At 33.8% G+C, this 72089-nt stretch overlaps 3 protein-coding genes across 4 annotated transcripts in view; all 3 read left to right on the top strand.

Annotated features, from left to right (window-relative positions):
- LOC108903677 (synaptic vesicular amine transporter) overlaps window positions 1-33851 on the top strand; it is a 126416-nt gene extending 92565 nt beyond the window's left edge. The window contains exons 3-11 of one of the 2 annotated variants that reach the window (XM_018705933.1): window positions 9896-10066; window positions 10474-10624; window positions 10721-10779; window positions 19300-19566; window positions 21409-21510; window positions 21724-21950; window positions 28614-28797; window positions 30620-30753; window positions 32793-33851. In XM_018705933.1, coding sequence (XP_018561449.1) covers window positions 9896-10066; window positions 10474-10624; window positions 10721-10779; window positions 19300-19566; window positions 21409-21510; window positions 21724-21950; window positions 28614-28797; window positions 30620-30753; window positions 32793-32861 — 1364 coding nt within the window. In that variant the 3' untranslated portion in view covers window positions 32862-33851. The remainder of the gene's footprint in view (window positions 1-9895; window positions 10067-10473; window positions 10625-10720; window positions 10780-19299; window positions 19567-21408; window positions 21511-21723; window positions 21951-28613; window positions 28798-30619; window positions 30754-32792) is intronic. The other variant, XM_018705941.1, reaches the window with a different exon arrangement.
- Window positions 33852-42315: 8464 nt separating this feature from the next.
- LOC108903736 lies at window positions 42316-47442 on the top strand. The gene is made up of 5 exons (XM_023454668.1): window positions 42316-42379; window positions 45097-45561; window positions 46220-46370; window positions 46464-46510; window positions 47071-47442. Exons 1-5 carry the CDS (start codon window positions 42365-42367, stop codon window positions 47224-47226), a joined length of 834 nt encoding a protein of 277 aa, XP_023310436.1. The 5' UTR covers window positions 42316-42364; the 3' UTR covers window positions 47227-47442.
- Window positions 47443-48750: 1308 nt separating this feature from the next.
- Window positions 48751-68100, top strand: LOC108903937 (transcription elongation regulator 1). Its single transcript, XM_018706291.1, has 12 exons — window positions 48751-49048; window positions 49508-49982; window positions 50510-50750; window positions 51187-51636; window positions 51913-52189; window positions 52252-52514; window positions 54562-54919; window positions 55003-55153; window positions 64475-64825; window positions 65136-65315; window positions 65367-65657; window positions 67680-68100. Exons 1-12 carry the CDS (start codon window positions 48894-48896, stop codon window positions 67977-67979), a joined length of 3492 nt encoding a protein of 1163 aa, XP_018561807.1. The 5' UTR covers window positions 48751-48893; the 3' UTR covers window positions 67980-68100.
- The last annotated feature ends 3989 nt before the right edge of the window (window positions 68101-72089 follow it).

The raw sequence follows: 72089 nt of genomic DNA, 5'->3' as shown, positions 1-72089 counted from the left end.
ATAATTTCCAACTTCTTTAAAGTACAAAAATTTTAAAAACTTCCTCTGATTTTATAACACTGATAATATGGATCCCAAATGATGCAACCATATTCTAATTTAGACCTGACAAACGAGTAATATAATGTTGCTAAAGTTTCTACAGTTCCTTAATATAAAGCCATACGATTTTGCTGCCTCATTTATTTTAGTTAATATGTGTCCCCGAAAAGATAAACTATAATCAAAAAGTACACCAATGTCCTTATCAGTTTCATAGCGAGAAAGCGTAATGTCAGTAATAACATATTCAACAATAATAATAGGTAGTCTGTTCTTGGTGTAAGAAACAATTTTACATTTGGGTATATTAAGATGCAATTTGTTATTTGAACACCAAGTTTGCAAATTGGTTAAAGACTTCTGTAATATTACGCAATCACCTATGGAATAAATCGATGTAAAGATTTTCGTATCATCAGCAAATAATAGCTTATTGCAGTCAACTACTTGACAAATGTCGTTAATAAAAATTAAAAATAATAAAGGCCCTATGTTTGAGCCCTGAGGGTCTCCTGAAGTTGCAAACTAATTGAGTGATACAAACCCATTATATGAAAAAATTGGACTCTATTATTTAAGTATGATTTAAATAGTGATAACGCGTTGCTGTTGAAGCCAATTCGACAAGTTTCTTTAAAAGGATTTGGTTATCAAGTTTGTCAAATGCCTTTGCAAAATCTGTATAAATAGTGTCCACTTGACCTTTATCTAAATGTATCAGATACAAATTTATAATTTAATATAATTTATAAATTATCATTTGTATCAGATACAAATTGAGTAAAAACTATCAAATTTGTAACAGTGGACCTGTTCATCATAAAACCGTGCTGTTCCACCACTAACTGACCTCTAATAACATTGTATATACAGTATAGGTACAGTATAATAAATAAAAAAAGTATATCAAAGTGTAATAAGGAGCAGCAACAATATGATCGGATTTGTATTTGTCGCCTGAAAATTTGTGTGACTTTTGAAAACGTTATTTAGAAGTAATAGAAACAAGTTTTTTACTTTAACACCCTGTATCTTTTTAAGAATCAACTTTTGGACTTAGGTAAGTTTGGTAAAATCGCAATATTTTGATGGGTAGAATCCGCTGTTGCATCATGTATCATTACTTAAGGGACATCCTGTATTTGCACCTGTTTTCGAGATATGAACGGTTTAAATCGACATTCCTGAAATTCGGAGAGGTTTATTAAAACTTTTTCTTCAAAACGTAAGTACAGTCTCTAAGATATTTGTACCAAGAAGACCCCTTCGTCATTTTTTTGGAATTAACCGCATTCGACACCCGAGGTAGAAAGACATTGACGGCGTGGCTTTCACCGTAGCAGCTTGCAGTGCATACTTACTGTGTTTTGCACGTGTATCGTCCTGTGCATTTTTAGTGTAATTCCTTACTAAAATTGGTGAACATTATCTGTTAAAAAACTACACTTTTTGAAATTTTTTCAACTCTGAAGTATTTTTGTAAGGGGTCGAAATAATCAACCTCTATGACATTGTTTCTTATAATTTTTTTTGCGATAAATTTTTTTCCTTTTAAAAAATATGTCTAAAAAACCCCATTCATTTACTAACTTTTTAAACTCTTCAGGTTTTTTCCAAAAGTTAAGGATTTATGAGAAAAAAAATAAATGTATTGTAATGCATTTTTAAAGAGATGAGCTGCTTAACACAAGTGTATTTTGCCGAAAGATCTAGTGGCCTTTTCTTTGCAATGGAATCCATAGAAACAAATGTCAATGTCATTTACTGTTAGTGTTTCTTATTAAATTTGGTTTCTTTAGAAGATAAAAAAGAAAAACAAGTTTCAAGTTTTTATACCAAAAACTCTATTAATTTTCATCAGAGAATCGCCTTTTACATTTTTTTGAGTGTTATTTACATACACCCTGTATATTTTAATATTCTGAAAATAACGCAGAAAATTTCAAGGCGCGCCCCTGCTGTGGTGAATTGTTACAGTAGTTCCGATAACAGAACTTTATTGGCTTATTTTTTTTTTCTGTAATTTTGATTGTATTTAAAGTTATGTGACAGATTGAACGGATTATAAGACAAATAACGTTTTAGNCATATTCAACAATAATAATAGGTAGTCTCTTCTTGGTGTAAGAAACAATTTTACATTTGGGTATATTAAGATGCAATTTGTTAATTGAACACCAAGTTTGCAAATTGGTTAAGGACTTCTGTAATATTACGCAATCACCTATGGAATAAATCGATGTAAAGATTTTCATATCATCAGCAAATAATAGCTTATTGCAGTCAACTACTTGACAAATGTCGTTAATAAAAATTAGAAATAATAAAGGCCCTAGGTTTGAGCCCTGAGGTACTCCTGAAGTTGCAAAGTAATTGGGTGATACAAACCCATTATATAAAACAAATTGGACTCTATTATGATTTAAATAGTGATAACGCGTTGCTGTTAAAGCCAAATTCGAGTTTCTTTAACGGGATTTGATGATCGAGTCTGTCAAATGCCTTTGCAAAATCTGTATAAATGTGTCCACTTGACCGCCTTTATCTAAAGTATCGGATACAAATTGAGTAAATACTATCAAATTTGTAACAGTGGACCTGCTCATCATAAAACCGTGCTGTTCCACCACTAACTGACCTCTAATAAATCTTGTATATACAGTATAATTTCAAAAATTTTAGAAAAGTTGGAAAGGATAGACACCTATAGGACGATAATTTTCAATATTCACTTTGTTGCCATTCCGAGGAATGTCAAGGAATAAACCGGATTACTTCCAATATATTCGGAATACACTGAAATAGAACAGAATAACAGAATAAGACCAAGAAATATTGTATAATAGCTCAGAATACATGGCATAAATAATAGTAACAGCAACATTATGATCGGATTTGTATTCGTCGCCTCAAAATTTGTGTGACTTTTTAAAAGGTTATTTAGAAGTAATAGATACAAGTTTTTGACTTTAACACCCTGTATCTTTTTAAGAATCAACTTTTGGACTTAGGTATGTTTGGTAAAATCGCAATATTTTGATGGGTAGAATCCGCTGTTGCTCCATGTATCATTACTTAAGGTACACCCTGTATTTTTACCTGTTTTCGAGATATTAACGATTAAAATCGACATTCCTGAAATTCAGAAAAGTTTATTAAAACTTTTTCTTCAAAACGTAAGTACAGTCCGTACGATGTTCCAAGAAGACCCCTGCGTCATTTTCTTGGAATTAACCGCATTCGACACCCGAAATAGAAAGACATTGTACTGTGTTTTGCAGTTACGCAGGCGTGTTTCTTGGTAAGTGTATCGTCATATGCATTTTCAGTGTAATTCCTTCCTAAAATTGGTGAACATCTCTCAAAGAAACTACACTTTTTGAAATTTTTTCAACTCTGAAGTATTTTTGTAAGGCGTTGAAATAATCAACCCCTATGACATTTTTTTTTATAACTTTTTTTCGATAAATTTTTTTACTTTTAAAAAATATGTCTATTCATTTACTAACTTTTTGAACTCTTCAGGTTTTTTAAAAAGTTAAGGATTTATGAGAAAAAAATAAATGTATTGTAAAAAGATGAGTGTATTTTGTTGAAAGATCTAGTGGCCTTTTCTTTGCAATGGAATCCATAGAAATAAATGTCAATGTCATTTATTGTTACTGTTTCTTATTAAATTTGGTTTCTTTAGCTTGATATACATGGAAGATAAACAATAAAAACTATTTTTTTTTTTTGAAATTTTTAGAGGGGTGTAACTTTCCAGGGGAGACTTTTTTCAAAAAATTTTAGCCCAAAAACACCTATTAATTTTCATCAGAGAATCGCCCTTTACATTTTTTTTAGTGTTATTTACATACACCCTGTATATTTTAATATTTTGAAAATAACGCAGACAATTTCAAGGCACGCCCCTGCTGTGGTGAATTGTTACAGTAGTTCCGATAACAGAACTTTATTGGCTTATTTTTTTTTTCTGTAATTTTGATTGTATTTAAAGTTATGTGACAGATTGAACGGATTATAAGACAAATAACGTTTTAGCTGTGACTTTGTCGGTATTACTTCGATTTTTTCCAACTTTCCTTAAACTGCATACGCACAAAACGGATTTAATATATACCTGTTAGGCAACAATAAAATTTTCTACCGGAACCAACCCGACCTAAGCGAACGCAGCACCTCTCAGGCAGCCCCGGGCTGTGAGAGGGTACTTACTAAATAAGCGTTGTTTGAAACTGAGATTGATTTCAAAATAGATTACGAACCGGCAGCTGAGAGCTACTTAAATTATGATGCGCCTGCTTGATTAAGTTTGGATTCCAATTAGGTGACCGTAAGTCAATCAGGGATCGATATCACGGAGATTATAATTGCAAATCGCCGGAAAAACTGATAAGGGAGGGGGGTTACAGATTTAAATTGGAAAATATTGCTAGTTCTTCATCTAGCGCACCTCGGGGGATGGAAACTGATGCATTTCTGGTTGCCTAACTTATACCGAAAAATGGTAGAAAACAGCCTTTTTTTATTCCAATATATTTTTTTAAAGCAATGGAAGAAAGTAGTAAAATTTCATATCACATTTGGCAAAGTATAAATGAAGACAGTAAAGCAAAAATTAATTGGGATAGGTAAATAATTCGTGAGAAATTAATTTCTAAATATGAAGGTTTTTTGGACTTTTACAAAGAAACGATTATTTCTTCATAGAATTATGCAATTTTTTATACAGTTGTCTTTAAATAAATAAACTGATTAGACTTTATTTCATAGTTTGTTCATCACTTTATTATTTAAAAAGTTTATTGGAATAAAATTATTAAAAAATATTCATTCATGAATAGAATTATCTCCGACCTTTAATTCGCTTGATTTGTAATAGATGTCGCACAAGTAAAAATTTATTTATGAATGGACTCGGGTTATTTTTAACGAACAGCTGTTGTATGTGGTTAATTTGGTATAACCTGATTCTGAATTGGTAGTCATGGTTTCTGTTAATTGATACGTAAATATTTAAAGAATGTCATGATCATTTTAGATATATTTTTGTATAAAAGTATATAAGTAACAGTGCAAGTCCATACTATTATATAATTTTAGAAAATATGAAATATAAACAATTTTTAGTTTATTTAAAACCATAATTTATAATTAATATACCTATATTAGTATCTACGGTTAGTGGATAAGAGGGAAAACATTTTTATTTTCTATTCTACTAGAAAAAGTAATTCGTGACAAAAAATATTTTGCTTTTTAATTGAATACGTTTGTCATGAAAAACTGTAATAAATATATATACAGGGTGATCAGAAATTTAACAAAATTAATAACGTTGAAGAATAAACTGCTTTTGTTTTTGATAATATAAAAAAAATGTTAATAAGAAAAGTTGTTCATAACGGAAAGTTACGTTATAATTACGATTTGTGAATAAAGCGGCTTACTTTGGTATAAACAGAAATGGAAAATATTATATTTTTAATAATTAATATTAAGTAATTCTTGATAAAAAAAATTTGCATATTAATATAAATAGAATTTTAATTGTGAATATACATAATAATGAGAAAATATAAAAAATATGTACGATATACTTATTTTGTCCAAAAAATGTGTAAAGAATTATGTACAAAAGGACGATTTGAGTCTAAATTTTTTTTATGAGAAATAGGTAATTCAGTTCACTTCAATTGAAAAAATAGTTGTCTTATAGGTACTTTAATACCTCCAATATAAACAGAAATTCTGTGGAACAGTGTAGTTTAATAAATATGTAAATAAATGAAAGTAATAAAGAAGTAAATAGAATAGGTACAGTAGAACAGGAAAAAATTTAAAAATTCATAAAATAAAATTATTTCTTTTTATTAATTTGAGTTTCTATAATATATTCTGGATCCATACATCTTTTTCCCTGTGGAATATTTTTGTATATTATTTCTGGTAGTATACAATTTTTATAAAATTGTTCCAAATTTGTTGCCATTGATTTTTTCCATAATTCTTCATATTTCTTAATTTGTTCTACATAGAGTGGGTTGTTTTCACCACTATAGGTATATTACGAAATAACATATAGACTTCTTCCGGTTCCGTATCTGAAAGTAAGAAAAGAATTTTACCAGATAATATTTGTTATAAACATAGATAATTATACATTTTTACCTATTATGCTTTTGATTTACCATAATGATATATCTAGTCATATATAGGGTGCCACAATAGTGCGATAAAGTTTAGTATAACTGCCTGTAGTAGTGATACGAAAAAAGTTACTTGCTCGGATTCACATTTTATTATTATTTCCATTATTCATTATTTTCAGACCGAATTAAACGTTCAGAAAATCTTGTTTTTGGCCTGAAGATTTTGCCCTATACAACTATAACTGAAAATAATTATAAACTTTGTCACACTATTGGAACAGCCTGTATGTGCATTGCAACGACAATATGTCATATTTATATTACGGCTAAGTAAGCGGAAAGTCCATTGTCGCATATGTAATTTTTATTTTCAAATAATCAAATACAATACCTACATATTTATTTTAATATCTATTATTTACTTGAATTTAGTACTAAGTACAACTATGCCTAGCAAATTGTAATACTTACTCTGTTAATGTTTTTTCCTTCATATAAAAAATAGTAAACTCCACAAATAAAATATTTCGCAGCCACAACGCAACAATAAAAGATAACAGCTCAAAGATCCATACAAGAAATAATTACATTCGCACCTACTCTGGTCCGAATCCATATAAGTACTAAAATGTAGAAAATAATATGAAATAAAACTTTTAGTTGGCTGCAAATATTATAAATTTGTACAACCACTTGCCATCCTCCTTTTTTGTAAATATGTACATAATAATATGTAGAAGATAGAAAATAGAAATATTTTCAGAACAAAAAACCGGCGGCCGCAAATTGGAGTTTTTATTATTTTATTACCCTTCTCTTTTCATATGCAATTATGAGATAGCAAGAGAGTGGGATGGACGTATAGGCCGGACAACTCATTGTGCACGTATGCGTGCACCTGGCATTTTCTCGTTTTTTTTAGGTGTGTTTTGCCGGAATTTGAATGAATGAAATAATCGTACTATTTTTACTATAAACGTATTTCCTGTAGCGACATCTATATGAATATTGTAGTACTTTGTTAGATGAAACGGGACTTCAATTTCCGTTCTTAAGTGAGAAATCTCCAGGGATCTGCATCAGTTCATATTTATCTGTAACTGTACAGACAGACATAAATGAATTTGCGTTCCTATTCCTTGTGGGACACCTGTTTCCTGTTTCCGCTGCTTTACGTATTTTGTTATTCATTTTAAATTTTTGTTGAAAACGGTTGGCTTTAGAGATATTATCAAGATATACATTTTTTAAGCAGAAAAGTTAAAGGAAACTATTTTTCCAGCCCAAAGTGAAATACACCGTGGCACAAAAAAGTTTTGGCAGTTTAAATGCGTTCTAATGGTCGTTTGTGGCGCCCTCTAGAAGATACAACGAAATCGTCGATAAAATCGAATTTCTCACCCCAAAAAACCCGGATACGAAATTTCACGAGATTAACTCGGAGTATTCGAAAAATATTAAAGAAAATGTTATTTATTTCTTCAACTTTGACACCCTGTAGCTGCGTTATTATCAATTTTTGGACTAAGGCAAGTTTAGTTAAATCGACTTATTTTGAGCCGTATCCGGTGGAGCGTTATACATATCCTTTAGAGACATATACAGGGTGTCCCGTTCATGTTTCAAAAAAACTTGTGTGCAAGTTCCTCATGGAAAAATAATAGGTGTAGTTCATGTAAAGTTTCATTTTTCTCGAAAATGGTACATGCTACCAAATTTCGACAAGTATACCTTTTCTTTGTAGTTTGCTTTGGAGTTTACAGAACCGTTTATAAATGTAATAAATTTTAACTTTCAACATTTTCTTTCGATTGTACCCCTCCAATTACCTGTATCCGTGACACTGCTTTTCAGAAAGAAACCATTTGCACATTATTCTTAACGCATAGTTGATGTTTACTCGTGTACAAATTTAGACATTTTTATCTATAGCCCATTTAAAGATAATTAAGGAAAACCACTTGGAAAGTAACAACTTCAACACACTGTATCTCGAAAACAAGGCGTCTAAGAAAAAAACTTTACATGAACTACCCCTATTATTTTTCCATCGAGAACTTGCACACAAGTTTTTTTGAAACATGAACGGGACACCCTGTATACAGGGTGATTCATTAACAATGGGAAAATCGAAAGCTGAAGATACTACATGAAATGGTGACCATTGGCGCAAACATGCCTTATCCGAAAGTTGATAGTTTCGGAAATACAGGGTGTTGAAAGTTAAAATTTTAAATCGTTTTTTTTTGCGATTATTCTGAAAATATGTAGGTTAGGAACTTGAAAATTTGTGGAACTATATTTTTTTGGGCGACGAATTGTTTGAAGAAGTTCCACTTTATTTAAGAAGAGACACGTGGTTCATGCACGACGGAGCTCCACCGCATTTTTCTTGGCCAGTGCGTGCATATTTAGATGCAGTTTTTCCAAATCGCTGGATTGGTCATGTAATCATTTTTGCTTGACCGGACTTCAATCCTCTTGATTTTTCTATTTGGTCTCGAATGAAAGATATAGTTTACAAAGAATCTATTGGCTCGTGTGAAGAGTTGTGGCAAAGAATACAAATCGCTGCCAACGAAGTCAAACGCAATCCCAATATGTTGTTTCAAACTCGAAGATCTCTCAGAAAACGTTGTGTAAAGTGTGTAAATGTCAACGGTGGATTCTTCGAACACTGACTTTAAATCATTATTACGAATTTCATTTGTTTTATTGTTAATTGTTGTAATAACACGAAGAAACACTTGGTTTGTTTCGCTTTTAATTTCTCGTATTATCAAAACATAGTGTTCGTTAAATCGATTTTTCTCGAAAACGGATCGAGATACCGAAATGAAACAAGAGTACATAATTAATGGAAAAATGATAGCTCTTTCAGGTTTTGAATCAAGTTTCATGTTAAATATACAAGGTAAAAAGTTATTAACTAATTTTTCGGTAAAATTGGTCGTAAGTGGCGCCCTATATGAGCAATGCTGAAATTACAACACGCATCTTATTCGTCGCCTAAAAAAATATAGTTTCACAAATTTTCAAGTTCCTAACCTACATATTTTCAGAATAATCGCAAAAAAACGATTTAAAATTTTAACTTTCAACGCCCTGTATTTCCGAATCTATTAACTTTTGGATAAGGCATATTTGCGCCAATGGTCACCATTTCACGTGTAGTATCTTCAGCTTTCATGTTAATGAATCACCCTGTATAGATATACCGAATGTTAATGACTTGATATGTTTTTATTATGGATGTGATATACTCCAGTGGCGGCTGGTGATATTGTGAATAGGTGAGGTCTGTGGCTCTTTTACTAGGTGGACAAGAAAGAAAAAAAAGCGCCGCAGCCAAAAATTTTTAAGAGAGAACAGGAAAATCATTAAAAAACATTCAAAATGCCTATTTTAAATAATTTGACATATGCACCACGGATCGTACAGGCAGTTTTATGATCTCAAATACTCGCAAACCGTATTTTTCACCATAAAATTGCTCTTACGATCCCAGGTACATGAATAACTAATATTTCTCCACATGCACACTAATCCCCTCACATTACTTCCTCTTTTCCTTTATCGTTGTTTCCTCTTCGACCAACCGGCTCCTTATGAATATCCCGAACGAATCGATTAAAGCCATCACGAATGTTAACGCCGGTCCGATATCGCTAATGTGTTGTATAAATGTTTGCTTCCAGTGCCGATCATCCCGGAGTTTTTGTACGACATCAATCATCCGGATGCACCCCTGGACGGACACGTTAGGGGAACCACCACCACCACCACGCCGCCGCCGCCGGTTCCCATCTCTTGCCAACAGATGAACCAGAACATCAACTATTCTAACACCGCGGCACCTACGGAAATATGTGAGTAGCCAGCCCTTATTGCCTTTGTTATTTTGACAAAAAAAAAACATACTTTTAATGTTATAAGATTTTTAAAGTTTATTGATTTCGAGCCCCACATTGGGCGCCAAATATAGGTAGTATTGTAGTCACATTTCGAACAAAATCATTCGCTTACAATGGATTTACCCTAATTTTTTGTTATGAAACAGTTGCTCTGATTGTTCACTAAATAAAATGTGCCATGATTTCAAATCCGAAAATCCACGAAGCTTTGGAAATTTTGAGACACCACAAAATGAAAGTAAGAATTCAATTTCGCACCTAACATTTCACAAATGCCACCCAGATCATAACTCTACTAAAAATATTTTTTCTTTTTATCTTTTCCAAAATTGTCTTCAATTTTGACGTTGCTGTTCTTATAGATAATTTCACGACCTTGGACCCAGAAGCTGTACAACAAGAACTGCGCCACAAGGATCTGGTACAGGAAACTGTGGAGGTGGGCATGATGTTTGCCTCGAAGGCATTTGTGCAGTTGTTGGCCAACCCATTCGTAGGTCCTCTAACTCACAAGTAAGAAGCACCATTTTTTTGCAATAGTTATTATTAGAACTTTAATATATTCAACGCCGCCTGTATAACTCTGGTCTAAATGGTTTCTTGTTACAGAATTGGCTACAGCGTACCCATGTTTGCAGGATTCATCATTATGTTTCTCTCTACTATAAGTAAGTACATACTATTATTTTTTTGATTCACTAACTATTGATTCCACCTTATTGAAAGTAGTTACGGAAGGTAAATGTGATAATACAATTATTGGCTGTACCAGTTTCGAATAAGAATGCTCCTTTTTACGTAAAAAGCTATGGACATTAATTTTCTGAGGACAATTTTTGCAATTATTGAGAGATATACAGGGTGGCCAAATGAAAACGAAACAGAGCCATTTTAAGGAACTGTGTCAAGATTGTAGAAAAACGCTCAGACCCGTCGATTTTAGATTAAAGGGGGACATTTTTTGCTGGTATTTTTGACTCCGCCACTTTCACCCCCAAGCAAGGGTAAGTATCACCCCAAAATATTTAAATGGCATTGGGGGTTGAGTAATATTGCTTTTGAAAGCTCTTACAATTCTCTTTACAACAGACTTTAAATTTTTAAAGTTGAAACTTATGTACAAACAATTAGTAACTGTAAAAATGTGTCATTCGAGTTAAGTACGCCAATGTTATAAATTTAGTATTTCCTGCGTTACATTGGTTTTTGGCGATTTGTTATCACTTTCGTAAAAAAACACAATTGTAAAAAACAGAAATGAATGCTATACACACACAATGAACGTAAAATTAGTGGATTCCAAATTATTTTCTAGTATTATTTGGAAGCGTTGGTTGGTAGTTTATTTAATTGTGTTTTTGAAAATTAAACACTATGGTTTATTCCATTGCGGAAAGGGTAGATATCATTTCGCTTTACTTTATGAACAATAAATGTGCGAATAGAACAGCTCAGCTATTTAATGAACAACATCAAGATCGACATGTCAGGAGGAAGTATGTTCTAGAGTTAGTAAAAAAATTTCAAGAGACAGGGAACGTAGCCAATAAAAAACGAGAAATTGAAAAACCTATAGTTAATGAAGCTAGTGAAGTTGCAGTTTTGGGACAAGTTCATCTTGATCCTACATTAAGTACGAGGCAGCTGGCATCTGTGTCTGGGATCAATCGAACTAGCATACAAACCATTTTGAAGAAGAATAAATTCCATCCATACAAAATACATTTAGTCCAGGAACTTCATGAGGATGATTATGACCGCCGTTTGCAATTTTGCGAAATAATGAGTGAGCGAGCAGGGAACGATCCACAGTTCCTTTTTAACATCTGTTTTTCTGATGAATGCAGTTTTTTCTTGAACGGGACGGTAAATCGTCACAATTGCCGCTATTGGTCCGATTCAAACCCAAGAGTTTTTCACGAGGTGCATACACAGCAACCGGAAAAATTAAATGTATGGGCTGGAATTTTCGGTGACCGGCTGGTGGGTCCTTTTTTTCTACCTGGTAATTTGACTGGCCAAATGTATTTGCAATTACTGGAAGACGCTATTGACCCTGCCTTGACTGATATTATTGAAAATGTTCCAGAGTATGATGAAGATCATTTGATTTTTCAACAGGACGGTGCTCCTCCGCATTATGCGTTAATTGTCCGTCAGTATTTGGACCAACGTTTTCTACGGAATTGGATTGGGAGAAGAGGCAGCATTGAGTGGCCTCCACGATCACCGGATTTATCGCCCCTTGATTTCTTTTTGTGGGGATACCTAAAAAGTAAAATCTATAAAACACAGCCAGCGTCGCTGGAAGATTTGCGTCAAAGAATCGTCGACGAATGCCGTCGAATCACTCCGGAAATGCTTCGGAATGTGCGCGAACGTTTCGAACAAAATCTTTATTCTTGTATGGAAGCGGGCGGTCATCAGTTTGAACATTTAATCAACTAAGTAGTAAGTAAGCAACTAAACATAATTTAAATTTTAAAATGTAAATTTTTTTCAAAGTATTGGGCGGAATTATAAAATTTAAAGTCTGTTGTAAAGAGAATTGTAAGAGCTTTCAAAAGAAATATTACTCAACCCCCAATGCCATTTAAATATTTTGGGGTGATGCTTACCTTTGCTTTGGGGTGAAAGTGGCGGAGTCAAAAATACCGGCAAAGAATGTCATCCTTTAATCTAAAATCGACGTGTCTGAGCGTTTTTCTACAATCTTGACTCAGTTCCTGAAAATGGCTCTGTTTCGTTTTCATTTGGCCACCCTGTATTAATGAATTAAATTAAAAGGGATTTAAAGCTATTCCACAAGTAAAGAATTAACTGAAGCTAACAGAACATCTTCAAACTTGAAAGTTTCATGAATACCCTAACAAAAACTGCCGGTATCGTCTTCAAACAAACGACAGACGCGGTTTCTTCATTGTATCCGACTAATTTCTCTCGAGATATGCTTAATGCGACCCCGTAGCGATCCGAGTTTTTCCCGAAGGCAGTCGGTGGCATCTCCATTAGTCCTGAAGTCGGTCCTTATTAGCGCCGCTTCTGCAACTGATTCAATTAGAACCACTTACACGCCGAGCTATCACAAAGCGCCTTCTGATGTGCGCTCTTCAGCGCTAACTCGATTACAGACACTAATGTGTTAAATCAGGCCGTACGGAATCAGTTGCCCTTTTTATTCGTCGATTTGCCCCATATCGCCCGCCCGCCTGCCCCGTTATAAGTTTAATCCTGTTTGGCGCACGATACGCTCCGGTTGTAGATGATCCCGACGACGAGGGGAACCTCGCCACACCACTGGGTACAACATCACGCGGTCGATGGGAGAGGAATTTCCCTTAAAAGGTACGTTACGGCTCTGTCTAAATGAAATATAGGGTGTCATTGAACGTGTGAATGTTTCTTGTCATAAAATATTGGGTGGACAACAGTTTTATCCTTTTATTATTATTTTGGCAATAGTTTATGCCGTCATATTCCGTCCTCTTTATGTGGTATTCTATTGTTTTATGAAAACTAGGAGCAAACTCAAATCTCTTCCCGGGTTCCAGTCGAAACGTCGAACCACAGAACCGAAAACCGCTCTGACGATATTACAAAGCCAAAGTACGCTCGAGGATAATTTCGGAGAAGACCGAGGAGTTTCGCCAAACAACGTCGCCGATCTCTAAAAATTACCCCTATTTCCAGCTGACCGCGGCAAATCGCGACGTTTGAGGGCAATGCCAAGAATTGATATCGTTCCAAGGATCGTTCAGGTTTCGATGCGTTCTCGTTAAAGAGGCGATCGAACGTCGACTTTGATCACTTGCAGTTATGTAACCAGGGACAAGTACCTTGCCAATTCGAATTTCGTTGCATTTTTAGGAAAAATTCGAAACTGACTAGCTTTTTTCGGTAGTAGTTGCTCTACCAACACCAGCAGGCCCTTTTGCTGTTACCTATGGTGTCTTCGGACCGGTTTGCAGCTCCGTGGTTTCGACTGTTGGATTCGAAACGTGGTAGAAAAATTCGATTTTCAACCGATGCTGCTGTCTAAGATGTTTTGGAGCTCTCTAGTGCTCTACAGGCGATTTTTGGAGTTGACACTGAAAGAACACAAAAAAGATCAAACACAAAAAAATCAAACACAAAACAGAAAATGCTCAAATACAATTCAGTGAAAAAAACTTTTAGGCGAAAAAACAGAAGAAACAGAAAGTGTCCTCTCTTCTGTTGTACCCTGTATTTCAGGAAATAAAATGGGAACATATACCGTTTCACATTTCTAGTAATCTAATACATTTCATGTAAATTCAGGGACACATTTTTGCGTACGAATACATAGTATAAGAAATATAGAGTTGGACGCGACTTTTTGTTTCGGCAAGCTGAATTTATAAATAGATGCTAAATATTATGTACATTACTATATTAGTTTCCACAATCATAAAAATGGGGGGATGATTGTTTACAGGGTGGTTAGGTAATTGTATAATTTTTGGAATTTTTTTTTATTTTTTAGCCTTAATTTCAAAATGAAATAACGACGCACGAGCGTGATATAGTTATGTATATTATTACATATTCAGAAAGCTTATGAAAGCTCTTTTCATAAAGAGCTTTTCATTCATTTAGGTTAAAAAAAATTGCCAAGATTCGTTGAAAAACAATGGAGTTACAGACTGTCAAATATATTATTTTCAAGCGAATTTCCCTTATTTAACGACAGGACTATGAATATTATCGTCATTTTCTTCGGACTCGCTGTCGTTCGCTTCCCCCACCCTTCCGCCGCGCCACGGCTCGCCGAAAATCAAGCGACCCACTGACTTTTGACAATATTTCTTATGCACTTAACATACTTCCACAAATAAAATATTTTTACCTGGGAAAGTAGTCGGATTGCCGGTTATGACAGTATTTTTTTNCTTTAATCTAAAATCGACGTGTCTGAGCGTTTTTCTACAATCTTGACTCAGTTCCTGAAAATGGCTCTGTTTCGTTTTCATTTGGCCACCCTGTATTAATGAATTAAATTAAAAGGGATTTAAAGCTATTCCACAAGTAAAGAATTAACTGAAGCTAACAGAACATCTTCAAACTTGAAAGTTTCATGAATACCCTAACAAAAACTGCCGGTATCGTCTTCAAACAAACGACAGACGCGGTTTCTTCATTGTATCCGACTAATTTCTCTCGAGATATGCTTAATGCGACCCCGTAGCGATCCGAGTTTTTCCCGAAGGCAGTCGGTGGCATCTCCATTAGTCCTGAAGTCGGTCCTTATTAGCGCCGCTTCTGCAACTGATTCAATTAGAACCACTTACACGCCGAGCTATCACAAAGCGCCTTCTGATGTGCGCTCTTCAGCGCTAACTCGATTACAGACACTAATGTGTTAAATCAGGCCGTACGGAATCAGTTGCCCTTTTTATTCGTCGATTTGCCCCATATCGCCCGCCCGCCTGCCCCGTTATAAGTTTAATCCTGTTTGGCGCACGATACGCTCCGGTTGTAGATGATCCCGACGACGAGGGGAACCTCGCCACACCACTGGGTACAACATCACGCGGTCGATGGGAGAGGAATTTCCCTTAAAAGGTACGTTACGGCTCTGTCTAAATGAAATATAGGGTGTCATTGAACGTGTGAATGTTTCTTGTCATAAAATATTGGGTGGACAACAGTTTTATCCTTTTATTATTATTTTGGCAATAGTTTATGCCGTCATATTCCGTCCTCTTTATGTGGTATTCTATTGTTTTATGAAAACTAGGAGCAAACTCAAATCTCTTCCCGGGTTCCAGTCGAAACGTCGAACCACAGAACCGAAAACCGCTCTGACGATATTACAAAGCCAAAGTACGCTCGAGGATGATTTCGGAGAAAACCGAGGAGTCTCGCCAAACAACGTCGCCGATCTCTAAAAATTACCCCTATTTCCAGCTGACCGCGGCAAATCGCGACGTTTGAGGGCAATGCCAAGAATTGATATCGTTCCAAGGATCGTCCAGGTTTCGATGCGTTCTCGTTAAAGAGGCGATCGAACGTCGACTTTGATCACTTGCAGTTATGTAACCAGGGACAAGTACCTTGCCAATTCGAATTTCGTAGCATTTTTAGGAAAAATTCGAAACTGACTAGCTTTTTTCGGTGGTAGTTGCTCTACCAACACCAGCAGACCCTTTTGCTGTTACCTATGGTGTCTTCGGACCCGTTTGTAGCTCCGTGGACAATTTCGACTGTTGGATTCGAAACATGGTTGAAAATTTCGATTTTCAATCGATGCTGCTTAGATGTATTGTGCTGTTCAAAATGTTTTGGAGCTCTCTAGTGCTCTACAGATAATTTTTGGAGTTGACAGTGAATGAACACAAAAAATCAAACACAAAACAAAAAATGCTCAAACGCAATTCAGTGGAAAAAAAACTTTTATGTGAAAAAAGCTGAATTTATCACTATAGATGCTAAATATTATGTACAATAACATATTAGTTTCCACAGTCATAAAAATGGGGGGCAGATTGTTTACAGGGGGGGTTAATGGTATAATTTTTGGAATTTTTTTTTATTTTTTAGCCTTTGTTTCAAAATGAAATATACGACGCACGAGCGTGATATAGTTATGTATTATTACATATTCGGAAAGCTTATTAAACAATGGAGTTACAGACTGTCTAATATATTATTTTCAAGCGAATTTCCCTTATTTAACAGCAGGACTATGAATATTATCGTCATTTTCTTCGGACTCGCTGTCGTTCGCTTCCCTCACCCCTCCGTCGCGCCACGGCTCGCCGAAAATCAAGCGACCCACTGACTTTTGACAATATTTCTTCTGCACTTAACATACTCCCACAAATAAAATATTTTTACCTGGGAAAGTACTCGGATTGCCGGTTATGACAGTATTTTTTTTTGCCGCTACCAACCTAATTTGTTTAACAATCGGTCGTCAACTTTGACAGTCTGTAACTCCGTTGTTTTTCGATGAATATTAATAATTTTTTTTAACTTAAAGCTCTTTTCATAAGCTTTCCAAATATGCAATAATATATAACTATATCACGCTCGTGCGTCGTATATTTTGCAACTAAGGCTAAAAAGTAAAAAAAAAAAATCCAGGTTGCTTTGAAATGATAGATGAAAAAGATGAAAGAGTGAAAAAAAATGATAGATTTCAACGTATTATTATGAAATCTCCCATGAAAAAAATCAGTGCGATTGTGGAAGATCCTCGGGATCATCCAGACTAATAATTAGTTAATTTGTTTATAAGGCCATAACTTGTAAACTATTGAGTGAGTTATTAGACAGTGATAAGGAATGAGAGGATGCGATGCCAAAACGCTCTGGTAATAATAACACAGTTTATAAATGTTTAATTCAAAAGTCATAAATAAACTCCTTCTGTTTATAACTTTTGATCTAATCAATATTTTTTTACGCTAGTTTTGTAGGTCTTTTGAAGACGAAAAAAAGTACTGTTCTGTTTTCTCGTGGAAATGTACGGAAAAAAGTTATAAGTGAAAAACGCGAATTTACGTAAAAATTATACAATTAACCACCCTGTGAACAATCTTCCCCCCATTTTTATGACTGTGGAAATTAATATGTTATTGTACATAATATTCAGCATCTATAGTAATAAATTCAGCTTGCCGAAACAAAAAGTCGCGAAATGGTAATTTCCCAGCTTATTTTCCTGGCCTGTACAGTATTCTGAAAATGTTTGAGTTTTTTTAGTGTTTTCGGTTTAATATCTGTGATATTTTAGTCGCATATTGCGTACTTCGAATTTAGGACAAATTTTAATGAAATTTGCATTGCCTGATTAATTTTTTGACAAAAAATATCGACAACGCATTAATTAACGTATGAAGGTCGTTAGATTATTTTAATAAAGTTTGAAAATCAAATTACCACATACTTGCATTAGTAATTTGTGATGAATATTAGTCATGCTTGATAGCAATATGGTAGTTTCCATTTCATACAATTAATAACAAATCAACAAATTTTGAATTGTCATCCAAAACTTTTCTTATACTGCTTATTAGCATATGGCTGTTTTTCTTGAGAATACAAGTAGAGAGTTGTCATTTTCTTCTTTTTAGATAAGTTGTTATGAAAATTCAAATAATGTTACAAATATTTTGTCTATAGACTCATTGGAAAAAATTGAGTACATTCTATACTGTTCTTACATTTCATTATGTTCATTTTTTTATTTGTTTCAGCAGCATCTTATAGCAATTTTCATAAAGTCAGGTTAACAATTTGATAACAACAACCACACATCAACATATACAGCAAGAATTATACTTAGAGATAAACATTTAAACTTGCGTTACTAACACCTTTGAATCAATTGTTTAGCAACAATTGGTTTTGCTATGGCTAATTTAATTAAAGTAAAAAATTCTCCTTATTCAATTACAGTAAAATGACGCGGAATATCATTCATTTCTGGAAAAAACTTTCAAATCTTATTGACATATTCGGTGATTCGAAAGTTAACGTGCGACTATTTTGAGTATTAGATTATTATTTTGCAGATAAAGAAAGGTAATCTCGAATACTAAGTCTGTTATTGCGAATTGTCAGACATAATTACTAGGTATCAAAGGAAGTAGAAGTAAGTTCAGAAAAACGTTTAACACTTGAGCAGTATAGTCCATTATATAATTAAATTTTAATGAAACAATTGAAAGATGTAATTTGATTAAAATACAAGTTGCCCGTAGCAGATAAAGTAACATCGATTAACAGAATAATTACTACACAGAAGGGAGCTTGCTTTATCATTTCGACGAAAAATTACTGACAAGATATGAAACAATAACTGTTTCAGAGATCAATCGGGGATCAGAGATGGCTTAGTCCTTGATAAGTTAGTCTTTCCGTAGCATTCTAAAGAAAGGTAAAAGTTATGTTGCATCTAGGTTCCAGATAATCGCTTTTTAATGAAAATATTTCCCCTTACTTTTAATCTGTCAGATCTTTAATTGCGTTGAATAAAAGTAGTAAAACTTTGTTTAAAATATCGCACTGTAATGTAAAATTTCTTCCATAAATCAAAAATCTATACGACTTAAATCCGGTTAACCTGGTGGTCACCCTAGGTACTTAAAGATTGAAATATTAGGCATATTTTTCATCTATGCTTCTAATTTATGAAAAATAAACATTATCATTTCTTGCAGTATTCGCCTTTGGCCGCAGCTACAGCGTGCTGTTCATAGCAAGGGCCTTGCAAGGAATTGGCTCGTCCTGCTCCAGCGTGTCAGGTATGGGGATGTTGGCTGAACGTTATCCCGACGACAAAGAGCGCGGCAACGCCATGGGCATCGCCCTTGGAGGTCTGGCCCTCGGTGTCCTCATCGGACCACCATTCGGTGGGCTTATGTACGAGTTTGTAGGGAAATCGGCGCCCTTCCTCGTACTTTCGGCCCTAGCCCTGGGAGACGGACGTAAGTTGACACTTCTATACTCCAGTACTCTACAATCAAAATCAAACCATAATTTTTCCTTCTCAAAGCGATAAAATAATTTTGTGTATTCTCTGAATGAAAATTGTAATGTGGCGTTCATTTCGCATATTGTTCCGATATGTTCAACACGCGCGAGCGCATTTAGAACCTTTTGTTATTACAAGCGAATATTTCTATCTTTGTTTATCGCATACAAAAAGAGAGACGACTGAGGCCGCATAGTTTGACATTTTGAAACCCATCGATGTGCCAGTTTCTAACTGAGACGTGTCAGTGCGTGTCATAAGCGTACAAGTGAGAAAGGCGTGATACTATTTTTACATTTTAGTTGTCCCAATAACTGTTGTTAAAAATGGAAAAATGTGAATCACTGTTACTATCAGAAGTGTTTAATAATAATTATGATTTACTTGTGTCTGAGTCGCGATATCCATGGAAATATGGACAGTGTGGTAGAATTGTTTGCATTTGTTTTGCCTTACTTTCAATCTGATGTAGTGATAGTTATGGATAATGCTCCTTACCATAGTTGACGACAACATATTGAATATAAGGACATGAAGTTAAAAATATAATTAGCAAAGAGAACAAATACATGCAATATGTAGTGTAAGAAATTGTTAAAGCTACACTCCTCAGATTGACACCAGACCATTGTGAGTTGAATCTTATTGAACTAATCTGGCCAGTGGCCGAATATGAGGCATAAGATAGCAAAAAATTTTGTTTTTACAATCACTAACATATCAATTTGTTCTATATTTAATAATTTCTGGAACTCTCTAAAATGTTACGCCCATGGAATCGCATTCCTCATACACCTTACACATTCTATCACATATCTAACCGTTCTATGGTCTGTATATTGAGAATAGGGTACTATTTTGGGTACAATAAATTAATTGATTTAGAAGAGCAAATTTTCTGTTTTAGATATACAGGGTCGAAAAGTCCCCATGGTTCATCGGCCGTTAAGTGAGAGCGATAAAGTAAGTCATAGAAATCCGTGCGATAGAGAAGGATGGCTATAATGAAGTCGTCTCATAGTTACCGCCCGTTTCACCCTTCCACAAATAAGATCCACTTCCACTTGTAATTCAGCGACCGGTGGTCATCTTTGTTTTCGTCGTTTGGCTTTTCTTTAATAGATGTCACTACTTATACAATTTCGACTTCGGTATTCCGATATGTTAATACCATCGGTTAATAGAGGGCAGCACAACGCGTAACAAAGAAAACTTTTTACAGTAGCTAGTAGATACCTCTGTTTGTAAATCTAGTGACCTTGTTTCCCCTACTGAGAAGTTATTCAAATGGAGTATAGTGCTCAGCTGCATTTAAAGTTCATTCAGTTGTTATTTAAGTATACTTTTTAAAATGACTTAAAAATCCCAAGAAATAAAGCAAAATTCCCTATTTCCCCAATTCCAAAAAAATCTATAGATCTGGCATTACTCTTTCTAGGGCTGCCCTCTGTTAACGAATTGTATTAACATATCGGAATACGAAGTCGGAATTGTATAAGTAGTGATATCTATTAAAGAAAAGGCAAATGACGAAAACAAAGATGACCACCGGTCGCTGAATTACAAGTGGAAGTGGATCTTATTTGTGGAAGGGCGAAACTGACGGTGACTATGAGACGCCTTCATTATAGCCATCCTTCTCCATCGCATGGATTTCTATGACTTACTTTATCGCTCTCACGTAACGACCGGTGAACCATGGGGACTTTCCGACCCTGTATGTCTGTAACTAGGAAGCTCTTATCCTGCTATTGCGTTAAAACTGTAGTTTATATTCGATTACAATTTTTTTCAGTGCTTCAACTTCTTATGCTCCAACCAGCAGTCGTCAGGCAGGACTCTGATCCACCATCTTTGAAGGCGTTGGTCTCAGATCCTTATATCATCATAGCAGCAGGTAAGAAGAAAAAGACACTATTAATGTTTCCATTTTCAGTAATAAATTTGAACGCTTTGATCGCTGGAACATCGCATTTTGATGATACCACTATTAAAAAACTTAAATATTCAAAATGAATCCTTAGAATCCAGTTCTGTTCTTTCCCTGCCGAACATTCACTCTACACTATTCTATCCGTACAGGCCTAAAAGACCAATTCGTGCCTTTCAGGTGCCATCACGTTCGCGAATATGGGCATTGCGATGCTGGAGCCATCGCTACCGATCTGGATGATAGACACAATGGGGGCAGACAAGTGGAAGCAAGGGGTGACTTTCTTACCGGCCAGCATCTCCTACTTAATTGGTACGAACCTGTTCGGTCCATTAGGGCACAAAATGGGACGATGGCTGGCCGCCTTGCTGGGGCTCATCGTAATTGGAGTTTGCCTGATGCTAGTAAGTAGCTTAAGTTAAAAAAAAATCTTTTAATAGTGACAAAAAGCGATCCACTCCTCCATAAGTTGTATCTATGAAATCTAACACAACGGAAAATCAAAATTATTATCTTTATGCTATTCACAGCGGGATATATACAGGGTGTTTCTTAAGAAATGTATAAAATATTTCAGTAACCAAAAATGACTCCTCTCCAAATAGCAGAACGTTGAACTTTATTATTTTTTAAATATCTAAGATATTCTGAATAAAATAACATTTTTCTCCAAATGAAAAATTTCAAGTAATGAATGAAGATTACAAAAATAATTACAGAATTCGGCACAAAGCAAACTTTTGATAAATTGAATAATTATTATAAATTTTTCCTTTTTTTGTCTTTGAAAATCATAGACTGATTTGCTGCTCCTACACACAAATTCATCTTGCCTTGGAAAACTTAGTTTACACGTTAAGTCTTATTGCACAATTGCGCAATTAAACATCTACAGACTCTTATAAAAACAGCCAAAATGTAAAGATTCATCATTTTCTTCCCCGTTGCCATTTCCGTAATAGGGTAATGCCAGGATTTCTTCTCTTCGACAGAGAAAAGTGCAACCTACACAACGACATCAAAATCACTCCGACCGAACCACCCCTACGCCCAGCGTTAGATTACCGATTCCCTAACTATTTCCAATGTTAATACAAAATTAAAACTATCAGTATCACGCATATTATTTTGTAAAAAAGGTGATTAAATTTTAGTTTACATTAAAATATTCCCTCTAATAGTTGGTTTAATTGTTCAAATGTTTGAGAAAATTAAAACATTTTAAGAATTTATAAGAAACACCCTGTATAGTGTAACTATAGCTGACTATACATGTAAGGCCCGTAGTTGGTTATTTTCAATCACAGTACAATTTATTTCTCAATGTGAACATTTACCTTGAAAATGAACATATTTCGACGAAAATTGTTCCTAGTTTTATTAAACGCAGTTTAAAAAGTGAAAGTATAGCATTTTGTATATTTACAACTTTTAAATAACTGTTACAAGAAGTAAATTGCATATCTGATACACTTTTTCGTGTCTGAAATCAGATTTATGTTATCATGTTAAAAGTGTTACACAGTAGAAATATGTTTCTACCTCGTTCTCGTATAACAAGTCGTTTAGTGGCTTTTACTTTTATTAATTTCACAATAATACTTTTTCTGGGGTACCAAGGACAAGCAGTCGCCTACACAAAATATATCACAGTTACCTATTCCAAAGCTTTATACACTTATTAAGGCACAAGACTGTAATTTCTAAATAAACGATTCCGGTGTACTAGTCCCTATTTTTACTATCTGTAGTATCTGCTCCCTGCTGAGAACAAATTCACAACGACAGGCCATGAATGAGATAAGATGATAGCGATCATATTCTTTATATACACTTAAATCATCTCGGATATTCCGTAATGCGTTTTCGATGCCTCCAAATGGAACAGGGTGATATTTGTCTCTCAATATCATCGGTTTATCGATATTTTTAGCATGGTTTTGAATGTGGGTGGATTCTTATCAGCTGCATTTAAAATGTGTTCGTTAGATAGTCCAACAAAAATTTTACCAGTTTGTTTTTATACGGAACACGTGATATTTTTATAAATAAAATTCCATTTTATGATATTTTTAACATAGTTTTGTGTTAGAGAATTCTTTACAACTGCATTTAAAAACGTGTCTAGCAAAAAACCACCATTTTTACAGTACCTGCTGGTATATGTTTATTTACGATACATTTTTAATGACGTCACAGTGCGAAATGATACAGTGTTGCCAAGTTGTATATTTTTTCAGGATATTTAAGAAAATTAATTTTTGATAGTGAATCCAGTTTATTGACTTTCTCCAAATTACGAAGTAAATAAATTAATTCTTATTTATAATTGTACGGCGTGATTATTTTTATATAAAAAATATATACAGGCTGTTACAAATTCTGAACATTGAAGATGAATTTTTCGAGACAAAACGTCTGAATCTGGTTCGGGCTGAGGCAGTACAGTATTGGGAATCATGAAGGCTTGCAAAAAATGTAATAAAATTTCTAGGCTCGTATTTAAAAAAATGAAGTTGATGATGGTCCTGGTGAGACGAAACGTTACATATAAAAATTGATTATGTCATTCGATAGAGAGCAAAAAGTGGCCTTGAGAAAGTGTCCTTCTTTTTTCAATATCACCTCAAACAATGCTGAAATGAAACAAAAACGGATTTCCAAAATTTCGATTTTTTTCAAATATTTCGAAAACTAATTATGTTAGCCTTGATTTTTTAGAGACATAATGCTGGTCCTCTGATTACGCAACTTTGCCTCCATTTAAGCTACATCGTACCTCTTACCGTTTCCGAGAGCCCTGTAGTGAGAAGCGAATTTGTAACATTCTGTATAAATAAAATAAATTATTGTAGTTAATATTATCTAGAATTTTTCAAGTATTTTAGGGTGTCATCATATTATCACATGCTGATATTATCCAACATAACCGTGGGATGCCTCAAGGCTCTCACTTGGGACCGATACTCTTTAATATCAATTTAAATTATATTTATGAGTGTTTCTTCCATAATATGTTTTTGTTATTTATGGACAAATGGAAATTGAAATAATGTTTCAAATTTATTAGGTATATTTCTTTAATTTTTAGTGTTTGCAGCGACACATTGATTGATTGTATCAACAAAATATTTATTTTTTTGTCAAAAACTGTATTTTTATTAATGATATCACGTACTTTCTTGACCATTAAATAAAATATCCGTTGTTGACACTGATCAAATTTCGTTGAACAAAATTTCCAAAAATAAAAGGTATAACCTAAGAAGTTATTCCATAAACCAGAGATAACAAGCATGGTACAAGAGAACATTAAAGAGAAAGGTTGATTACATAAAACACATTATCAATATTTATTCACAACAAATTTAATCTAACGTTTTTATCTATCTGGGCTTATTAAAATGAAACTATATGTATCATGTCAAGATCATAAACCAACATTTCTTCAAAGGACATTGGTTCCACATAAAAGTAAAATACACACTTTCAGTCCAGTTTGTCATGCTTTCGAGTTGCCACACACACTACAATATCAGTATAGAAGCCAACTGTGATTTGTGCAACGACACAATTTAACGCTTCGGTGCGGGAGCAGAATTAAAAATATTTCCAAACGAGAGAATTCTGTAGAAATTATGATAAGTTTAAGAACTGTTTTGTTTGGTTTGGTAGTCGAGTGTGTAAAGAAAAGTTCGCCGGGTAGCTGTCCTAATTGCGCAGTCCTGTTGCAATTTATTAAATTAAGTATTAAGCAACTTGTCCAACACTTTAAATGGTTTGTAAGTGGAACCTACACCGCATTAAAAAGTAAAAATGGGTAACCAGGTATCTCTACTGTAGGAAATATCGGTTGCAATGCAAACCAGCGAAATGAATAACCAGTAGAAAAGTTGGAAATAAAAGTAGCACCAAATTAACAAATTATACAAGGTGATCTTAAATTTCTCTTTTATTTAAAAAAAATGTCTCTTACCTAGGCTTGTACTTAAAAAAATAATTTGATGACGTCCCACATAGATGAAACGTCGTTTAAAAATTAGAAGAGATTCTCCAAACCGTTCTTAGAGGAACCAGTGCAAACTCAAAAAACCCATAAAGGAAGTTCAACGTCTAAAAAAGTATAAAACATCGAGTTAGAACTACCTGCTGCATATAATGGAAGACTATATACAGATATAAACTGTTAAAGATACATGTTAGCTCAAATTACAAAAAAGTTGCATAGCATTTTGTTGAAATTTTTCCTTGAAAACTAGTTTCTGTAATTGAATGAAAAAATTGGAATATGCTCTTTTTTGTTTTGTTTTGCAATAATCGACTTACTAAGGTTTAAAATTAAAATAACATTTAAATGTAGTCCTATATTATGATCGTTGACCATGAAATTTCATGAAAATGCAACATATCCTTGAATTCGCATTTTTTTTTCTTCATTTAACCACATATGGATGACCAATCTGGCCTTTATAAGAAAGGATGTTGATTAAGTATTTCAAAAACGATTAAAAACAGAAAATCTTGACAGCTGTAATCAGTATCAGCAAAAAATTACATGATTTTTTTTTTAAATTTAAGCTACCCTATAACTTAATAGTTTACGATTTCTTTATAGTAATTAGTTATTAAATTTATTTGCGAATTTTGTTAGTTTGCACTCACTCGTCATGGTGGTTTCATGTGGGGAGGTTCTTGTCCCCAAAACCCCATGCGTCCGCCACTGTTTCCATGTATGTCGAAATGTCTGTAAAATTTCGCATTACGCTCGCGATATGATAAATTGACAAACACTTCACGTTGCTCGAAATCTAGATACAAATGTTCGGTCGCCGTTTATATCAGTATTCGTAAAAATGAAACTTGTTTTTAATAGACCCGGTGTGGTTTCTACTTTTACCGTAATTTTAATTGTTTTTATTGTGATATATTTCCGTGTGTAGTTATGCGTTACTAATTACTGCTCGAATTAATGATAGACTTTCTGATAAATAATATTGTTGATAATAATGTGCTGGATTTTGAATCGCCGAAATGGTTAGGTCTGATAAGTTGCGCCATGTTTTCAACACTGCAATTCCTAAGATATTTTGAATTCTTTGGGGTTAAAGAGTGTTAAATCTTTAGCGTGAAGGTTTTTTTACGTCTGCTACTATGTTAGACCTACAGGGTGGTCGCACTAAGAGTGTCATACGTTAAATGCATGATAGTTTATCAATATAAAAAAAAAGTTCTATGGAGCAAAGTTTAAAATTAAAGCTTACAAACTAAAATAAACTAATGTAACAACCTAAACTATTTGATTCTAAGCGTAGTGCTAATTTACTTCTTCAAGTAACGTCTTATTTTATGCAAAGCTGTCAAATATACCTACAGGATGTTTCTTAAGTAGAGGTAAAAAATTTAGGGGAGTATTCTATGGCCAAAAATAAGTATTTTTTTTGTTATTTAAATATGGGGTCTTATGACAGCCATTGTCCAGCTAGAGCGTGTCAAAAATTAAAAAAAAAGTCAGTTTTTAATTTTTAATTTCTAAACCGTTTGAGATAATTTAATCAAATTCGGTGTGCATAGTCAGTATGACAGTGGGTATGAAACAAAAAATTATCAGTTTTAGAAACTTACCAGTGACGGAAGTGTGGGTATCATCGATTACTATTTGCCAAAAAAATATATCACCCTGTATAATATTACAAATAAAATAGGTCATCATATGCCCTATTGTATTATCTTCCCTTTTTGTTTCTTTACATTTTTTTGTATTCTAACCGATTAAGGACAAAATTGATTTATTTGATCAAGTGCATTTTTACATTACATTACATCAGGTACTTAAATCAAAATATTTAATTAACAATTGAATTACTATGATTTATTATAACAAATGTTGGAAATGGCCACCTTCAGCCAAAATACATGCCCCAGATCTTCTTGAAATTGCAGTTCGAATACGTGCAAAAATTCCAGGAGTAGCTCTTATCACATCACAACCAGATAATTTCTTGACATAAATGCTCCTCACATTCAATTTGAACCTTGTAAACTAATGTCTTCCGATGTCCCCAAACAAAAAAAATCAATAGGGTTCATATCAGGTGATCCGGGTGGCCAAGATTGATCTCGCTCTTGAGTGCCTTGTCCAATCACGTTATTGCCGAATGTTTCATTTAAAAATTCACAAGCAGTTAAACTAAAATGTGGAGTAGCCCCGTCGAGCATAAACCATATTATTTCTCTTAGCGCATAGGAACATCGTCAAGTAGTTCAGGAAAAACGTTTTCAACAAAATGTCTGTAGGAAGCACCTGTTACAGTTCTTGGTAAAAAGTAAGACCCAACAAGACAATTTCCAATAACACCCATCCATAGATTCAAAGAAAACTGATGTTGAAATCGAGATTGCATTATGGCATGAGGGTTTTCAGCAGACCAAACGTGTTTATTGTGGAAGTTCATTATAGCATCTCTGAAAAAATTAGCTTCGTCGGTAAACAATATGAAAGCGGTAAAAATAAAACCTTTTGTTCAATTTTTTGTGTGAAAAATTAAAAACTGATTATTTTTTTAATTTTTGACTGTAACTGGACAATGGTTGTCCTAAGACCCCACGTTTATGTAACAAAAAACCTTTATTTTTGGAAACAGAATACGCCCCTGGATTTTTGACCTCTGCTTAAGCAACACTGTATAATTTGTGGTATTTGTAATAATTATGAGTAACTTAAGTCTAACAGTACGGCAATGTCACCCCGTCTGATATTCAGTTGTGATTATCTTTCTGTTGTTTTTAGTGTTCCCCGAAATTGTCGATCGAGAGTATTCATCAAGTATTAGCCAGTTAGTAACATTTTTCATAAAGGGGGAGTGGTATTACTAGAGAGAATAACTTTTGAGGAATATTTTGCAACAATATACATTTAAAGTAAAACTTTCTGTATTAAGCTCAAGTTTAGACGCATATTACACGTACGTTAGTAATAACGAGAAGAGATAATTATATGCTTACAAGAATTTCACAGTTGGTTAACCGGGACGAGCAAAAAGACGACAGCTAACGGCAATGAATTTCAGATACCTCTGGCGACGAGCATGAATCACCTGATCATACCCAACGCCGGCCTGGGCTTCGCCATCGGCATGGTGGATAGCTCCATGATGCCGGAACTGGGCTACCTGGTGGACATCCGACACTCGGCCGTCTACGGCAGCGTCTACGCTATCGGAGACGTGGCGTTCTGCCTTGGCTTCGCTATAGGTAGGTAAATAAGGTTAACACGTCAAATTGTATTATTAGTCTTGCGTAACGCAACTTGGCTTTCCCTCATTTTTGTGGTGTGGGTTTGTGCCTTGGTTTGGGTCGGTTTCCTGCTTTCCATTCATTCGCGTGGTGGCTATACAGAGCGATCCTCCACGCCCTCTACATATGAGAGTATTTCTTTGACACTTTCATCTTTGCAGACATAATCCAGTAAATACACTAATGTTTTTAAAACGTATTTTCAATATGCCATTAGTTAATAGTAACTACCTTTTAATATTTGACATAAAGACACTAGCGAAAATTAAATTTCTGGTAAAAAAATAATACAAAAATCATTTTCGCGATATTATATATAACTTTATTTTTCAAAAGTTGCCAAACTCAACTTTACGGTAACCGAAAAAGAAAGGCACATTGATCGGCCAGAATCATCAAGGCGAACATAAATAGAAACATTATTTGTCAATTAATGAATAAATTCATATTACTATATTATTCAATTCCAGTTTTTGGCGTTTACTATTAATTTATTCGTTTTTTGTAACGAAAGTCCAATAACCTTTTATGAAAGACAGTAGTGCTTTTATTTTAGACCTAATATTTTCCATGCTTAAATTCATATCAGCTTTATGAGAATTATTATGGGTTCTAACAAAAACGTTATTTAACCCTTCTTCCAGATTTAAATCGCGTTTACCAAAAACCTCAATCGAATGTTATTTTCTAACGTAAAAGTTAAAGATTCATTAAAAATGATCATTCCACATTTACTGATATTAAATCTTTTTTCTATCGTTATCTGAAACTTGCAAAACACCGACAATTTTAAATTTATTGTAAGTAAAAACGAGACGTTTCTCAAATGGTATATTGATATTATAAATCTTCCTAACATACCTGTGTTTACTGGGAAGAGTAGTTATGGGCAAAATCTCTTTCTCTTGATTGCCTCTGTACCTTTTATTCAGGCACCCTCTACAAGAAAAAGTGGAGTATCTGTTACAGTAACTACAATACTACTTTCTGTGGCTAAATATAGAATCTATGCCTAAAAATGTAGTATCAGTCAAACTAGTAATGCGTAATGCCACAGTCAGTTATATCAAATTTCACGTATTAGTGGTTTAATATGTGCTAATATTTAGTACAAAAAGCAAGTATACTTTAACTTTCGTTTTCCGACTGATTTCTCAACTTGTCTTCTCCAACCACTAGAACAAAATGAAGTTAATATCCCCGTTTATACTACTGGTTGGATTATATGCTTAGTCTTAGAAATGTTTCGCTACGATTGTCTCCAAAATCTCCGATACGCTTTCAAAATTTCTATCAGTGTATAATGGGTGTTCGGTTTAGTCGCATGGTTGACGCCTACATACAAAACAACTAAACTTTGGAAAATCTTGCGCTAACAATGTGGGTAACATAATCAAAGAATATGAAAATGAAAATGCTATTTTTTTGCTCCTGTTTGGTATTTTTTTTAGCACTAAGGCACGTACAGTATTGTGCCGATTTGCAAGTAACATTTTGTAAATGAAAAAATAGACTCACAAAGTGAAACAAAATTATTGCTTTATTATCAGTCCTGAAGATGTTTTTGTAATTTCTAAAATGAAACAAATGTTAGATAGAAGAAAATTAAAAACGTTGAGATCTATATTTAAATAAAAATAATATAAAATACAACAATTTTATGATAACAATTAATTGAACGTCTGAGCAAGAGGTTTATGCCGCTTACAGATTAATCAGACATATTTTGACTTTGAAACCTATATGGACTATAAAATAGTAATTTAATGTAAAATTCTAGGACCTGCAATGAGCGGAACTCTTGTAAAAACAATTGGATTCGAATGGATGCTGTTTGGAATCGCTATATTGAATTTCCTATACGCTCCACTACTATATTGTTTAAAGAGTCCCCCAACAAAAGAAGAAAAAAAGGTGGGTGTGTGTCAATATAATCTTCTTTAAAGATTACTGCGAAATATCATTTTTTTATTTAGTTCCATAAAGAATATTCCTATCTTTCCATTTGACGTTTCAAAGCTTTTTCCTAACTTACATCAATAATATTTTTATTTTTTCAAGTAAAATGTATTATATGGAGAAATTATTTTTTGGAGTGGCCATCTCGATTACCTGATTTAAAACTGTGTACAATATTTTTTTAGAGTTCTATGATTTTTTGAGTTTTTATGCCGTGACCGCCAGTTAGACTTCCTTAGTCTTAACTGGGAATCATTGATCTACCCTTGTTCCTAGGCTAAGCTCTATGGGGGCTGACCCGCTATCAAAACCCCTGGTCTCGCCTTAGTGCTTTTACAAAATCACCACTGATGATGCTGGCAATGAACGACAGTGAAACGTTAGGATGCGACCAGTTACAGAGATCATACATAAAATTCCAGAAAACCACCATTGTCTCAGAGGCGATTCCGTCCCTAGTGACCTCATAAACAGCAACTAAAACTTATATCTAGGGGTTCCAATAACTGGTTCGCCCCCGCAAAGTTTAGACCGAGAACAACAAGGGCAGATTAGCTGAAGCTAACGAAGTGCCATCGTACTTTAAATATCAGTTAGGCAATATTTTTGTATTTTTAATGTCGGGCCTTCCATTTCTTGATATACAGGTTGAACCGTTTCTTATCCCCACCATTGACATCTCGTGAACCGTAAGAGATACAAAGTAGGGAAAACAGTGTTTCTTTATGTATTTGAAGAACGATTAAATTTTATTTAGAATAACTTCCACAAATTTTCCTTCCATTTTGTAGCAGTCACTATTTGAGATCAACACACTCTTGATTATATCTCACCCATACTATATCTGTACACAAAAGTCAAAATAATTAGATTATTCATCGGTTATCTCACCAATAGCATACTGGTGAGAGCCAATTATGATATTAAAACCGGTATATATCTGGTGGTTTTACGGACGAACGATCTATTTACTAAATAGCGTATAATTCAATGCTGGCTGGGGTATTCATCAGCAGAGTAGTTGTTTTCCACAACATTATTTGTAGTTCTGTTGCTAAAATTATTTAGATTCATTTGAGTTGACAAAAATCAGTATAAGAACAATGCAGTATCTTTTGTTATTAAACATATACCAGGTGTTAAAAAAGTGTAAAAAATTACATAAGCGAAGAGTACTAGAAACAAAAAAAATAATAGAGTACAAAATATAATATAAATAGGGCTGTCAGAGAAAGCCGCAATTCAAAGGCATGCCAAGCGAGTCAACCAAGACATGAGCATCTACCTCAGAATGCTTTTCATGTTTATGTCACGTTAGTATACTGTTGCCTTTGTTATCGTGCGGATGTTGCGTAATTAATTCTTATCCGTTGCTGTTTATGGTGGTGTTATTGTAGACAATTTAATTTGTTGCTTTTAATGAGAGTTAAAATTAAAGAAATGGATGCTGAATTAAATTGGTACATTTATATTTCGTGGAAAATAATAATTTTATTAAAGATGTTCAAACTGGGCTCTCACAAATATCTGAGGTTGGGCTCTAATTATGTTATTATTCGCTGTTGAAATTTTTTTTAATACGTTTGGCTTTTGAACCATTTTATGCTTTTTTAACACCGTGTACAGGGTCAGAAAGTACCGATGGTCCATCTGCCGTTACGTGAGAGCGATAAAGTAAGACATAGAAATACATGCGATAGAGAAGGATGGCTATAATGAAGGCGTCTCATAGTCACCGCCCGTTTCGCCCTTCCACAAATAAGATCCACTTCTTATTTGTGGAAGGGCGAAATGGGCGGTGACTATTAGACGCCTTCATTATAGCCATCTTTCTCTATCGCATGGATTTCTATGACTTTCTTTATCGCTCTCGCGTAACGACCGATGAACCATGGGGACGTTCCGACCCTGTAGACCATCGGTACTTTCTGACCCTGTATGTACGTCTCATAGCGCTCTGTCTGGCCTTAGTATAAAACTTTTATGTGTTTCAGTCGCTTATAACCGGAGAAAAGTCATCAGTACGATATGTGACGTACCAGAATGAAGAGGACGACGAATAAATACCGACGAAACAGACGTAATAAGGAGATTGTAAAGTATGTATAGTTAAAATATTTTCATATGTGATCCGGAGCGGAACATATATTAATTGTACAAATTGCAAACTCGCTCTGGGAGCGCATATACCCGAACTGGACCGTTCTTCTCACCTCTCTTTTCTTCCGTTCAACCTTGGTTGCTGATGTACTTCAGTTGTTATGTTTCAATGAAAAAAAAAAACACCTCGGACGTGACGAATTACCGATGGGAGTCGCAAGCGCGAAATTCAAAATTAAATTGGAAGGGTCCTCGTCAGGATTACCGTGAATGGCTGCACGTAATCCTTCCCCAAGGGAGCGAGGCAATAAGGAGCCCTTCGTCTTTCGGAGAACTTTTCGGACGTTTCCTTGTATGAACAGAGATGGCGCTCTCATCCCAAAGCCCGATAAATGATTGCCATGCATCGTATAATATATAATCCTCAATGTCTGTCTGTATATCTTTAGGAAGTTAGTGTTAACCCGTAGTGGAATTATCATTCTAAGAGAATTGCTGAGCCAATCAAACCATTTGGACAAGCTGGTGTGCTAGAAAAGCAGTAAGGGGACCTTAATTGTTGCTTTACCTCTATAGCCGATTAATCGTAACCTTTGAGCTAATCGTTGTGTTTATATATTGAAGAGACCGCACAGTACGTTTTTCCTTCTGGAGTTGCACGACTCAGAACGATTATTGTGAGAAGACAATAATCACCACGTCCCATCCTGACTAAAATTTATTTTGGTAAAAAAGCTGGTAAGGGTCCGAACTACAAGGGCAATACAGCAGCAGCGTATTGCCGATATCAGTATTACGTTAAACAATAGGGCCAACAATAGGTACCTGTTTAGAGTAGGTTTAATGCATGTTAGCTATTTTATTATAATAGGAGTCAACTTAACGGCACTCGTCATGTAGAGTGCGCCCTAAGTGGTATTTGGTGTTTGATGTTGATGTCTAATTTGTGGTGCAATAATAAAACAACAAAAATGTTGACAAAACTCCACAGGTGCAGTTTCATTCCACCCTTCATCTCCCTCTAAATATCCTTCTCTTCTATAAAGTATAACAAATTTGTGCAAAATGTTACATTTAATAAAAAATAAATCACACTTGGTTAGTTTTTCGAAAGGTGAAAATAAGGTCCAAAAGGAAAATATTTGGTTTTTATTCAAATTGCAATAAATATTTATAAATAGTAAACACTTTTTATCTATAACTAATAACAATAGTATAAGCCTATTTTTTTGTAGGAGGTATGCGGAGTCAAAGATAATTCTTTAAAATCAAATTGTTTTCATGTCTTTTCTAAAAAACAATGTAACGCATTGAAATGGTACTGATAATTTTCTGAGGGTATTAAAGGTTAAAATATATTCCAGTTGAAGTTTCAAGAAACTACTTCTTTTTTGTTTTTTTGTGATTTTATAACTGCTACCGTACAAGACAACTTTTTCCAGATGTGCTCATGAGTAGAAGTAATACAAAAATAGTAATACATAAATGACTACAAATAATAATTATTGTACTGTTATTTTCGTAACATCTTTTTTGAAAACTGTCTTTCTTGTCACCTAGTTGAAAAATAATTTTATGTTCTAGAACGCCAAAGTTTTCTTCGTTTTAGAACATATAACAAATAAATGTAAAAATAATTTATCATTTGATTTTATTAATTAAACAATATACACTTTAAGTAATATAACTTTTCAATACAAAACAGTAATTATTATAAATAGGACGATCACAATTTATTTTGCTACATGTAAATTGAAAGTGCCGATATTGCAGTGACTTAAATTTATGCAGATCCAGTGCTGTCGGTTATCGTAGCTTTTGGTTCTGGGTGTTCAATGAGGCTGCTGCTGTAATTGTTTAAGTTTACTGCGTACGTTTTATTATTGGCAAGGCTCCGTAGGCTCTGCTGAAGATGGTAGCAATTTATTTGCAATAGGGTTGTTGACTATAAAAACAAACCATATACAAATTGTTGTTGATACAAAGAAACTACTTTTTCAAACAGCTACATTTTATTGTTTATAGTCACCGCGCTTAAATCGTCTTGATTCAAACAGGGTTCAAACGAGTTCAATATAAATTAAATTGTTGTATACAATAACACAATTGGTATTCAGCGTAATGAACTTAACCTCAAAAAGGCATGTCATAAAATGTCACTCAGAAAAATAGTACCAAACGACCTCTAGCAGAGGCCAAAACTAAATGCACTGATATATTTAGCAGCTTCAAAAACTTACCCATACCAAATTTCAATGCATTATGCTGTTTTTTAGAAAAGTTCTGAACAAAATTTGAATTAAAAAAATTATTTTTGATAATATTTCCCAAAAACTAAAGACGATGGGCACATAAAAAAAAACTCGTCTTATTTTTTAATGTTCTACCATCCTTTTTGTGGTACTTTTTCCAGTCACTGTATATACACTGTATAACTATCTTAAAAATATTTCGAGATATATTATTCAGAATTTAAACTTAAGCTTAAAATTGTTAGTCACTAATGTTGTGTTAAATAAGACTATAGCTCATTTCTTTTTTAAGTTTCTAGAGCAATAAACAAAATAACGAAAAGCAAATCAGGATCGGAATCTGGAACGAACGAAGTGTTTGTTGCTAAGTATTTCATTCGTTAAAAATGATATTTTTCAATTAATTTGTACCTACTTAACGTATTTACTAATTTTCCGCTTTCTCCACTATATATTCATATAAGTGTAGTTAATAATTTTTTAAAATAGGTAAGTACCTACGTTTTTATTATGTTACTATTTATAGGTTAGGTTACTGTAAATTTGTGTCCACCAGTGGAGTTGAAAAGAGTCAAATCTTTTTAGCTTTCATTTTATGAACAAAAGTAATTTTGTTAAAAGAATCTGCTTCTGTGGAAATATACAAAAAAACATACTTTTAAGTGGGCCAACATATACAGGGTGTCCCGTACAAAGAAATAATACAAATATAGTAATAAGCTGTCTCCAGATCATCAACCATTTGTGTCAATAACAAAACATTTGAGGAATGAGGGAAATTTTGCTAAATATTTTGGTAAACGACTGTTTAATAAAAAAAATAAACTAACATATTTTGTTTCGTTGACGTACATGCTTAAAACGATTCGAATTTTCATTGCCAGAAAAGGATATTTATGTTCATTTACTAATATAGTGTCTTATTAGAGTTATAAGATAAAACAACCACTATATTTCTATAATAAAATGAAAAATAAAGTCTTGTTTCTTTCCAGCTCCATCTGTGGACATACTGTACATAAAATTGTAGTCAGCGGTCCCCAAACAATCAATTATCTATATAACGAGCGCTCAAATAAAAACGTGGTCAAGTTGGTTCTGAAAAATTGGACGTAGGGCGTAGCGTATAGTAAATGAACTTAAATGTCATCTGTCAAAGCGCTATATCGCCGCTATCAATTTGAATATTTTCGTTTTAAAAAGCGTTTAAAATTGTGTTTTCTCAAGAACAAAAAGTGTTTATCATAGAGTCCTACTTTAGAAATGGACGCAAGATTGATGGAATATGGAAGTATTCTATTGAGGAATGTTTCATAGAATTTCAAAATCAATTTCCCGGCGTTGTTGAGTACAAAATTTTTCAAAGTGCAGTTCAGCGTTGTGTTAATGTTTTTCGTGAAACGGGCAGTGTAACAAGAAAAGAAGGAAGCGGCCGACCTAAAAAGCGGACTGAAGAATTAAAAGAAAATGTCCAACAAATAATGGAAAATGCGCCAAGAACTTCTGTACGTGTTTTATCACAAATGGTGGGAGTATCAGTCGGTACCTGCCACACAGTGTTAAAAAAAGATTTGCGTTTGTTCTCCTATCGTTTAACTTGTCAGCAAGAACTTCATGAAGTTGATTTTCCGCGACGGGCTGTATTTTGTGAATGGTTTTTAAACAACTACGGTGAACTTCATAATATCACCTTTTTTTCTGATGAAGCCTGGTTTCATTTAAGTGGTTACGTAAACTCACAGAATATGAGAATGTGGTCTTCTGAAAAACCAGATAACTTTTTTGTCGAGGGCCCTCTACACGCTCAAAAAATTGGAGTTTGGTGTGCTCTCAATCGAAGGAGGATTTATGGACCTATTTTTTTTAATGGTACTCTTACTGCGCAAAGGTATAGAGAAGAAATTATCGCTCCTTTTGTTAACCAGCTGGAAGAAAACGAAATTACAAACTTTTACTTTCAACAAGATGGCGCAAGGGCACATACGGCAGGCGAGACGATGAATATGTTGAGGGAAGTTTTCCAAAATCGACTAATAAGTCTCAATGCTGAACATGAATTTCCACCGAGGTCATGTGATATTACGCCGTGTGATTTCTTTTTGTGGCCTTACCTTAAAAACACTATTTTTGAACTGCCTATTCCTGATTTAAACCATCTGCAGGCTCGACTTATAGACAAGATTCGTGAAATTAACAATACCCCGAGCATCTTAGAAAATGTCTTTAATTCTTTGAGGAACAGGTGTGAAAAGTGCTTGGAACAAGGAGGGGGACACTTTCAGCAGCTGCTTTAATTTATTGTTATAACAAGGAGGGGGACACTTTCCGCAGCTCCTTTAATTGTTTGCTATTGTTATCACGATTATTCTTTAAAATAAAGTTATATAGTCATTAACGTTATTGAAACTGACAACTGCTATACAGCTCGTTGAGAAATGAGGTTAAGTTGGTCGCTATAAGCTACTCCCTACGTCCAATGTGTCAGAGCCAACTTCGACCACGTTTTTATTTGAACGCTCGTTATTATAGCCTTGGTATATAAACAAATACATTTCTAAAGCCAGAATTCTTTAATTCCATGATACTTTCATTAATCTTCTCATTTAAAAAAATCGTCCTAACAGTTATTCTCTAAAAACATTTTAAGCAGCACTGATTTAAGAAATTATTTCTTACCAATTTCGCAACCAGTTGAAAAAGCAATTACAAAAAAACTTTATTACCTATTTTTAAATAAATATTGTTTGTATACCACTTCGAACTTTGCTTGGCTGTGAATAGAAATATGAAAGCTGTCGATTATACTGTGTAAAGTTTTTCATGTAGTCGACGGTTTCGACAACACAATGCAAAAGACTCGTTTTAAATATGAACTTGGGGATTATTAAGAATTAATTTCAGGAGAATTTCTAAAAGAGCAGAAAATTAGAAACTTTTTATCATAAAAAGAGAGAGCACGTAAGACATAAACTTTAAAAACAATCACAAAATGATTATTGTAGGTAAGTATTTGTGTCCAAAAAAGCGAATTAAAGCAAAATAATATTTTATTTCACTAATTTAAGATGACGAGTTTGCTCATTTGCCACAAAATTATAAGCATTTGTTTAAATAAGTAATACAGTTTGAACAACAACAAGTTTCTCAAAGGAACCTATTATATTCCTATTTCAAATGAAAATGAACATACTTTCGTTTAATCGATATGGGTGATTTTCATGGTTGAATTCAATTGGTGACATCTTCTATTCCGATCTGGTTTTGTTCGTACTTATAATTCCATCACCATGTCTAACACCAATGAAAAGTAGAGCACGGCCTACTACGTTTAAATTTATTTCTATTTCCAATATGTACTGATATTGCAAACACCTTAGTAGTAACAAAACGTTCCACAAAAGTCATTTTAAATTCTAATCCGTTTCTATAACCTGAACACGAACTCGCGTGAAGCCAAAGTGACCTGATAATGAAGAGCAGCAGTGTTTAAAACGAAATAATTTGTATTATAACTCAACGAAATCGTTAAAATTATCCCGAAGCATAAAAAATGTTACTGCAAGTCTCAGGAGAGCATTTAATTTTCTTGATAGACGTATAAGTAGACGTTGGCAAACGTTATTTCTCTTCTGAAGGTATCTGGGGTGGATGGAATTTGTAAAAGCAGTCCATTTGTTAACAGTAAACAAGTTACGAACACGTAGCGATTGCATGCGTTCAAATTGTTCGGAAAAAGCTCTACAAATGTAATACAATTTTGCAAATTATCCAGCAGCTGAAGAAATATGTAGCGGAACGTTATATTGCTTAACTATTTCCACTGTCTTAAGTACCTTTTTATTGGTCTTTTAACAACAGTACTACGGGTTGGTATTCAATCGTTCCAATTGTTGTTCTAGAGAATTGTAGACAATGGAACTGAGACGAAAGGCCGTTGACCGCGTTCGGGAACTATTTTATCAGAAGCAGAAATCACATCGCAATTTTTTTACGAAATGAATAGTCATTAGTGTCATCATTATACTGATTCTGAATAGATACGAGTACTTTTGTATTTATTTGTGTTCGTTGGTCAAATTTGGTCTTGATCTTGCTCTGCTGGGTTTGGAAAGTGAAGAAAAACTGGTAGACCAAGCTGTTAATGAAAGCAAAGCAAGATCAAATGAACGTGTTGATTAATTTAAGGATTTAGCAACTTTACTCATGACTGTGATTGGAATGGAACAGTCATTTATTATTTACATTGTTATGGGGATGAGTTAAAAAATGATGAGAGCGTCATTCTTAGAAACATTTTGAATACAGTGACGCTTTGTAAAAAGAAACAATTATATTTCACTTAAAGTAGATTTAAATACCTGAACCAAAGAAAAAATGTCATTTGTAGGGTTAGGGATACACCTTGGGAAATGCGCTGTTTCAGGATCAAATGTTGAATAAAAAGGTAGCCGTTTTTAGGAAAGTAATTTTTAACTGTTAATATTTTGAGAATAAAAAATAATGTTAAATATAACAAAGTTTGACTATTAAAAGTTATTTCCAGCAGCATCCAAGCAAGAGTATGTTCCTGAGAAAATAAATTGTCAGTGTCCTATGGAGTAGTGCGAATATTAGTTTAGCAAATGTCCTGACATTTTAAGAATTTGACAGTTGTCCAGACAACTGTTTGGACATTTTAGACACTTGGAAAATAAAGTGTAACAGATTTACTGTACAGCACATGTCGTAAGCTTCAAGATGATACCAATAACTTATATTCTCTTAGAATATATTCTTTAAAATACAAGAATTAAGGGAAAAATTAATATTTTCGTAACAATTTTCGCCTATCCTTTCCCAGCTTATAGCTAACAGTAAAAAATTAAAGTTTAATTACGAAATTATGATTTAATTTGAAGAAGCTTAAATTTCTGTTGTGTACATGTGAATTGAAATAAAATAAATAAATTATAGAAAAAAACTAAAAAATAAAAAAAATTGTATTTAGAGCAACAAGTACAACATATGACATATGTTATGGACCATATAGTAAATATTCAGATTGCAGTTTGTATGTTTCTTGCAATTTATTTTTTTATTATTTGTCTCCAAATCAGAGTTTCTGATTTAACCATCTTTAGCCCAAATAATAATTGGAGTAAAAACCACAAAAAAACTGTAAAACAATTTCAAGATATTATAATAATTTGGAATTGAAGATTTTAAGGATTCTTAAGATAGATCAGTTTGCTGAAAATGGCGGTAATAATAAATTTGAAGGAAGTCCGCACAGATATGATAAATGTCTAGACATTTTCGTTCTGTCCAGATACTTATATAAGTTTCTGCCAACACTAACAAATATGCAGCTAAATTTTTTCATCCCAAATTTGGGTAACAACAACTAAACACCATTATTTAAATTTATATACCATCGGTTTAATAAAAAAACACATTTTCCATGATATATCTATCATCCTGTATGTATTAATATTGTAAGTGCCTTTTTTCCTTTCTTATAGATAGATAGATAGATAGATAGATAGATAGATAGATAGATAGATAGATAGATAGATAGATAGATAGATAGATAGATAGATAGATAGATAGATAGATAGATAGATAGATAGATAGATAGATAGATAGATAGATAGATAGATAGATAGATAGATATGATTTGACAATTGTTTACATTCATTCGTACAAATGTGGTATGTCAATTTTTAGTTTCACTTTGAACTGTAAAACAGTTGGTATTGTTATAAAAAAATACAATGTATAAATCCTTTACACAACGTTAAAACAATTTTATCAAAAATCACACAGAACATAAAATTTACAACATGTCTACATACATTCGCACAAATTATACTCTGAACTGTAGATTAGGGATGTAATAGACAAAAAATTAATTTAACTTTCATGGGTCATGAGAAATATGTAATTTTATCAAAATACCATTCAAAAATCACATCGTTTTGACTTAACCCTTGGTTTGATTTATTTTGAACATTTTGGTCCAAATAAGATTGAAATATTGGACATGATATGATAGATATGTGAAATTAATTCAATTAATTGTACTTTCCCAAAGATATATTCCTTCCAAGGTGATGTCTGAGTGTTATCACGTCTTTTATAACGTCTACTGGATCGTACCTAGGTGAATTTTTATGTGAAACCGCCATTGTTTCAAAATTGCGGCCGAAACGGAGCGATTTATATAACCCAGGAATCCGTCGAAAAAATTATTTATACACAATTTTACCTTTTTGTATTAACTGCAAGTACACATATAGATCAGAAAGTAAACTGTTTACATAATTCAGACGTGTGAAAAATCCATAGCACTAGGACACTTTCTCTTGTAGGCAAGTGCATGTGGCCACTGGACTATGGAGCGGCGTACCCACCCACCATTTCTATAAAGTCCGGTGTCAAATGCATTTTGGCCCAGTGTGGTTTAGTGGTTCTTGCTAAGATAGGATAACATGAATCGTTTACCGGTANATAGATAGATAGATAGATAGATAGATAGATAGATACAAACAAACAATTTTATCAAAAATCACACAGAACATAAAATTATAGAACATGTTTACATTCGCACAAATTATACTCTGAACTGTAGATTAGGGATGTAATAGACAAAATTAATTTAACTTTCATGGGTCGTGAGAAAAATGTAATATTGTCAAAATACCCTTCAAAAATCGCATCGTTTTGACTTAACCCTTGGTTTGATTTATTTTGAACATTTTGGTCCTAATAAGATTGAAATATTGGACATGATACGATAGATATGTGAAATTAATTCAATTATTGTACTTTCCCAAAGATATATTCCTTCCAAGGTGATGTCTGAGTGTTATCACGTCTTTTATAACGTCTACTGGATCGTACCTAGGTGGATTTTGATGTGAAACCGCCATTGTTTCAAAATTGCGTCCGAAACGGAGCGATTTATATAACCCAGGAATCCACCGAAAAAATTATTTATACACAATTTTACCTTTTTGTATTAACTGCAAGTACACATATAGATCAGAAAGTAAACTGTTTACATAATTCAGACGTGTGAAAAATCCATAGCACTAGGACACTTTCTCTTGTAGGCAAGTGCATGTGGCCACTGGACTATGGAGCGGCGTACCCACCCACCATTTCTATAAAGTCCGGTGTCAAATGCATTTTGGCCCAGTGTGGTTTAGTGGTTCTTGCTAAGATAGGATAACATGAATCGTTTACCGGTACGTAGGCTATATGTGACTATCTGTGAAAAGTGACAAATTCCGGGCAAAATTTTCACGAGTTTTGGATTTTTCCAAATGTGTAGTTCACATTTTCTAATATAATTTCGAAATACCGCGCAAAAGTTTTACCTGTTCGAACCGGGAAAACGGGTTACACTGCGAAAAGTGATACTTAAAAAATATCAAAACGTATATCTAGTTCTTCAAATAGTTTGTGATTTGAATATACCTTATATATACATACGTCGTTTATTTTTATTTAAATCAAATAGAAAAATGCCATAAATGAGTGGTAAATCGGGTTAATATTTTATTTTTTTAATACATGTTTTTAAATTTTTTGAAATATCGTATTCAAAATAAAAACATTTTAACCAAACATTACGACAATAAGTAAAAAACAAATAAGGTTCAAATTTGCTTTTAAATAGACCCTAAAACCTACAACTTTCTCAAAATTATAAAATCCTACACCTTTTACGTTTTTTCTAGTCAATTTTTGTAAAATTGAATATGCATTTTATTATCAGAAGAAGTGTAGCATAAAATGGCGTGGTGTTTTTAGAATAGGCGCTAATACAAAAAAATAGCAGACGTAGGATTTATAATTTTGGAAAAGTTGTAAGTTCAAAATACATAATATGTGCTTTTTTAGGGCCTAATAAATAAAATATATTTGAGCTTCAGTTGTTTTGTATTTATTATACTAATGGTTTGTACATCTATAACACCATGTATCTGCATATAAATATAAAATATTATTTATTTTGCATTTATGCAAACATTTTTTTTAAACAATTGTATTTTATATCTTTCTGTATTGAAAATTTAAGTTTTTCACTATTTATTTGGGTATCTTTTCAACTATGAACAAATTAAATAATAATTAAACAAACCCGTTTTCGTACAAATAAAATTTTCACACTAAAAGAAGCAAAGAAGTAAAAAATACGCATCACTATATCACTTCAACAGATAATCCTTTTTCTATGTTCGGGATGATCACTTCGTTTAGTACAAATAAAGTAATTTCAAACAATATCCTAGACAAGAGCCTAAACATTGAAAATATTCTAATAAAAGTGACTAATATTATTACTGTTTCTGAAAAAAGAATAATTTAAATTTGTATTGTTACATTTCTAGGCATACTTTTTATCTTTGACAGTTAACTTGTGCACTGAAATGTTGATAAGAAGTTACGATTTCTAAAATAATTAAGCCTGTTTTTATTAGATTTATATCGATTAAGTATTTATATCACAAATCGATCGATATAAATAAGAATGAATTGCTAATTTTCTACATAATAGAGAAAGTGATATACTTTCCATATTATTGTCAATTTCTAGTACAAAAACAGGAATTTAAAAAGTAGTATTACATTAATTAGTTTTTTAAATTATTGTGTTTTGAAAAACATAGTTTTATGCTTAAATAATGAAATATTTTTAGTTTTTAAATTAATAGTTTTTTTACACACAAATACCTACTTAGTAAATAATTTTCGAAGGCTTATATTGTTATATATTTTTTAAACCCAAATGAAAAAAAATATATAAAAATATAACTTCATATGAAAGGTTAGACTTTGTTGGAACTTAATTTTTTATACAACAACTACATCTTTCATTGACATTTCGCTCTTAACATAAGGCTTTTTATCGGGAGTGAAGTCCTATGTTGTAGTAGGTATGTGTAGTATGAGAAAAGAGATAGAAATAGTAACTAGTAAGTCTGATATTCACCAATATTCAGTAGCAAAAAACAACCTATAGCTTTATCGATATTTATTTCTTCATATTTAATTTAAATTTTATTATCAATCTAAAAAGAGGCAAAATAGTGTATGAACATTATGATTATATGTTTCAAAATTTCAATAAATTTAGAAGACATTTTTTAATAGGGAGTAAAAAATATTACAATTTATTGATACGAAAGAATGTGATAGCATAGAATAACTTTTTTATACGTACCTATCGAACACACCAAACAAACAACACTTTTACAGGTGGTGATTAATAATTATTAAAAAGATGTTGTATCACATTATTTTCATTAAAAAATATTTTAGCTCTTTATAAAAAAAATGTAATTTTATATAAATTTTTTGGAACCTTTTATATTGATGTTAAAATTTAAATTAAATATATGTAAAATAAATATTAATAAAGCTCTTGATCAAGACGTTGATGGAAAAAGAAATAGTTGGTTTATTTACAAAAAATCAAGTTTCCAAGAAGTCCAAGACTAAAGTCTAATATTTTGTAAGGTTAACAGCACAGCATATAAAAACCAGCAAATTCAGATAAGCGGAAATCGTAAGACGAGCATAGCAGACCATGCATCTCTTTCAATTTGCAGACTCCACAATTTATCAGCTGTGTGTAACAAATAGATACGTTTTTAAAAAAATTTCAGTTTGGATATCCTATTCAATAAAATTCAGATAAACAAATATTTCTTACAGTAGTTTCTATGGATTCTCTCAAAAAAAAAACAAAAATACGTAATCTATATATGTGTATTTAAAAAATATAGGCATGTATACATAATAAAAATATTTTACTGATATTTGAAATACATTTTAAATAAAATATTATACAAATTATTCAACTACTTTTAGCCTACAAAAAAATATGTACTCATAATTATATGTATATTTTTTTAAATTTAGTAAATAACATTTATCAAATTCTGGTTTCCGGTAGGTACTAATTGTCGCCCTAGGCCTCTTGGCGTGCTGCCACTGCGAGCCACAGTACCAGAACAAGCAGTACGACGACTCAGAGCAGTACAACTACCAAAGGACGCCCCCACCCCAAATCCTCACCCACAAGCAGGCCTTGAACCACGACGGCAACTTCAAGTACCTCTTCACCTCAGAGAACGGCCTCGCGCAAGGGGAGAGCATAGCCCCGGATGGCTCCAGGAACGGAGGCTACAGCTATGTTGACCCTACGGGGCGCAAGATCTCCGTCAAGTACACAGCCGGTAAAGAAGGATTCAGGATCTTAGAAGCGGACCATCTGCCCAAGGCTCCCCAGCCCATCGCTCCCCTACCGGTGGCGCAGAGCGCAGCGCCTCAGGCCTACAGGCCACAAGCGTACAACCTTCAGGGAGCAGGCGCTGAAGACGACGGGCAGTACAGGCCCGTCTACGAAAGACCGCAACCAGTAAGTCATCCGGGTGTCTTATTCGCATAACCAGTGTTAAATAAATATAGCTTGACGACTAACATTAATTCTGGTCCATGACTCCTAGATGGCGGGGAGTATATACAAATTATGGTCTCTGCCATCTGTGAGACGTGACCAGAACTAAGGCCAGTAGCTTGCCTTTCTTGATCGTGAAAACAGTTTTCAACCATCAGACGAATGCACATTCTGATATACTTCCATAAAGATTAAAATTCATTGTTTCAAAACAAATGGGATTGTGTTTATCTCTTGCAAACTCTTTAAAATGTACTAGGAACAAGTCTAATAAAGTTAGACAATCACTCGAACTATATAATGACAACTTGATAACAGTAGACGGCGACTCTTCCAGAAAATATTTCTCATCCTTACAGATGATACCATTACTACTAAGAATAAAGATGATAGGGAATTTATGAGAAAGATATTTTGCAATACAAAGGCACAAATATACAATGTCTAAAAAATTTAAAAATCCCGCTGCACTCATAGACCCACAGAACAGAAAGATATGTACTTTTTAACATGGTTGACCTGTTCATCACTTTCATTATCCTAAAAACTTATTTATAAAAAAGTATGTCTTTATTGATTTGTATTACACTTTGGTGATACTTTGTTTATTGTTTTACAGTTGGCCAGGTTACCATTACCTCCTATCACCCAAGCGAGACTAGCCTATCCTCAGCCCTCAGCCAGTTCGAACACCATCGACGAGAAAGAATACGACGACGAACCCGGAAAGGCTAACAGTTTTGGAAATGGGTACATCTTCGAGTTTTCTGGTTAGGGTCATTTAGGGATTAGGAACTTTGTTATTGCTAGGTGTAATAAATTTTGTATTTGGTTGTGCATTTTATGTAAATGTTTCCTGGTAGATTCTAGGAAATACACGGAAATTGGCGATGCGACCGATATCGCGTTAGTGTGATTAGTTTCTAGGAGACTCGTGAAAAGGGGATAAATTTCCTACGTAAATAACTTTATTTAAATTTAAAAATATCCTTCAGACTCTTTATATATTTATATAAGGATTTTTTTCTTTCGCTATTTCAATTTATTTTTTGTATTTTTTATACATATTTTTTTATAAGAAAAAAATGANAAAGTTAGACAATAATTCAAACTATATAATGATAACTTGATAACAGTAGACGGCGACCCCTGCAGAAAATATATCTCATTCTTGCAGATGATACTCCCAGAATAGAATAACGTTTTATTCTGTGCTATTACTAGTAAGAATAAGGATCATAGGAATTTATGAGAAAGATATTTTGCATGTAAAGAAACAAATATACAATGTCACTAAGAAATTTTAAAATCCTGTCGCACTCATAGATCCACAGAACAGAAAGAAATGTACTTTTTAATATGGTTGACCTGTTCATCACTTTCATTATAACCTAAAAACTTATTTATAAAAAAGTATGTCTTTATTGATTTGTATTACACTTTGGTGATACTTTGTTTATTGTTTTACAGTTGGCCAGGTTACCATTACCTCCTATCACCCAAGCGAGACTAGCCTATCCTCAGCCCTCAGCCAGTTCGAACACCATCGACGAGAAAGAATACGACGACGAACCCGGAAAGGCTAACAGTTTTGGAAATGGGTACATCTTCGAGTTTTCTGGTTAGGGTCATTTAGGGATTAGGAACTTTGTTATTGCTAGGTGTAATAAATTTTGTATTTGGTTGTGCGTTTTATGTAAATGTTTCCTGGTAGATTCTAGGAAATACACGGAAATTGGCGATGCGACCGATATCGCGTTAGTGTGATTAGTTTCTAGGGGACAAATTTTCTACGTAAATAATTTTATTTAAATTTAAAAATATCCTTCAGACTCTTTATATATTTATATAAGGATTTCTTTCTTTCGCTATTTCAATTTATTTTTTGTATTTTTTATACATATTTTTTTATAAGAAAAAAATGAAAATTAATACGTACCTACTTATTTTATATTATACTTCCCTCTAAGACTGTATTTATAATAATAATCCTCTTGTTCACTTGCCTTACTTTTGTATGTACCTACCTATTGTTTTTATATTACTATTATTAGATTTCTATTTCCTATTAAAAATAAAATTTCCTGAATAAATTTACGTTTTATTTCCCTAAAACAAACATAAGGATTAACGAAAGGAACAATAGTGAAATCAATCACAAAATTTTTTTAAGATTAGAGTGTTTCAAATCGTTTTGTTGGATAATTATTATTTTAAATCGAAAAGGTGTCCAAAACCTTTTCAAAGTATAAGCATCGACGTAGCTAGGGGGAGGGCAGGGGTGTGCACGGCCCATCTAAGAATGCCCGCGCGGTGCCCACCCTAGAAAAAACTATTTTTTAATCAATCGGTAAATCACTGACTGCGAGTGGTTTTTTTGTTTTTTTCCCCCAAACAAAAATTGTAGCTACCTACGCCCATGAATACAAGGTGATAAAGTGGAAAAGGTATCACATTTATTGAAACATTACTGATATTTAACTTGAATTTTTTTTGGTCTAAATTGATCCAAAAGGGTTGGTGTTATAACGTAAACTTAAAAACATCCTGTATCTGTATACAATATGATATGTTATCTACAAATTTAAAATGGATTACCTGCTATTGCCAAAACACGATTTGCATAAATTATTTTATATTCTAACCGAAAACAAATTGACCTTACTGGTTTGTTACCTGCTAGTCCTTATAAGTCCTGCTACCTGTAATTATTAATCAATTTTTAATTAATTTTTTGTAATTTGCAGATTTCTTGTGACTAACAGTGTGTGACAGCACAAATTACGGAATAATTTGTTTCCGTAATCTGTGTGTGACAGTGTGGACTGAGAAATATAAGTATTAGTTAGAACAGATCTAAAAACTTAAATTTCATAATTTGCGAATTTCTTGGATATATGACATAACGTGATTGATAATATGCCTATCATAGATCTAATAATGGTGCCTATATCCATTGAAATTTAAACCTACTTTTGATGTGCGTATGCTCTAGCCGTATTGAAACATGTGGAACACACCCACCGATTATGTTTCTCTGTTACGGAATACACCTCCTGTTCCGAAGCAATCGTAAATACAGTGCATCCAACTGTCAACCATAAATGTAAACTCAAACTCAAAACTCCGCAATCCTCCACATCCCGCAAGCGCAACGTGAATCGCAAGCCGTAGTTGAAGGTTGAAGTTGATTTTGTTAATGGACGCTAGTTGTTTTAAGCGAAAATAATTGATGATAGTTGTCATTTAAGAATCATAGCATATATTTAAGTTGTACAAATAAAACTTCTACTATGACTGATGGAGAACTAATGGACTTCGGCAGTAATAAGGCCGATGGCCCCGATATGACTGAGGAAAACTTCGAGGAAGATGTCGGATTCGAAAATGATATCGATTTAAGTGGAAAAGACTTCTCCCAACGAGGCAGAGGCAGAGGCGGTTTCGGGTAGGTAATCTTTACTTTTACATATCGTATAAATGTTTACATTTTTTTTTCATTATTTAAGATATTAGGCCATGCATCGGCAGCATAAATAAATGATCGTGAATGATATTTACACGATATATGCACACCTTAGTTTTGCTTGTAAATGTATCTATTAAAAAATATGAAAGTTTTGTATGACATTTTAAATGTGACATGTGTAATTTTATGTTGATCAAAGAGCATAATCTTGCTTTGTCGTACTTATTGATAAACACTAATATTAACAAATATTTGAAGTATAATTGATCTCTTTTCATAGTTTTCCAGTTGATTAACAATTTATTTATAGAAGTAGGTAATATATGATATACGTGTCTGAAATAAGTAACGACTGTTGACATGAAATGAGGTAGTGTTTATTTCTGATGTGAAATTCATATAAGAAGCACAATTATTTAGTTATCCCGTACATTTTAGAATTAAACCGGGCCAGCAGAGAAGTTGGCCGGGTCCACCACCGGGAGGCCCAGGACCTCGTGGCGAGCATTCTAGGTTTCGAGGAAGAGGCTTTGGACCCGGTGGTCCCCCGCCACCTTTCGGAAGGGGAGGCAGAGGGGGACCACCAGGACAACCAATGTTTGGACGTGGAGGACCTCCAAGAAACCCCCCTCCTGGAGGATTCAATGGACCGCCAAATTTCAACGGACCAAACTGGGGTGGACCCCCAGGTCCTCTAGGCGGGCCTCCAAGTCTCATGGGGCCGGGAGGACCTGGTGGCCCTAATGGCCCACCAGGGGGACCTAATGGACCTCCGTTTGGACCGCCAGGTATGATGGGTGGTCCCCCAAATATGAATAGCGGGCCGCCGAATATGAGCGGTGGACCGCCTCAGATGAATCAGGGTAGCGGGCCTCCTGGACAGTTTCCCCCAACTAGCACAGGGCCCACTGGGGTGAGTAACAGATTTAGTAAACAACATATAACATTTTACGTTATTGAAATATTCAGAATGTGTGAAAATACCATTACCGTTCTTGTAAGCATAACATATTTTTCATTCATTCATGTTATCAGTCCTTTTAACTTTTTTATTTATGCAATTTTTATCTTTTTTTTTTCACTATAAGATTTATTTATTTTTACTTTTAGGTTTGTCATTTTTAAATTTTTATTTTTTCGTTGCTTTTTACTTATTTATTTACATTTTTAGTTTCTTTATAATTGTCAATGTTAATGCCACTTTTTTCTTGTAATTTATTATATTCCTCAAAGATTTTATAGGTTACTTGACATCACAAAAAAAAAGAACAGTTAAAAATTAAAAATGCTATGTATTTTTTAAATGACACAAAATATTCGAGATGCTGTAAATTTTTTTCAAAGATCAAGCATGTACTGTTTGCCCAAACCGTATTACTAAAAAATCTCCCAAAAGTGTTGAATGTTATTCCAGAGAATTGAAAAAATTATGCTTTATAGGGAATTGACCCGAACAGCGAAATCTGGGTAGAAACCAAAACGGCAGAAGGCAAGTCTTACTTTTATAATGCTCGTACTAGAGAAACGACATGGACTAAGCCAGAAGGCCCTAATGTGAAAGTAATCTCTCAGGATCAGGTGGAAGCCATGGCCCAAGCAGCGACGGGCGGATTGGCCCAGAACACTTCGACTGCCGCACAGGCTGCGCTGGCCCAGGCTAACGTAACAAATAAACAAGAAGGTAAATATTTTCACTGCGCAGATAACAAACAAAATTTGAAATTATCGGCCAATCAGCCAGTAGTTTTAGTAAAATTGCTGAAAAATGTATAAAGACCCATCCAGTAAAGCAGGAGAAAAAGAAACACTTCTGTGCGCATGCCGAGCAATTAACCACACTGGCCTTGACCTGTTATTGCATTGTAAACAGTTGATAAGTTGATTAATTGGGGTAATGCAGGGTCCACCTAAGTTTCACTTAATAATTGATAAGTTTACATGTCCTCAATTATTCTTATAATATACACAAATGGTCTCATACTTTGCAATAAGTAAAGATTATAACTTGTTTTGAAGATGATTTAAAAATCGGTAAAATTAGTTTTCAACTAAATAATAACAACTATCTAATAACTGTTTTGTTAGTGTTGTTTACTGTTTCTTTGCGACAATTCTAGACTCGGAGGAATCCAAACAGGAATCCCTGAAGCAACCGCCTCAGATGGCCACTGCCCCGACGCCGACTCAAATCCCCCCACCCCACAGTCTCCTCCAAGGCCCGCCTCCGGGCTTAAACCCGTTCGGACCACCCGGGCAATTCGCGGCACCGCCTTTCGGAATGCCCCCTCCAGGATTTCAAGGTGCGTGGCCCGGTCAACCCGGACCTGGTTGGCCCGGGGCGCCACCCGGCGCGCCTTGGGCTTTGCCTCCAGGTCTTATTCCAGGTATGCCAGGGGCAGCGGCGGCAATCGACGAGGCGGCAGTCATGTCCAAAATCGACCCGGAAATAATAGCCCGGGCATCGGAATGGTCGGAACACAAGGCCCCCGATGGGAGGTTTTACTATTATAACGCCAAGAAGGGGGAGTCGGTTTGGGAGAAGCCGCAGCCTCTAAAGGACTTGGAAAGTGAGTGACTTTAGGTTCTTTTTTTTTAATTAAAAATTTAATATTTTTCATGGTTGTTTGTGAAAATATTTTACTGTTTGCACAATTATCGACATTTTCTTATACGCTACACACACCAAACTTAAAAATTGGGTCATATAATAAAAATACCCGGTATGGCAGCTGTAAGTCAATTTCTTTTATGCGTCTTTAAAAAAAATATAGAAAATTCAAACTCGTCAAAATTAAATCAAGAAATAAACAGACTTTTTCGTTACCTATTTTGAATTATTCAAGCTGCGAAACTGGCGGCCGCGCAGGGTATATCGACAAGGCCGGGACTGGAACCGCAGCTCACGACGGGACCCGATACAGGTAAGGCAAATGTGGTGCAGATAGCGCCTGCCAATGGCGAAGTGACGAAGGAAGCGGTCGAGAAGGAGAACGAGGACAAGATCAAGAAGCTGCAGGAGGAGATCAAAAAGAAGAAGGAGGAAGAGGAGAAGGCGAAGGAGCTGAAGGCGCAGGATAAGTCCAGGCCCATCTCGAGCACGCCGGTGCCAGGCACGCCTTGGTAAGTTTAATCTTTGTGCCCCCAGCATTCCCACTATTGTCGTTTTTTAAAAAACTTTTCAGGTGTGTCGTTTGGACGGGGGATGGGAGAGTGTTCTTCTACAACCCTTCGTCGAGGACGTCCGTCTGGGAGAGACCCGATGAACTACTGAAACGTACCGACGTAGATAAAATGGTTTCCAACCCTCCCGACGCTCTCGGCAGTGTTAAGCCAGACATCACTAAGACACCACCTAAGAAGAGGACCTCGGACGACAGCGATAGCGACCAGGAGGAGACGCCAGCCAAGAAGGCTAGAAAGGAAGACCCTCAAACACCCACACCAAGTAAGTACCATAATTTTTTTTTAAATCCTAAAATAATCTTATTTATTCGTTACAAAATTTTTTCATACTATTTTCGAGACGAGCGTTGCGGTAAACACGAAATTTACTTAAGAATCAATCTGTAAATACATATTTCTAACCTTAAACTTAATATTTGTTTATTATAATTATTATTTTTAAATAAATTTGAATGCGCTGTAGTCAGATGTGTTGTATCTACTATAAAAGCCAGTGAAGTGTCGGTTTTTGTGTTTCCGGTTGTTAGTTCCCTGTTCTAAATTAATTATTATGTGTTGCTGTGTTTATGTGGATGGGAAGACTATGGCAACTTTAGTTTGACAGGTTGTTGACTAAATGTATGTTGTTGTACAGTCTTTTCGAAGTCAGTTGAACATGTATAAAAATGTCTAACAATAAAATTGAATGAGTTTCATAGGCGTCCCTAAAAAAGTTTTCTGCTTAAATTAAATTATCCGAATCACCAAATTCTGCATTGCTGCATTGCACTGCTAGGCAATTTGTCAACAACTGAAATTTATGGCCGGTCGCCCAGTGCGGCTGTATTTGTGCGCCGTTTGCCCGCACGCGCATTCTTCAACTGGTCGTATACATTTCTACCTCCATGTTTAATGCCGAGTTGCTGTGTAGCGACCGAACCTGATACATACTGCCTAGCTCTTTGGTCTTCAATTGAGATCGGAAGGACTATAACTAACTGTTTCCTTATTTTACAATAATTAGATAAGCGTTTGTTGGTTAAATTAATTTATTTTTTTGGGTAATTTAACAGATTTGCTTTTATAAATGGTGCAAAATTACATTTTAAATTAATTTTTCAATTGTTTTATTATAAATTTAAAATTGGAGTTGGGATTTCAGCATAATTTCATTTTTATTTACTTTTAGCTGCAGTTAGGGACTATTTTTAAAACTTGAATGTGTTACAGCATGTAGTAAATTTAACGATTTATGGGATTAAAGCGTCTTTTGCGAAAATGAAAAAATAGCTTTTGTATGAAATTTTGTTCATATGAAAATGATGACAGAAAAATTGTAGGGAATTTTTACCTAAAATTATTCTTTGTCATCATTTTTCATTATAAATTATGTCAAAATCGTTATTCATCTTGAAATAATTTCTGGGCGTCGAAGGTCTCATTTCTAACATTTCTAAAATTTTGTCCCTTAAATATGTTTATTTCAACCAATTTTTAATTAAAAAATTAAATAATTCTTTATATTCATGTTTGTGGAAAGGTAAATCATAGAACCTCACTACTCTGTTAGGTTTGAATTCTGTCACGAATTACGAATTTGTGAAAAAGCTGAAATCATTTAAACTTTTCCGGAAATTTGTCACTACCATCTTATTTCCCATAAAAACGAGTTTCGTCGAGCTTATTCTAAATAATTTTCTTGACACATGACCTGGCAAACTTGTAATTTGTTTATGCAAAAGTATAAAGTGTAACCTTCCAAGGTTTTCAAAGTACTTCATTAAAAAAAAGTAATATTTCTGTAAAAATTTGTGATTTTGAAAAATAACTAACTAGACTCATTTACATTTATAGATTTTATATACAGTGTGATTCATAAACGGTGATCAAAAATGACACCTCATATTCTTTGGTGCATTTTAAGGGCAGTCTTTCCTATAAAGTTTTTTCTAGGACGCTTTGTTAAAAAGATATAGGGTGTTAAACTTAGAAAAATATTATTAATTTTTTTAAATAATTAAAAACTACTAAGTGAAATATGTAATTTGAAATTTGGCACATGTATGTAAACATTGACCAAAATCTGAGGCTTTATCTAAAATTTAGATGTTCCAGTGGAGGAGATACAGGGTATCGCTGGCATATTTTTGTAAATAAAATAGTACGCCACTGCTTTACGGTAACAATTATGATATTTTCGGATTCGTCTTTCAATTTTCTATTCTCTTTAATTGGTACCATTGATCTCGTCATTTCATGGATGTCGTCTCACTCCAGACCACGCAGATCATTCGTAGCGAAATTAACGCACGCTAAAATATTTTCCTCAGGTGCAAACGGAACGCCCACGTCTGCCAAGAAAATCGACATCGGAAAGGAGGCGGCCATAGAGGCCGAAGTGCGGGCAGCCAAAGAGAGGGCCGTCATACCTCTTGACACCAGAATAAAACTGTTCAAAGAGATGCTGGCCGAGAAGCAGGTCTCGGCTTTCAGTACCTGGGAAAAAGAGTTGCACAAGATCGTGTTCGATCCGAGGTACCTCCTGTTGACGTCCAAGGAACGGAAGCAGGTGTTCGAGAAGTACGTGAAGGAGAGGGCCGAGGAGGAACGGAGGGAGAAGAGGAATAAGTTGAGAGAGAAGAAGGACGCTTTCCGGAAGTTACTTGGCGAGTCGCATTTGCACGGCAAGTAAGTAATTACTGAAAACTCTATTGGCACGAAATCTGGTAAGCGAGGGGGTCACCGTGTAGCGAAATTTTTCCTTTCCGCAGGTCTTCGTTTAGCGATTTCGCCCAGAAGTACGCGAAAGACGAGCGTTTCAAGGGGGTGGAGAAGATGCGGGAGCGCGAGAGCCTGTTCAACGAGTACCTGATCGAGGTGAGGAAGAGGGAGAAGGAGGAGAAGAACCAGCGACGGGAGATGGTAAGTGAGATTTGCTTGTTGGAACACGCTGATTTTAATGCATATGAAACAGGCAACACGTGTTCTGTTTGGGACGACAGTGTTGCCTGTTGCATTTCATTAAAACACATTCGAATTGGACGTAGCGATTCGAGTTGTTCATTTACGTTTTGCACGACGTAAAAATAATTAAATTGTTAATAGTTCAGCTTAAAAAAAAACGATCAATTGTCATTTATGTGTAGCGAAATTTGTGAAGGGCCTGTTATTGTTCCTTGAGGCACCCTTTTATTGTCGAATTCCAATGGGAGTTTAAAGAGTTGTAAATGAACATTTCTGTATTGGAAACGAAGGAAAATGTAAATGGGGATTCGAATTGTTAACGTCACGACAATTTCTTTCTTATTCAGGATTTGAGTGCATAATAAAAAATAATAATCGTAGGGTTTTCAGCATTACTCGGTATGTAGTTGTTATCTGATATTTTATGGCATTATTTAATTTGTTCCATTGTAAGAAATGTGATTTTTTTTTTCTTAGATTTAGGACAGAGTTTAAGTACTAGTTGTCAAAGACTTAATTTTACGCGATTGCAACATATTCAAAGTATCCGAAGTTCCCGGGACAGTTTTTTTTCTATACCGCATAAAAAAATTGACGAAAAACTGTCCTCCGTTCCTTCGGAATATGCCTCATTGTACCTGTTTATAATTTGCTAGGTAAATTTGGTAATGGTAAGTAGTTGAGGTTTTATTTGGATTGTATAAATGGTCACTCATACTTTAAGGTAAGTAAAAAAATATTCTATATTAATTTAAATTTTAATTTCAGCTTGAGGGTCTACAAAACAAAAAAAAAAAACATTTGAAAACAGAAATTTTCTGCTGATCCATCAGATTAAAATCGGTCAAAAAATCATACTATCGATCGGAATTGATCAAGGTTAAAACAGTTTTACATTTATCAAATTTTGATCCAGTAAACTGATGTAATAAAATTACCCAGTACAGCAGCTGTAAGAGTCCAGTTCGCCGCGGTTTTGTAGTAATGGTCACATGGGTACATGTTTCTGCCAAAATAATTGAAATGTGTTCATTATCAGATTGAACAAAAGATTCGGTAACACAATTAGTCCATACGGTATCTGTTTCAAAAAGTCAATAATTGGGTGAGATTTTTGGCTTTTTGGCTTTCAAATATTACTAGAAATGAAAATTTTTCTATGCACATAAAAAAAAACGTGGGCTTAACTTTTGGCGGCACAATATGTTAAAAAAATTCGAAAAATGTCATATTTTTCTTATTAAATTATGTATTTTTTGAAGTTATTTTAGGCGAAAATGGAAGAGGAAAAAATTACTTTAAAATGTGTTTAATGTTATTTATGCAAGCGAGAAATTCAAGAAAATCGTAAGGGTAGTGGTGGTGGGGGTAGCAGAGCGTAGCCGCTTCGGCCTGCTCGAAATTGAATTGGAATACCAAAGGTATTTTTCGAAAAATTATCCCAGTACATTTAGTTTAAATGACGGTTAATTTTGATGGGCTTTAACTACATAACTAATTGACCAATCGATCTGTTTTTTTTTTTAAAGAAGCGTCTTTCCAATAACTTAAAATCTGCTTTAAAAAATTAGATTTGATTGAATATTCACAAAGTTATTCTAATTGTTTATAAGTACAAAAATTCGACCATGTTTAAACAAGCGCCAGAGCTCTCCTAATTGACAGATCCGAATTTTTCAAAAAGCGTTCGAACGCTTGAGAGCTCTTCTATATGTGATTAAATTTTCAAGTATCTAAGGCGCTTGGTTTTTGCTGTGCAAAATTTTGAAAATTTGCAAAATTTGTTTCAAAATTTGGATTTCAAAATTACAGTTGAACTCGCTTATAACGAGCAGGGGATATAACGAGCACTTGGTTATAATGAACAAATTGAAATGTCCCTTCCGAATTCCCTATGTAACATGTGTATTTTTGTTCGGCTATAACGAACTCGTATATAACAAGGGCTTGGCTATTACGAGCTTTGATTTTGGTCCCGCGCAACAGTGATCTCAGCTATAATGAGTTATCGTAAACAGTGAGCTCGGCTGTAACCAGTTATCGTAGAAGCACATGACATCAAATGAACGCAAAAACTTGTTATGACTAGTAGAAATAACAACATATCCGATTTTGACGTCTTTGACTTAGTTCAGTACGACATGGTAGACGAAAATCTCGAAGTGGCTGAATTCCCAAATGAAATTCAAATTACACAATTAGCGATTAACCCATCAATAGATGAAGAAAGTGATGAAGAAGAGACGGGAAGCGATGAGGTTACAGTTGTTTCGACACATTAAGCCATCTCTGCGTTAAAAACCATAGTATCATACGTCGAATTCAAATATCCGGAAAACGAGCAGTTCTTAAATGCCGCTGATCGGTTGCAAAGAAATATCAGTCAGAAGATATTAAGCAAAAGAGTGGTGCAGAAAAATATTACAGAATTTTTTCGTTAATAATAAATACTATGTAATGTAACTTACCTACAGTTATGCGTATCTATGTTATGTAGATAAATAATATTATATGTTTGAAAATAAAAATACAAGTGCAATGCAGCTATAATTATGTATCCAATAATTTTCAGCATAGTTGGCGACGGCGATGTCTATAACGAGCACTCGCGTATAACGAGCAAATTTTGCGTTCCCGTGAATGCTCGCTATAATCGAGTTTTACTCTATGTAAAATCTATCGAACCGGTTTTGATGAAATTTCGTGTGATGATTCTACATAAAATGAGGTTTTCTTGAGCCAAGTACAGTGCAACCTCCATCATCCGAACTAATTATTGTAAGGTCTTGTTCAGTTAATCAATTTGTTCGGATAATCAAATTTAAAATTAAAACAGTTATTTTTCTAAAAACCTTTTTTAATACTTCAAGTTTGTAATTATAATATGGAAAAACATATACAAAAAAAAAATAAAGACATAAACACTTATTAAACTACATATTAAAGTATGTATACATAAATATATGTACAAAAAAAAAGTTAATAAACTACATACTTAAACATATTTTATTTAAAAAAATCCGTTATTTTTCTTTGTGAAAGGGATTTACTTTCTAATTTTCTGGCTTTAATCTTCATCTCCTTTTAAAGAAATATGTTGTGAGACGTTTCGCCATTATCACTGGCCCACGTTATACATTTGTCAAAACATTGCACGGCTTCTCCATGAGTTATTTTGTTGTCGGCAGCTCCTTCGGTCTCATTTTCTTCTTCGGCTATTTCCACATTCTCTATATTGTGCAAGATGTCATTGTCAGTCATTAAATCTATCACATCTTCCACCGCGATTGAGCCGGGCGAGACGAAAACCTAGTCGCACACGCAAGCGCGGCAGCAAATTTCGCATATCACCCGAGCTCCGCGGCCATCCAGTTCGGATAAACGAGGCTCGTTCGGATAATATCTTGCGTTTTTTTCCGTTCGGTTAAGTGGATATTCGGATAAAGGCCTGTTTGGATAATGGAGGTTACACTGTATAAAGGTCCTATACCCAATTTAAAGACACCAAAAAATTCCCTAAAATGTAATGTTTTTTAACCCCATTTTTGGCGATTTTTTCGATTTTTACAATAATGATCATGATTCATTCGATTTGTAACTAGTCAAATTTTATAAAAAATTTAATTACACTTTTTTTTCTCTTCCATTTTCGCCTAAAATTAACTCTTGAAAAGATACATAATTAAATAGGCAGAAAAATATGACATTTTTTGAATTTTTTTAATATATTGTGCCGCCAAAAGTTAAGCCCACATTTTTTTTTATGTGCATAGAAGAATTTTCATTTCTAGTGATATTTGAAAGCCAAAAAGCCAAAAATCTCCGTGGATATACGATTCACCCAAACCAAAACAGATACCGCCTAGTCTAAATAAAAATACCCGGTACAGCAACTGTAAGGGTCTAGTTCTTTTATGTGTGATTTTCATCGTTTACATTGACAAGTCCTATAAAAATGTTTCATAAAAACATTTTATTATTGCTTTATTACAATACAGTGAAGAAACCTTTTAATATTATTTATTAACCTATTAAGCATAGTCTCAACAAGGCGTTTTCAATTTTTTTAGATGGAGAAACGAAATGTAAGTCTGTCCATGATGCAGGCACCATTCCTGCCTTGTTTTATTTACACAGTGATATAATAATAATAACTTAAATATTTATGGACACATAAAATTTATCTTTATTTGAAATGGAATTATTTCTCAAATAACTCGACAACAAAAAAAGATATCGAACCCGATACTGAACGAATATTGAACAATATCGATATTTGGCGTCAAAATGTAGCTGTTTTTCTTCAAACTAACATATAAAAGTTTTATCCTGCTATTTCACTTTTTTGAAAAAACCTAAAACAATCTAAACTTGGATAAATAGCGCCAATAAATAACAAATTCGGCTATACCTACCATTTAAACAACACTCATTGGAAATTTTAAACTTATGCTATATTCATCAATTTTTTTGTGCTGAATTCATTTATGTAAAGAAAACTATAGCTTTGCATTTTTAATTTTTGAGAAAAATCTATAAAACGGCATTCTTTTAAAATAACGCCATCTATAGATTTCCGTATTGAGGTAAATGACATTACGCATTCACCACGCGATAAAGCATGAAAGGACCTTTTATAGCGATAACACTATGTTGAGCGAATCCTTAAAAAAATTTTTCTGATCAGAAATTAGGGGCTTTCCCCACCCTTTCTGTCGAGCGACAGAACAAAATGCCAATAACAAAAGTTATGCGCAATGAATCCGGCTATCCATATGTGTACTATTTAATATACCTGGACATTTTTAAGAAAAATTCAACTCTGGTTTGATATGTAGATTGCGCCCCCTAGCGACCTAGCTATGAACTTGAAAACTATTTCCATCCATTTCTCTTGGTCGATTTATTCAATGAAATTTTTTTCCCGGAGCTCTAAGGCCTATACTTTTCCTAATATCGTACCTCGCCGACCTTAGTGGGACACCCTGTACATGATCAGTTTATTGAGTCAAAAATTTGTAAAAGTTGGAACAGTTTTTACGGATGTTGTCTCCATTCTACACTGCCATAGTTACTTTTCTGCTTGTTATCTATTTTGCTAAACTATTTTTAATATAACTTATTTTTACTTGCTTGTTTTCCGATAAATCTGCAATTAGTAACCTTTTTGATTTAGATTTTTTTTTAAACATCCAAGTATAAAGTTTTTAAATAGTGCAGGTTATTTTTCGTTGTTTATACTGCATATTTGACACTCGCTGAAAAAGGGAAAACACTATGTACCTTGTTCACAAATGAAAGGGTATATCTGCTGAGGCAGCGAATTTTGAAGTACAAGCATTGAGTATTTCTCACCTAATACTACAATGCACTGGTATAGTAATAACTAATACCAATTCAAAGTAATCGTTACCACAGCAAATATTCCTTTTGATTTATATAAACCTTATTTCTTTAGATTGACATTTAGAATTAATGTAAAATGTATTATGCCATTAAGTCTTTGCACAACATATTTACTAAGTGCAACCTATCTTTGTTTTCGTCATGCCTATGCTTTTATAAATAGCTTTGTATGTGCTAGTTTACAAACATACGATACGGGTCGACACTTTTTCCATACAAAAAGAATGACAGCAGAAAAAAGCCATTTTTTTAAGACTGACAGAGGCCACAGGGAAAATCCTAAAAATATTCTAAAAATATCCAAGTACTCGTCATGAAAAATGAAAATGAGCATTATTTTCAGTGTTTTGAAAATTTTCCAAAATCACCCTTATTTAGGGGTTGAATAGACAAAAAAGTGAACAAATTAAGAATCATCAACAGTTGTAAAACCCCAAATATTTCTATGTTGTTATCAAAATAATATTATGAACGTGAAAATATCTAATTTATTATTTGATACGGTTTTGTCTGGATTGAAAATCAACCCATAATATCCCTAAAGGGGTGAAATCATTCCCTAAGCGCCTAAAAATGCAAAAAATATATTAAAAGTTATAATTTTTTTCTTTTTCTTTTATATGTGATAATTGAACCGTTAATAACCGACAATCACTAGATCCGCAGGAAAATACCCCTAAATGAGGGTAAAACCACCCCTAAATTCAACCATCACCTTAAAAGTACATAAAATAATTATAATGCATGAAAAAATAATGTTTCGAAATACATTCATTAGAATAATTTATACACAAGTACTCCCATATCAATCATTTTCAAAAATAATCATCCCTCTCAAGGGATAAAATCATCCCCCAAATATACAAAAATTGTAAATAATATGAAAAAATATTATTTTGATAACAGAAATATTTGAAGTTTCACAACTGTTGATGATTCTTAATTTGTTCACTTTTTTTTGTCTTTTCAAACTAAATAGGGGTGATTTTTGAAAATTTTCGAAAAACTGAAAGTGTTGCTCATTTTCATTTTTCATGACGATTTTTTGGATATTTTTAGGATTTTTCCTGTCGCCTCTTGTCAGTCTCAAAAACAAGCGGATTTTGCGGTCACTCTTTAAATAGTCGAGAGACCAAAAATATTCTGATATACAAGGTGCTTGGAAATTAGTTAGAAATGTTTTACCGGCACATGCTACACTTGAAAATAAGAGAAAACGTTTATTTCTTAACAAGCCCATTAACTACAGTCCTTTAAAGTTGTCTATCTCTGAAACTGATTGTGAGTATTGTTATATAGTGAATCTAGGTTAAAAATAAATTTTTGCCAAGGATTTTGTAGATGTTTCTCTAATTTTTTCATCAAAATAAATTTAGAAATTAAGTTCTCCTGAAGCAAATTATTAATGATTTTATTTGACAAAAATATATAAGTGAGTTTTTTAGGAAATAGTCTGATAAAAAATTTTTGTTTGCAATCTGAGGATAAAAAGTATATAAAGTTTATTATACAGGATGTTAGAAGTTTGACTGCCTTAATTTTAACAGACGATAGAATACATTAAAATAAACAAAAAAATCTTATATGACATGGGTCCTAAACTCGACCATTTCCAGGAAAACAAATATCAAAATCTCCAACTTGATGTACAAAAGTTCGATTAATTAAGGAATATTGACATAACCGCGTGCATAGAATACCATAAAATACAATGTATTACTTTTTTGAACTTCTTCACACTTAATTCCAAAAAATAATTAACATAATAAATTTAAAATTCGATAAAATTCCTATCGAGCAATGTGACAACGACGCGGCAGTTTATTAACATAAGGTACTAAGGTGTCCAGCAACCACCAATACACAATTCAGTTGGTATATGGAATTGAACAGTGTCTGAGTGTTTTTTGCGTATCACTACTTTTTTTGAGGTGTTTTCCAGCGTGTGCGCGAAAATTGGATTCGAAGGTGTCGTGCATGCATCGAAAATGGTGGTGGACATTTTGAGCATATGTTTCAATTTGTTTTGTACTTGTGCATTTAAAAATTACTGAATTTTGCTTTTTTGGTAAGTACCTAAATTATTTTTAATACATATGATTATTTGGATGACGCAAATCTCTGGGTACTTTAATTACATATTTTTCAAATTCATAATTTGATTAAATGTTAAGTTCTGTTTTAAGGGATTCGTAATTACTAAAATTCGAGCTAAAATTTGAGCACAACACTATTTTCGTACTACAAAATCGATACATTTTATTTTATTTATTTAAAAACTGGAAAACAATTGTATTGAAATTTACTAAATGATTCACAATAATAGTTGTTTACATTTTTTCCGTAGGACAAGTCTGCCGTGTGCACACGTCGTATGCACCAGTTGTGTAGCGTTAGGTTAAGCGCTGTTATCACGTCACTCGCCAATATAAATACTTGCTGTATTTTGAAAACTGTTAATATACAACTTTTTTGTTCATTTATGATTACTCTATCTCATGCTGAAGCAATGGTAGTCAAACTTCTTACACCCTGTATAATTTTCTACACTTTACTGGTTCTCCTTAACTTTGTATTTGCTTAAGTAGCTGTGCAATCTCCTTGGAATGCCCCTGATTTTAAAATTTACTTATATGTTCTTTTTATTATCTGCAACATTTTCCTCTCAACAACAACTCATTTTTAAGGAGGTCTAGTGCGATAAAAGCCATTTTTTATACCTATGCTCATACAAACTTTTTCTATAACTTTCGGTCGTAAGACGCAATGGTAAAGTTTTTAAGATTTTTCGAAATATCCGTAAAACAACTTTCAAGGGCTCACCTTTAAGGAGCCCTAGCCACATAGAGGGCATTTTTCTGCTTATCATTAGCACGAAGGTAAAGTTTTGAAGTTTTTTGAAGATATCTGAAAAAATAACTGACAAGGGCTCACCTTCAAGGAGCCCTAGCCTCATAGAAAACATTTTTCTACATATGCTTATGCCAGCGTTTTCTATAACTTTCAGTCGTAGACATAACGGTAAAACATTGCAAGCTAATTTTGTATTTCATTCCAATTTTCGATGGGATGGATTACCAGGAATTAGATAGATTGCAGTTAGGCTTAGTACATAGTGAATATTATTGCATTAAGAAACAAACATGTATGACAAAATTGTAAATCATAAGTCTCTTATCTAGCTTCATTACTTTTTCAAGAGGTGTGGTGCGAGGCTCGTGTGTTGTTTCATCCAGTAAGGAAGGCTCGGGTCATCGCGTGAACGAGGTCATCCCATGTGTCAATGTCACTCGCCGCTCCTTGTCACCAATGGGGCTTATTTTTATTTGACGGTACTAAAACCTACAAGTTAGTTGTTCCTCAAAATGAAAACTATATAAGTATTGTATTCATTCAGATCAGATACCTTTTTCTCTCTCTCTCTTTAAGTAAACCTCAGTCAGTAACAGATTTTGAGAAAGTTTAGAGTCATTTTTGAGTGCAATAGAGATTATAAAACAACTGAGTGTGTATATATAAAGATATAACCTTTGTTTTCAGCTATTTTTTTTTTTACTAGGATTGGGGTGCATTTTCCCAGGATGTCCAATTTTATTGTGTCACTACAGCAAATCTGTACATATTTCTGTGAAAATAACACTAATTTCATTAAATCAACAGAAATGTGTTTAACTAGTACCTACTAATGAACTTTATTTCAGCTGTGTTAACAAGACTTCTTAGCTGTTAAGTATATAATAACCAAAAATTCCTTTCAGGTAGAGACGAACGCGCCAGCCAGCCTTTTTTCAACTCTGACTTAACATATTAAGATAATTTTAACGTCTGTTCCACAGTAACCCACCGAATATAAATTGTACGAATGTTTTGCAGGTAAAGAAAGACTTTATCGCTATGCTTCGCGAACATTCTGACATTGACCGCCATTCCCACTGGTCAGACGTCAAACGTAAGGTTGACTCTGACGCCCGGTACAAGGCAGTCGAATCGCACGGCCTCAGAGAGGACTGGTTCAGGGAGTACTGCAAGATCCTCAAGGAGGAGAAGAAGAGGGCGAAAGAGAAGGACCGTGAGCACCGCCGCGAGAAGGAGAAGCACAAGAAGAAGGACAAGGACAGGGACCGCCACCATTCCAAGGAGAAGAAGGAGAAGGAACGCGAGAAGGAGAGGGAGGAGTCCAAGATAGAGGAGGAGGAGGAAGAGGCATCTGGAAGGGAGGTGGAGGTGAGTTTTTTGCTTTTGTATTCCAGTGTTTCCGAGATATTTAAGAAAAAGGTCAATTGGGTCAAAATTTGGCAATTTTGCCGGCCATTCTGGAATATTTGGGGATGTTTTTTAGAATCTATTAGGAATTTTTCATGTATCTCATAGCCCTTTTATTACATAACTATTGGTCTGATTTTCATTTAATTCATTTACTCGGCTAGTAAGTATGGATGTGTTAGATAAAATTGTGATGCGAAAGTGTAACAGTGACAATATTTACGCCTCAAGAATTTAAGAGGTGTTTTTTAATAATTATTGTTAATTTTAGGAACCTGAAAAAGGCGAAACAGATGACGAAAAAGCTCAGGATAAGAGAGAGAAGGACAGACAGGCCCGAGCCGAGGCCAGTCTGAGAGAAAGAGAAAAGGAGGTGCAAAGGACCCTTGCCACCCACATGAGGGACAGAGATAAGGAGAGAGAGCAGCATAAAAGGGACGAAGCCATTCAGGTGAGTTAAGGAGTTGTCTTGGTTTGCAGGGATATATCTTCTTTGTTTTAGCACTTCAATGCCTTGCTGTCGGACTTGGTGAGAAATTCCGACCTGAGCTGGAGGGAGGTGAAGAGAATATTGAGGAAGGACCACAGGTGGGACCTGGCCGACAGCCTGGGGAGGGAGGACAAAGAGAAATTATTCAACGAACATATCGAGCAGCTGATCAAGAGGAAACGGCAGAACTTCCGGGAACTGTTGGACGAGACCCCCGAGGTGTCCTTGGTCAGCAGCTGGAAGGAGATCAAGAAGATCATCAGGGACGATCCTAGGTATTCCAAGTTTGCCTCCAGCGAAAGGGTGAGTCGAAAATTACAGTATTCTTTCGGTAAATCATTATTTATTGTTCAGCTGAGGAGGTTTTATCATTTTTGTTCAACGTTTATTGCTCTGATTTCTTTCTTTGCTCTAAAATTGTTTTTAATCTTTTTTATCAATTTCCGTTCATGTATTTTTCGTTTTTTCATGATTTATGTTGTAATAAAGGTAATAGGTCATTCCCGTAAATGAAAAAGAACATTTTTAAATGTTTCGACATTTTTTGTTTAAATTATACTTGGATTAGCCTAAAAAAATTAAACCCCCTTTGCTGGTTATAAAAACATCTACGAAGTAAAAAAAAATCCTTGAAACTCAAAGAAAAATCCTCAAATTGTCAGCAAAGTAAAATTTCTGGACCCGCATAATATTCCATGATGTAACCAGTTTGCGATGTCATTAAAAAAAAACGCATTTGTAATTCCTTGAATAAATAATGCAATTTCGTGTTTATTACGCTGGATGTGTTATGAATTAAAATAGAAGCCTGCAAACTTATTAGTTACTATAGTAGGATCGTATTCGGTGCAAAGTAGAGCAAAATACTGTCGGCCTTTTATCAAAGCAAAAGGAATTTTTGTAGGAACAAGGGTGCCAGACGTGAACTGATCCCTACATAATGCATAAAGAAATTATTCAATTTCTAAACCCCTTAAAACCGTACTGCACTGGATCCCTTGACAGGCAATGATTTATTACTTTGCATCGAATATGATCCTACTGTAGTTGACCTGACAGACATCCTGTCCAAATTTCAATAAATTTGTTTGTGATAAGCACAATCAGTTGTTCCCTAATTTTCCAATTCCAGGCAACTTTTCAAATTTTTCCTTCCTTAAAAACCTTACCTGGAATGTTTTTGAAGCGATAAATCTGATTGCGACTTCAGAATTGCTCCATTACATCATGTAACCTGAAAGTGCGAAAGATGCAATTTTTCGCTTATTATTGGAGGTTATGTTACATCACGAGGTAATTTTTCTCCACAAAACTCGTGAAGAAAGTGTTATGGAGTCTTTCAAATATTTCTTTTCCTCATCGAAATCGGATTCAGTGCGTCGAAAATTTTATAGTCTAGTTTTCCGTTTAGAAAGTTACATTTCGCCATTCTGCGTAATCGTTAGGGTGGTCCAAAAAAAACGAATATTTTTTTTTCGTGTCTTGTCGAAAGATGTTAGTTTATCACGTTTTAAGAGTCCCCTCAAATAATCAGCTCAAAATTAGAGGTTGCTCAAGATTTTTAAAAATTTCTAAAATCATCAAAATTTGATTATTTTTTAAAAATTTTTTTTCTCGTTATTTTATCATTTTCTAAGTTGGAAAAAATGTCGATTCTGAATATTTCAAATCGATATTTTAATTTCTAAAGGTCACTCATAATTATTTTAATTTTCAAAGTAGTGTATCTACTACAATATTTTCGAGTGACCTCTAAAAATAAATATCAACGAACTAATAATTCTTTTATTGAATTTGATGAACAAAAGAATAGAAATAAATCACGAGACACTTAAAAAATTTCTTGAGGCAATATTTACTACCGCACTGTATTAAATATTTATAATTTTAAAATTTTTTAAATCTATGTGTCGTGATTTATTTCTACTCTTTTGTTCATCAAATTCAATAAAAAAATTATTAGTTCGTTGATATTTATCTTTTAGAGGTCGCTCAAAAACATTTTAGGTCACTACATTGAAAGTTAAAATAATTATGAGTGACCTTTAGAAATTAAAATATCGATTTAAAATTTTCAGAATCGATATTTTTTTCAACCTAGAAAATGATAAAATAAAGAGAAAAAAATTATAAAAAAAATATTTGACGATTTTGGAAATTTTTAAAAATGTTGAGCGACCTCTAAGAAATTTTTTTTGAGCTGATTCTTTGAGGGGGCTCTTAAAACATAATAAACTAACATATTTTCACAAGAGACACGAAAAAAAATACTCATTTTTTTTTGGGCCACCCTAGTTATTGTAATAAAAATACTCTTTTTTTTAGTGCGAGCGGGAGTTCAAAGACTATTTGAAAGATAAGCTGATCACCGCCAAGGGCCAGTTCAAAGAACTCCTGCAGGAGACCAAACTGATCACGCATAAGTCCCTGCAGACCCTAAGGGAGAACCAGGGACACATGCAGGAGATCGAGGACATCCTGAAGAACGACAAACGTTACTTGGTCCTGGACCACATCCCGGAGGAGCGGACGCAGTTGATCCTGAACTACCTGGAGGAGTTGGATAGAAGAGGCCCGCCTCCGCCTCCGACGGCGAGCGAACCAAATAGGAGATCTATCAAATAGGCTTTTATAATTCAATAGTTTCCAAGTGCACGTTTATTTTTTATTGATTGATTTTTAATTTGGTACGCGTTTGTATGAATGGAGATATCAATATTGTGTATAATAAAGGGTTGAAAACACAGTTTTCGTAGTTTTTTTTTAAACGTTTTTTTATTTCAGTGCTTCTGTGGGAAACGAATGTCGGAAACGGAAAGGTAGGAAAAAATTGTTTTTTTTTTGCAAGTGATGAAAAATATTCCTATTAAAACAAATACATCCATTGTATTCAAATTTCTTTATTTTTTATTTTAATCATGAATAGCCACTTAGACATCAATGGTTTATGCGGTAGGGGGCTTGTATATTATTATTATACGGTGCCTTTGTAAAATGTCCAAGTCCCACATGACCGCGACTTTTAGGCAACCAAACATACACTGGTGGCAACGATCATCATAAAATTCCTTAAAAACAGAGTGGAATACATATATTTCATTTCTACAAACGTTGAACATTTAATTTGCAAAATTTTTCTATTGAAGTAAACACGTCTTGTTTCCGTGTAAACGGCATTTTTATACAAATCCATAAGAAATAAGAATGTAACAAATGCAATATATAATCTTAGAATATTTGTTCAACTTTCAGAAAAAGCCTCACGAATTTTCGGAATTATTAAAAGAAACAATTTTTTTTTTTCAATTCGACAAATATTAATTCGTAGAAATGCACAGAAATACTGGTAAACATTGCTAAATTATACAAATGACAGATTTTAAAAAAACACGAAAAATTACGAACACCTCTGGATTGACATTTAAGGAGGTTTATTGGGTACGGAGGTACGTCTAAAGTCTAACCGAGATTTTCTGTACATTCGCTAGTGACTAAAGTAGGAAGCCTTTAGATTTGGCAACGTTGCACTTGGCTGGCTTTGTTTGGATGCCTAAGCTTGAAATACACATCATATGTCACGACGAATTTCAAATAATACGCTACTTCGAGAACCGCGGCGTTGCACAGTGGGAAATATTGGACAAAATTCTCGCCACTCGCCAATTTTCATCGTCTTGTGATTTATTTTTAATAATCTCGTGGTAATCTGAATTTTCATATTCCGGTGAGGTTTTTTCGAAAAACCCTTTTTTTATGCTTAGGGAGCGCCCTAACTTCAATGTCGAAGAAAAAATTTTTAAATACTTGATGTCAGTTGTAGAAAAAATTTTTAAAAAGTATCTGCTATTAATAAAATTGATTATGACCCTTGATGTTATATTTGATGTTTTTTCTTCAAAAACCTAACCTCAAAATTATTAATTCTAACATGGCACAAGGTGTGTGCTCTCGGAAAAATTGTTGATCGAATCTATGTACAATAAAGATATTTTTCATTTTTTTTTATTAATCCTTAATTTAGTGAGTTTAAACTTAGTTAATGTTGGTTTTGAGGTTAGGTTTTTTAGATTCAAATTCATGGTTTGGGTATAATATGTTACGTAGGGTTCTATTGAATCTATTTCGTACTTTTGGCATGTAAAATAACTTTTTTTCCAATGTAAATTTCGTTTAAGGCTTTTAGGTTAGAATTAACAATTTTGAGGTTAGGTTTTTGAAGAAAAAACATCAGATATAACATTAAGGATCGTAATAATCAATTTTATTAATGGCAGATACTTTTTAAACATTTTTTTCCACAACTGAACATCGAGTATTTAACAATTTTTTCTTCGACACTGAGGTTGGGGTGGTCCCTAAGCATTAAAAAAAGGGTTTTTCGAAAAAACCTCACCGGAATATGAAAATTCAGATTACCACGAGATTATTAAAAAAAAAAAAATCACGACGAGACGATGAAAATTGGCGAGTGGCAAGAATTTTGTCCAATATTTTCCACTGTGCGTTGCCGCTATCACGCATATGGAGGTCAAATTAGTCAACAACAGCAGTTCGAAGGAGAATTATTATAAATTACGTATCTTGGTGATTTTTTTTTTGGTAATTTCTGAAGAAAATCTAATTTACTGAATTCCAGAACAAATCTTGTCACGTGGGATTCGGCCATTTTAGAAGTCACTGTATGAATCTCGACACATTTTAGATACCTGTTGCAAAACAAAAACTTAAAATCACAACCAAGTGAAATCAATTTTGCTTCATTGGGGGTATGTTGTCGGTTTTTAATTTTTTTTTACTTCACCTTTGATTTTGAGTGCTTGAAAAGGCTTGTACATATGTTTATAAAACTGTTCTCTCATTTTTAACAAATTTCCATTTTTTTAAACTACTCTTATGGAAATTTGTGTGCAGAAAACCTAAAATAATTCTAATATAGAGAAAACAAGACTTATTTTCAATAAAAACTGAGAAAGTCTTTATAAGTCTATCAAACTCTGGTTTCAAATTTCTGCCAAATTGCACAAAAAACAAGATTTAAACAGAGTTTGACAAGACTTATAAAGACTTTCTCAGTGAAAGTTGTTTTTTTGCCAAATTGTGCAAAAAACAAGATTTAAACAAGGATTTGACAGACATATAGACTTTCTCAGAGAAAGTTGGTGTTCTGCCAAATTGCGCAAAAAAAACAAGATTTGCACAGAGTTTGACAGACTTATAAACTTTCTCACCCATAAGGGTAGTGCATTGAGAATATAAAAAAAGGAAATGGAAGATAAAATGCTAGACGAAAAAAAAATTACAAAAACGAAGAAAATACCTTTTGATTACAAAAAAAATCCAGACGCGAATGGTTCATATTTAAGGGTAGCTTTCTTAGGTGCAAATCAATCGATATAAACCAAGATATCTTAGTGTAATTTTGCACTCTTAAACAGTTATTGGCTCACAAAAATTTCTTTTATTTCATGTATTTTCAGGATAACCAAATATTTTTTCTGCTTCCAACATGGAGCTACGATTAAATGGTTTTGTTTTTGCTTTATTTTTCTGACAGAGATTGTGAGAAAACGGAGACATTTTAAGGAGTATCATTTTATTTATTGCAAAAAAGGTAATGTTGCACATTACCAAAATGCGCTATTCCAGAGAAAAATTGGATTTGATTTTTTACTACAGTCATCACTTGCGTACAGCCGAGTACTTCCACATTTTAATTTAATAAACTTCACTATTTTACTAAATTTGTAGCTAAATTAATATTTTTTATGATCTACAGCTCTTATAAAAAGTCGATGTCTACTGAGATATAGGCTTTTGAATGAGGGTAAATCAGTCTAAATCATAAAAAAATATTTATTTAAGTTACAAATTTAGGAAGAAATTAAGTTAGAATCCTCCTAAATACTCAGTAGGAACGACTGCTGTAACAAATGAATCCATCCTCCGTAACAATGCATTTTAGCAGATTTTCAAGAAGAATACATTTTTAAAGATAATAAAGAGGACTGCCAAAAAACATTTGCGTTATATCAGTCTCATTTATATTTGGTTCTCTAAAAAACTCCCCTATGTCAAATCCTGCTCAAAATCACCCCTATTTTAGTCCGTTATTTCATACATTTCATGAATTTTTTTTATTACAAGGGAGCCACCACCTCTAAAAAAATAAGTTAGTGTTTTTTTTCCACCAAAGCTGCTAACAAAATTATAAAATTGATATACAACTTGGAAGGGGCAATTTTGGCAAGGGTGATGGGTGTTTATCATCTCAATTTTGTTATTTTTCAACATTTTGGAAATTCGCTGGAAAATTTGAAAAGCTTGAACAATTTTAAAAAAGAATTCTTATATAAAGTGATTCAGTCATTATCGAAGTATTTGGGTACAGAAATATAGATATTTGCACTTGTGAAACATAAATTAACTCAGAGTAGAAACCTTAAAAAAGTGCTGCAATGAAATTAGGTTCCCTTCAGTAATTTTCTACATTTTTGTATTACATAAAGATGTTCCATAATTAGTCTGCCAAGCAAAAAATGTCCAATAAAAGAATCTTTCTTTTGTGAAAAAGCAATTTTTAAATTTTGCATAATATAAAACATCCACAAAGTTACGGTAGTTTTTGCCTCCACCTCATCAATGTTGACCAATTCAAATCAAATTTTTAAATGATTTCTACTCATCTTATCTAGAAGAAAATAATTAGTACCTATCTAGATCTCTAAAATTTCATCT

This window comes from Anoplophora glabripennis, unplaced genomic scaffold, assembly GCF_000390285.2.
Source record: "Anoplophora glabripennis isolate ALB-LARVAE unplaced genomic scaffold, Agla_2.0 scaffold10, whole genome shotgun sequence".
In the NCBI taxonomy this organism is placed as follows: domain Eukaryota; kingdom Metazoa; phylum Arthropoda; class Insecta; order Coleoptera; family Cerambycidae; genus Anoplophora; species Anoplophora glabripennis.
The sequence above is the reverse complement of the archived record's forward strand: the minus strand, read 5'-3'. Positions and strand labels throughout refer to the sequence as shown.

Bases quoted from the DNA above. Each gene is read 5' to 3' on its own strand.
- LOC108903937 (XM_018706291.1), top strand. From the start codon at position 48,894: ATGACTGATGGAGAACTAATGGACTTCGGCAGTAATAAGGCCGATGGC. The intron at 50,751-51,186 runs GTAAATATTTTC...CGACAATTCTAG, and splicing joins CGTAACAAATAAACAAGAAG to ACTCGGAGGAATCCAAACAG. The intron at 52,515-54,561 runs GTAAGTACCATA...TATTTTCCTCAG, and splicing joins CCCTCAAACACCCACACCAA to GTGCAAACGGAACGCCCACG.
- LOC108903736 (XM_023454668.1), top strand. The intron at 46,371-46,463 runs GTTAGGGTCATT...GTTTCCTGGTAG, and splicing joins GTACATCTTCGAGTTTTCTG to ATTCTAGGAAATACACGGAA. The intron at 46,511-47,070 runs GTGTGATTAGTT...ATTGTTTTACAG, and splicing joins ATGCGACCGATATCGCGTTA to TTGGCCAGGTTACCATTACC.